Here is a 72,089-nt window from a genome sequence, read left to right on the forward strand (position 1 = left end):
GACAATCACTGGGTCTGGACCTTTCCATTGTCCTGTTAGAATATCTTTCCAAAGAACTTTAGGCTTATGCACATTTTTTGGATACATATGCCTTTCCGCAGCACTAAGTCCTGATGAATCCAAATTTAAAAAGTTTAGAGTAAAAAGCGTTATTTTAAGTTTATCTTTGGGGGATATATACCCCTTTCCAATTCCCTCTTTTTGCTTTAATAAGTACGTTTTAATAGTTTGATGAGCTCTTTCAACTATGCCTTGTCCCTGTGGATTGTATGGAATTCCTGTTATATGAGTAATACCAAATGATGAGCAAAATTGTTTAAAAGAGGTAGAGGTATAGCCAGGACCGTTATCAGTTTTTAACTGTTTAGGAACGCCCACAGTGGCAAAATTTTGTAAGCAATGAGCTATAACATCTTTAGTTTTTTCTCCGGCATGAAGGGAGCCCATCAAAAATCCAGAAGAGGTATCAACTGTAACATGTAAATATTTTAATTTTCCAAATTCTGGCAAGTGTGTGACGTCCATCTGCCAAATATGGTTAGGTATCAGTCCTCTAGGATTGACTCCAAGATTAACTTGTGGTAAAAAGGTCACACAATTTTGACATTGTTTTATTATATGTCTGGCTTGTTCCTTAGTTATTTTAAAATGCTTTTGTAAAGTATTAGCATTAACATGGAATTTTTTATGAAAATTCGTAGCTTCTTCTAGTGTAGAGAAAATATGTATGTCATGTGTAGTTTTATCTGCTAAATCATTGCCCAAACTAAGGGCTCCAGGCAATCCTGTATGTGCTCTAATATGTCCTATAAAGAATGGATCTTTTCTGTCCCAGATTAGACTTTGTATAGTGGAAAACAAAGAGAAAACAGTAGAAGAAGGGGAAATCCTACCAGCATCTTCAAGAGATACTATAGCATTAACTACATACTGACTATCAGAAAATAAATTAAATACAGAATCTTTAAACATTAAAAAGACTTGTAATACTGCATTAAGCTCTACCTTTTGAGCTGATTGTTTGGGAACTAAAAATGTAAAAGTTTGATCAGGGGTAACTACTGCTGCTGTACCATTATTTGACCCATCAGTGAATATATTTGGAGCATTCATGATAGGGGTTTTTCTTGTCATTTTTGGAAAAACTACAGGATGCTTAGACCAAAAAGACAACAAAGGATTAGATGGTAAGTGATTATCAAATGAAACATTAGATTTACACATGATTATTGCCCAAGTATTTAACTCATTAGCTAACTCATCAATTTGATCCATAGTATATGGAGTAATAATTTTATTGGGAGAAATTCCAAACACTCCCTTTGCTGCTTTTATTCCTTTGAGTATTAATTGTCCTACAGCCTCAGGATACCTAGTAAGAATAGTGTTAGGAGAATAAGATAAATGTATCCACAATAATGGACCTTCTTGCCAAAATACTCCTGTAGGAATATTTTTTGTTGGTAGTACAATAAATAATAAAGGCAAACTTATATCAATTCTATCCAAATGTATATTTTCCATATATGTTTCAATAATTTTCAATGCCTTTCTTGCTTCAGGCGTTAACATGTGGGGTGAGTTTGGATCTGATGGACCTTTTAGAATATCAAATAAAGGTCCCAACTCTCCTGTTGGTACACCTAGATAAGGCCTTATCCAATTTATGTCTCCCAATAACTTTTGAAAGTCGTTAAGTGACTTGAGTTGATCTACTCGTATTTGAATTTTTGGTGGACGGACCATGGTTGAGGATAATAGAACTCCTAAATAATTAATTGGAAAATTTAATTGTACTTTATCTATTGCTATCTCTAGATTATAATTTTTTAATAAGTTTGTAAGTGTGGCATAACATTCCAGCAATATGTTTTTATCTTTATGTGCCAATAATACATCATCCATATAGTGAAATATTTGTAGTTCAGGATTTTGATTTCTAAGTGGCTGGATTGCTTTATTAACATATATTTGACACATAGTTGGACTGTTAGCCATCCCTTGAGGGAGTACTTTCCATTCATATCTCTGATCAGGACCTTCATGATTTAATGCAGGGATAGTAAATGCAAAACGTGGACTATCCTTGGGATGAATTGGAATTGAAAAAAAACAATCTTTAATATCTATGGCTAAAACATGCCAGGTTTTTGGCAAAGCAGACAATTGAGGAATCCCTGATTGAGCAGGTCCCATAATAACCATTTCATTATTAATGGCTCTTAAATCTTGCAATACTCTCCATTTACCAGATTTCTTTTTAATGACAAAAATGGGAGTATTATGGGGAGATATGGAAGGTTGTATATGTCCTTCCGCTAATTGTTGTTCGACCAGATCATGGGCTACTTGTATCTTTTCTTTAGTCAGGGGCCACTGAGGAACCCACACTGGTCTTTCTGATTTCCAAGTAATTTTTATTGTCTCAGTGGCCCTTTCTGAAAATCCAACCCATGTCTGTCTGTTCCTTGATCTATTTGAATTGGTGCTGCTATATCTTGTCCTTGTTTTCCTAATCTTTTTTCTTTCCTAAAACCTTGTCTAGCCCTAGTCGGCGCATTAGGATTGATGTTATTTGTTAACGTCAAACCTAATTGATCTAGGACATCTCGTCCCCATAAATTTATAGGAAGATGATCCAATACATATGGCTGTATAGTTCCCTCACAACCTTCAGGATCCTTCCAATCTAATACCATTGCACTTCTATGGGGATTAGTAGCCACTCCTAGGCCTCGAAGCGTTTGAGTGGCTTGTTGTAATGGCCAATGTTTTGGCCATTCCTTACTAGATATGATGGTAAGGTCTGCACCTGTGTCCAGTAGCCCATTAAAGTCGTGTCCTTGAATATTTAGTTTTAACATTGGGCGAGAATCTAAATTTAAAGACAACATAGCCCAATCTACACCTGTGGAGCCTAATCCCCTGGAACCTCTTTTTACACTATGACTAGGAAATTTATTATGTAGGCTGGGTATTATTAACAACTGTGCTATTCTATCTCCAGGTGAAATTACTGATATACCTCTTGGAGAACTAGGCATAATTTTTATTTCACCTACATAATCGGGATCAATTACCCCGGGACTTATCATAAGTCCTTTTAATGTAGATGAACTACGTCCCAATAATAAGCCTACTGTCCCTTGGGGAAGAGGTCCTTTTATTCCTGTGGGAATGATTTGAACTCCCATCTCTGGAGTTAGTACTGCTCTGGCAGAGGCGCAGATGTCCAACCCTGCGCTCCCTCGGGTTTGTCTGATGAGGGATTTAATGGACAATGTGTCCTGGGCACTACTCTGATGGTGTTGCTGGGTTCCTCCACTGCCCCGTATATTTGTGGTTGTGGGCCCCGGAGTATTGGGCCCGGCTGTCCGTTTTTTGGCAATGGAGCCTGATGCCTTTCTCCACAATATCGTGGGTAAATACCTGGTCCTTGTCCATTTTTTGATAAGGGAGTACCCTCTATGGTGGTTTGAGAACGGCATTCATTAGCCCAATGTCTCCCTCTACGGCATCGTGGGCAAATACCCGGTATTCTATTTCTTTGATACCTAGTTTTGTTAAATCCTCCTCCTATGGGGCAACTCCTTTTAAAATGTCCTGTTTGTTCACAATCATAGCATGTTTTTGGCCTGGCATCTAAAGCCTGTTGTACTGCAGCTGCCAAGACTTGCTCTTGTTCATTAATATCTCTACATAATTTAATATATGTGTTTAAATCTTCATGTCTCCATGGTCTAATAACCTCTCTGCAGCAACGATTTGCTTGGTCATAAGCCAGTTGTTTTATCAATGGCATTGCTTGTTCCGTATCCCCAAATATTTTGGCAGCCGTTTGAATTAGCCTATCTACAAAGTCAGCGTAAGGTTCATTAGCTCTCTGTATTACCTTAGATAGCTGACCTTGTAAATCTCCATGTCCTTGTAAAGTCTTCCATGCCCTAACTGCGTCTGCAGCAATTTGTGCATATATAGCAGGATCATATTCAATTTGTTGCCGCTGACCCTCATAAGGTCCTTTCCCTAGCAACATCTCTAGATTTCTTTGAGGGTAACCGGCTGCTGCATTTCGCCTAGCTGTCTCTGTGCAAAATTCCTCATTGGCAACCTTCCATAACAAATATTGTCCTCCATTTAGCACAGATTTACACATGCTAGCCCAATCTGCTGGCGTCATGTCCAAGTTAGTAATGGACTCGACCATGCTCACCGTGAAGGGAGCTTGGGGACCATAGGTTGTTACAGCCTCCTTTAACTGCTTCACTGTTTTAAAATCTAAAGCACGGTGAATTCACTGCCCTCCTACCTGTTCAAGTACAGGGCATGCTAATCTTTGAGGTCCTGTCTCAGGATTCCATTTATCAACTACGGGGTTTGAGGGCCACTCAGCTGTCTCTATCGGTGGGGCTGTTGGTTGAATTAAACCCTCTTGTGATAAAACGGAGTTAGTAACAGCCTCCTGTTGTGGCCTTTTTCCTAACAACCCCTTTTCCTTTAAATTTTCTTCCTCTGTCTGACTAGCTCGAGAGACCTTCTCTTTTGCTTGATCTAAAATGTCTTTCTCCATGTTCTGAACCTCTAACAATTTACTTAACATCTTTTCAGTTTGTTTTAATCTACTATAAAGATAACACAACCCAATAAGATAACACAAAACAAAACTGAAATTGAATGAAGCAAAAACGGAATAAAAAATCGTTGTATCAATTTTCTCTTCCTCAGGGCCGACAAACTTCAAGCCTTTAGTCAACCATTTTTTCCAGTTTGCCTGAGAAATTTCTAGGGATAGGCAGCTTGAAAGAAAAACAAAATAAATCAAAAGAAGAACACATTGTTTTTTGAAATGGTCACCCATTCTCTCGCCTTCCCTCAGGGCGAGCAATTTCACTTACCCCCAAGCTTCAGGCGTTCCGCGTACGAGCCACCAGATGCCGCAGTCTCTGGCTGGGCACAAATCACGAGTCTCCACACAGCTTGTAGATTCAAACAGCAATTCTTTATTCCCGAACTCACACCGGCCGTCTACAAACACGCTCTGGGGGAATCCACGTTCTCTGCCCAAATCCACTCCGCATGGGCTTCTGTCTCCCAAAATATACTGTCTGACCCTAAGCACTCAAGAGGAACTCAGCAGCAGGATACGCCCTATTCTAAAGGGGGAACACCCTAATCACCTATTATGCTAAACCGCCCTATTCTAAAGGGGGAACACCCTAAACACGGATCCTGCCCTGGTCCTTGAGCAAGGTCACCTTTCAGAAGTCCTTCCACTAGACAGCATGGGAGTAAGCTGGCAAGGAATTTGTCATACCTACTTGGCTGATTAAATCTCAAATTGGCCAATTAAATCTGGCCAATTTGAGATTGCCATTCCTTTCCTTCATTTATTTAGTCACAGAGTGACTCATGCATCTGCCACTCTTCTAGACCCTGAGGAGACGGTAGTGGGCAAAACAGACAAAAGTACTTTTCCTCATGGTGCTTTCATTCTGTTAAGGAGAAATAAACAGTAAACAAATAGGTAACACAGAATGTTGAATCGAGAAAAGTTCTACGGAGAAAAGAGAGGCACAGGAAAGGAAGGTAGGGCTGCTGCCCGTGAAGTTGGAAGTGAGTGAAAGCATAGACTGAGAGCTGGAAAGAGACTTATTCAGGTCAGGGAGCAGGTTAGAGCCATGGCAAGACAAGAAGCAAAGTTTCTTGGCTCTCCATCCTGGTGCCTTCCTCTATTCCTCCTGCAGGTGCCAAGATCAGAAGGCAGCTTTATGACACTTACTGCATCCTCAGTCAACCTGATGAAAGGTAACAGGGGAAAAAGCTGAACAACACATATTGTTTTTTTCTTAAAATATTGATACACTTGTTATCCAGTATAAAAACTACATAGCCTGGTTGAGCTCTTGCTCGACTCCTAACTGTCTTTCTCTAAGGACAGGAAATTTAGGAGCTGAAGAGTCCTCTGCAACCAGACCACTTGGAACCAACTGAGTCTAAGATGGCCATCTAAACTACTTCTAGTAGAACCCAACTCCATTTTAATCCTTCTGTATGCTAGATGACATCACCCCCAGTGCCGTGACAGGTAGAAATTGCCACAACAAGGATCAGAAAGAATGTGATAAAAGAAGCAAAAAGAGGAGACACCGAGTTCTCAAAAAATCTCTGTCTATTCTAAAAAAAGAATGAATGTGCCTTCCCTTTATAAGCCTATTTCTCCCCTTCGTTGTTTTTACTGTGTATCCATGACTCCCAGCTCTCCAACAAGGTGAGAAGCTGATTTGCAAGCCCGACTCCTGCTTCTCCATTCTTTGGTCACTAAATAAACTTGTGCTTTTGGTGTTCAGCTTTGGTTTCTTTTTTCTTCTCCTCCTCCTCTTCTTCTTCTTCTTTTTTTTTGACTTTGCAATGCTAAATGAAAAAAGATTTTATTCAAGGGGTCTCCCCCTTTTAAGAGGGAACTAACAAACCATTGATAAGATTTCGAATACAACAGACACTAGTATGGCAGTATGTATAAACGTGGATGTGTAACCAGTGTGATCCTGCAATCTGTACACGTGGTAAAAATGGGAGTTCATAACCCACTTGAATCAAATGTATGAAATATGATGACAAGAGCATTGTAATGTTTTGAGCAACCAATAAAAAAAAAGATTTTGATTGTAGTATAAAAATTGATTTTACAGGTAAATTTGGAGAGTGCTAGGATATGAAAAGAGAATATCAATGACTTAAACTTGTAAAAAGAAATACAATTGCATATATATGTATATATACATATATATGTGTGTATATATATATATATATATATATATATTATAGTTTATAAGACACTCATATGCTTTTATCTAGTCAATGACTTTCAGTAACAGAAGAAATCTGAGAAATCATTTATGACAATAATTGAAAACTCTTCCCCGTTGCTTAATATACATATAAGAAACTCCATTTTGCTCTTTACACAGAATAACACATTTAGTGCTCAGAAGTATTATGAAGTAAATATTATTATTATTGAACAAGATAATCTTAACATCCTCCTCCAACTTGACTAAACTTTAGACTTCTTCCTGATTTTGGTCCTGAACCTCCTTTTTCTTTGAGCGCTGGCTTTAGGAAACTTGCTAATTGATATACTGCCTCTTTGAGGTATAAATCTTCCAGACTTTGGAAGCCATAGATATTTATATAAATATTCAAGTGTATTTTCACATATAAATTTATACATACATTCATATATGTTCATATTCTACCTACAATCCAATCTGTACTCATATACCTAACCCTAAACCTATCTATATATAAACCATAAATATTTATTTTGTTTTTCATATATATGTTTATGTATATTCTTATATATGGATATATATATTTATACCCTAATCCTCAAACAACATTACCCCTAGATTTACTCCAAACCCTATTGTTAACCATAAAACTATTTCATATAAAACATATTTATGTGAATATCCATATATATTTAATCTATAGATTTAAATATTCAAATATAAGTTTACAAATATTTATCCCTTATCATTAAACAAAACTTTAACCATACCCCAGCCATAAATCTATCTACATATAAAACCTTATATACTTAAATAATTTTTCATATATATTTGCACATGTATATTCTTATATATTTATATATATGTTCATACTCTAACCCAAATCCTAACATTACTCATAAACTTAGTTCTAACCCTGACACTTTCCCTATCCATAAAGTATTTATATGTAAATCTATATATAGTTTTATGAATATTCACACATATTTTGACATATTTATTTATATATTCACATATAAATTCATCCACATTTTCATATATATTTTTATATATTCATAACTTCACACCCAACTGTAATCATATATAAAATCATTTATATTTATATAGGTTTTTATATATATTTTACATACATATTCTTATGTATGAAAAAAAAAAAATATATATATATATATATATATATATATATATATATATATATTCAACCCTAATCCTAATCCTAAACATACTCTTAAATTTAGTATAATCCTAACACTACAACCATAAAAGCATTTTGTATAATACCATACATATTTGTATGAATAGTCATATGTATTTGACATATATATTCAAATACATATGGATATGTATTCATATATATTCATACTTTATCTCTAAACTGAACCCTAATGATACACCTAACCATAAACCTATCCAAATATGAAAACATATTTATTTAGGTTTTCATGTATATTTTTAAAATATATATGCCAATACCTATTCTTATAAATAGATATACATGTTCATACCCTAACCCAAGTTATAAACTTACCCCTAAATTTAATTCAAACTCTAATGTTACCCTTAATTACAAAATTATTTTTGTATAAAACCATGTATATTAAATATACGTTTATATTAAATAAATATTCACATATATTCTCACATATATATTTGTATATTCAAATATATTAATAGACATATTATATATATCATACCCTATCACACAACCATCTCTAACCATAGCCTAACAATTAACTTATCTGTGTATAAAAACACATATATATAGGGGTAATGTTGTTTATATAGGTTTTCTGACATATTTTCACACATATATTTTTATCTATATTGTTATATATGAATAGATAGGTAAATATATATAAATATATTTGAATATATAAATCTATGTCAAATATTTATAAATATTCATATAAATATGTATGATTTAACCTACAAGTAGTTGTACAGGTAAAGGCTAGTTACAGGGTTAGGCTAAGTTTATGGTAGTGTTAGGGTTAAGGTGAGGTTATCAACATATATATCCATATGTATATAAACATATACATGGATATGTATGTAAAAATTTATATGAAAAACCTATAAATATATATAATTTTTTACCTTCAGAATAGTTTTAGGGTTAGAGGTATGGTTACCATTAGGTTTAAAGATAGGGTATTAATTTATAAATGAATATATATGAATTTATATGATTTATAAGTAAACTTATATGTGAATATATAATATAAACAGCAAAATATATATACGTATTTATAAAACATATGTGGTTTTATATATAGTTTTATGGTTAAAAGTAGTGTTAGGTTTAGGACTATGTATGGTTTACACATAAATACTTACATGATTGGGGCAATATTAGGATAGGACTATGTTTAGGGGTAGGGTCAGTGTATGAGCATATATATTCATTAAAAAATACATCTAGGCATATATACGTGAAAATATATATGAAAACTAATATACCTATATATAATTTAATATATGGAGATGTTCAAGGTTAGTTATATGATTACTGTTTGATTTAAAGTTAGAAATGAATATATATGTGAATTTATATGAGAATATATAAATATAAAAATCAAAATATATATAAATATTCTTATAAATATATAAGGATTTATGTAAAAATAATTTTGTGGTTAGAGGTAGTGTCAGGATTAGGACTAAGTTTAGGGTTAGAGTTAGGGTATGAACATATACATCCATGTATAAGAATATATGTATATATGTAAGTGAAGGCCTGGGGTTGTAGCTCAGTGGTAGAGTGCTTGCCTTGCACATAGGAGAAACTGTATTAGATCCTCAGTGCCACATAAAAATGAAAAAAAAGTTATTGTGTCCTTCTACAACTAAAAAATATTTTAAAAAGAATATATAACCTATATGAAAATATATGGTTTAATATACAAAAAGGTTATCTGATTTTATATATGGATAGTTTAAGTGCTAGGTGATGGTTACAGTTTGGTTTAGAGATAGAATATGAATATATAAATGGATATTTGTGAATATATAAATATATATTTGAATATGTAAGATATATAGGAATATTCATATAAATATATATAATTTGTATAAAAATAGTTTTATGGTGTTTTATAGGGTTTGTATTAGGGTTAGGACTAAGGTTAGGGTTAGGGTATCAACATATAGATCCATATGTATGAATATATATATGACATTTGTGGAGCATTCTGAGAACTGATTTAACCCAGTCTCCGTCTGTTTCTGAGGCCAGAACAGTGGATTCCTCACCTGTACAGTTAAATATGGGATCAGGAGGTTTTCAGCTGTCAGTTCTCATTTCAGGTGTGAGAACTTGCTGGCATTAAAAGGATGATTGAAACCTTGATAAACTCAAAACTGGCCAAATCATGAATTACAGGGAATAGAAACTCCAGTTTTTATCAATACCTTGATGTAACACCACACTTCTGAGTTTGAAAATTAAGTTGGCTGTTAAAAGTATTCTGCATATATTTTACACATTAACAAGCATTTTTCTTGGATAACACCAAACATTTTTTATAACTGTACATATTAATTTATTATCAGGATAAATTGTATTGGCATGCTAAATAAAATCATCTGATAATTTCAGTTAAAAAACAATATATGTAGGAATATATATGTGAAAATATATATGAAAACCTAGTACATATATAGGGTTTATGTATGGATAAATTTAAGTTTAGTTATATGATTATGGTTTGGTTAAAATATAGGGTATGGATATATAAAAGAATATATATAAATATATGTGTGAATTTACATGTGAATACAAAAATATATACATCAAAATGTATATAAATACTAATAAATATATATGGGTTTGTATAAAATTGTTTTATGATTAGGGGTAGTGTCAGGGTTAGGAATAAGTTTAGGGAAAGAGTTAGAGTTACAGTTAGGATTAGGGTATGAACATACCTGTTCATACATAAGATTTTATATAAGAATATATATGTAAAAATGTATTAAAACCCATATAGATATATATGTTTATATATATGGATAGGTTTAAATTTATTTATATGATATAGTTTGGTTTAAAGTGAAGTAAATTTATATAAATGAATATATGAATATATTCATTGATTTATATGTGAATATATAAATATATACATCAAAATAAATATGTATATTTATATAAGCATATAAGGATTTATATAAAATTAGCTTTATGGCTAGAGATTGTGTCAGGGTTAGAACTAAATTTACAGGTAGGATTAGGGTTAAATTATGAACATATGTAATCCATGCAGAATAATATATATACAAATATATGTGTATGCATGTGTGTATGTGCGTATATATATCTATATATATATATATATAGATATATATAGATAGATAAATATATGTAATTTTAAGTAGAGATAGTTTATATGTTAAATGTATGCTTATGGTGTGGTTAAGAGATAGGATATGAATATATAAATGAATATATATGAGTCTATATTTAAATATATAAATATGTATGTCAAATTTTATAGGAATTTTCAGATAAATATATATGGTTTTATATAAAAATATTTTTAGGGTTGGGTAATGTTAGTATTAGTAATAGTGTTAGGGTTAGGATTAGGATATGAACATATACATACATATGTATGAATATATATAAAAATATATGTAAAAATATATATGAAAACTTATATAAATATATTTGGTTTTATATACAGATAAGTTAAATGTTAGATGTATGGTTACCATTTAGTTCAGAGACAGGGTTTGAGTACATAATAAATATATATAAACATATTTATATGAATATGTACTAAATATATGAATATATAAAATATGAATATTCATATAAATATATATGGTTTTATATAGAAATACTTTTATTATTGGTAGTGTTAGGTTGGGACTAGGTTTAGGGGTAGGGTTAGGGTTAGGGTTAGGATTAGAGTATGAACATATATATCCGTACATAAGAATATATATAGGAATATATGTTTAAATATATATGAAAACCTGTATACATATGTATGATTTTATATAAGGATAGGTTTCAGTTTAGTTATATGATTACAGTTTGTTTTAAAGATAGAGTATGGATATATAAATGAATATATATGAATATATGTAAATTTTTATGTGAATATATAAATACATTTCAATATTCATATAAGCATATATATAAGATATTTTTATATTTGTATAAATATATTGCATATGTATTTTTAAATAAAAATAGTTTTATAATTAGGAGTAGTGTCAGGGTTAGGACTAAATTTAGAGTAGGTTTAGGATCAGGTTAGGATATGAACATTTATATTCATATATAAGAATATTTAGACAAATATACATGTGGAAATGTACATGAAACCTATATAAATATATATGATTTTATATATACATGTTATATATTAGGTGTATGATTACAATTTGATTGAGAAATAGGGTATGAATATATAAATGAATAAATCTGTGAAAATATATATGGAATCCTATATAAATAAATACAGTTTTATATATGGTTAGGTTTAGTGGTAGTTATGTGATTACAGTTTGGTTTAAAGATGGGGTATGAATATATAAATAAATTTATATGAATATATACATGAATTTATATGTGAATACATAAATACATGTGTCAAAATATACTTGAATATTAATGTAAATATACATATAAACAGATACATATATGAATATATACGGTTTTATACACAGATAGGTTAAGTGCTAAATGTATGGTTACAGTTAGGTTTAGAGCTAGGGTATGAATATATAAATTAATATAAATGAATAGATTTTCATATATAGTTTCATATATATATATTCTTATGTATGTATATATATGTTCAGATCCTAACTCTAGTCCTAAAATTAGTCTTTAACAGGATCCCTAACCATAAAAAAAGTAAAAAAAAAAAAAAATATATATATATATATATATATATATATATATATATATATATATAATTATTAATATATATTAACCTTTTATTTATATATTCACAAAAAAATTCATCTATATTCCTCAGAGAGTGAGTCGCCTGTGGTTTTAACATTTACAGGGGGAGAGTAGCTTGCAGATGGAGTCAGGGTGGAGTTATGCAATTTCATGCCAGTTTTCCTTGCACATTGCCCTGGCATATTCTAATCATGCTACTTTCTACATTTCATGTCTCATTAGCATCTTAAATTTCTACCCAAGAATGTGGGTCTTACTATTTATAATGAGGCTGGGGTCATTTCTAGGTCTCCAAAGGCTTCAATGTGCATGTTCTTTAAAGGAGTGTTTCCTCAGGATTTCTTGTGGTAATTTTGTGGTTTTATTGCTTTTCTATCAGCTAGTTGGCAAGCTACTGGCAGGGATGTGGGCACAAGGACACTGGCTGGGTTGCTCAAAAGTAATATGTTCCGCATTCCAATAACTTATGGGTATTTATCTTGAGACTCAGTTTTAAAAAAAATGTAATGTGGAAAAGTAGCTTTAATACGTATGGCCATCCTGGGAAGACAAAGGGGACCAGCATTTCTAGTCCTTTCTTTGGGGTTACTGACAAGAACTTTCAGATAGTATAGACAAGGGTTGGGAGAGAGGGGAACCAGAAATATGCGTAGTAACCAGTCTTGGTCAAATTGTGTCTGGTTGATCATTGTCTCAGGATTGGTCATCTGAAGTGATAAGAAAGTTGCCTGGGGGTAGTTTTGACTCATCCCAAAGTGTTTATCAATCAGACCTGTTGTTCCTGCCATCTGAGGTGACTCAGAGTAAATGAGTCAAATGCAAAATGGAGACAGAGTTACTAGGTTTTTTACATTTGCAGGCCCAAGAGAAAAGTCAATATGTTTAGCAAAAATAGCCTTTAAGTCCTTGTTATATGCCCTATGAGGTTCATAAGAGTGTAGGAGGAGTGTAGGCTTGTTCCAGTTTGAAACTGGAAACATTATGGAGCCTGCCAAGGCTTTACTCCACTTACATAGCTGATTACTCCCCAGGAGTCTAACCCATCCTATCTGACCAATCTAGTCACTCTTCCATCAACTCAGCTCCTTTTTTGCCACACAGCTCTTTTCATGAGCTGTGACATTGGAGAAAGGTGGGAACTGCAATTGGCCTGGGGACCATAAGCCCTCAAGTGCGCTGACTCCTATGTCCCATTACCTGAGGGCTGAGGAGGCTGACAGGGAAGCCTGGTCATCCTTGGTCACCAAAGGGGGAAGGAGGATCCCAGAGAGATGTGGCAGCAGAGAAGCAGGGAAGTCTTTGTTTCTCAGTCTAACAACAGAGCCTTCTGCCAAGGATTCTGATCACCTCAGTTCTCCAGAATCTGCTTGGTAGGGGGAAGGGTAGTAGGGGGCAAGACACATTGCTTCTTTTTCCCTTCCTTGTATTGCCTGTAAGGATTCATCATTTACATCTCATGGGTTGTGTAGCCTGGGGACTACGGAAACTTCTAGGGAACATAGTAAATTATTCTGGCCATATTATAAACAGAGGCTCCCTTGAAGTTGTTCTTTAGCTGAAGAGAAGCCTCACTTGGATGGTTCTATGCAAACAGCATTTACTGTGTCATCAATTTACACAATCATATGAATTGAGTTGCAGAGCAGTTATATGTCTGTTTGAAAAGAAAATGCTAGAGCTGGGTCCAGGAAATTGAAATCAATTGAAATGTTCTGGAGAAGACACCCACCCTAACTGATGAAGGACTAGCCCAGCCTGCAGCCTGTCTTATTTCTCTTCCCTATAAAATCCTGTCATGCCCCTGAGACTCCCTAGGGTAAAGCTTTGAAGTGAGCCCCTCTGTCTCCTTCAGGGTCAGCCAAAACTTTCCAACAATTCCTGTTTCTTGAATTTTGGTCATTTTGAGTGGCAGTCAGCCTGGTAACAATACTTTGCCTCCAGAAGGCCCTCCCGTAGCCAGAAAGACATCTCCCTACATGCCTTCAGCTATCCACTCCTGTATCTAGTGGGTAGATTCTGGATGGAAACTGGAAGTAGGGGGGATCACCTCACTCCACTTCCCCAAACCTTTTGCTCAACAAGATGGGATCACATAGGCTATTATTCTCCTGTCTTCTTTATATGAAATAATCTCAGATCCTTCTATTTTCGTTTGTGACCAAGACAACCTTAGAGTTTTTTTTTTTAACCTTAGAGTTTTCACTTAGTCTTGCCACTTGAAAGAGATTTCTTCCTGGATTCTAGGCTTCTGACCTCTCTTTGAATATTTACTTTGGAAAATGTATTGCTAAGTCCTTTCTCTGTCCTTTTGAGTTGCAAATATCCTAGGCTCTTTTCAGCTTGACAACAGCAAATGTCTTTTTCTAGGACCCTAGAACCTTCTCTTTGAAAGGTAAGCATCAAGGAAGATAGTGCCCCAATCTCCCAGATTCAGTAGGAGCCTTGAGTGGGAGCTTGACGGAGTATCCCTCTGAGCTGTAGAACTATCTTCTCTCATGAAGCTAGAAGAAAGTTTATTTTTCCTTTGAATAAGTAAGGTCAATTAGTAAACACATATGGTCTAAAATTTTTAAGTTCAGCACTTAAAAATTCTCCAGCCCTTTAAGTGCTGTGTCTGGCTGCATAGAATTAAACCAAAATTTAGGGAATCTCTAAAACTAGAAGTGTTGATTGAACTGTGACAGATGCTAGCCAGAAAAGGAACAGAAAAGAATGAGTTCTGTAATCAACAACAGGCTACTTAAGAGGATTTTTTAAAAGCAAAAATTGGGGAAGGAAAGTATGGGTTGTTTACATTGAACCTTCATTGGCTATAAAGAAAAGAGGCCTGATAACATGAAACAGGTTGGGGGTAGGAGGATAGTCCATTAGTTGTTGCTTTGGGATTGGTTGGTTGAGAATGGCTGTAAGCAGGATGCTATTTTGCCTAAGGGATGGTTACCTGGGGTTCTGAGTAAAGATTTTAACATCCTTTGAAATGTGGACAATTTTGTTGTTGTTGTTGTTTGGACCAAGGTTAACTAATTAGCTCCATTTCCCCTTCCCTCTTCCATCCTCCCCCTTATAATTAAATTTAGGACATCTCAGAATTTTCTGTCATCACCAGGTATTCAGACTAGTCTGTGCTCTCCCCACTATTGCTGGCAATGGTCTTAGAATAAAATAATGTGATTTTTTTAACTTTAGCTCTCATGGTTGTGATTTCCTTCAAATTCCCTCAAATTCTTTTCTGCACTTTGCTTTCTTGAAACTTATTGAGAAATGAAGTAAAATGTTACTGAATACATGTGTCTTGCCATTCCATTCTACTAGAATATTCTTGGAAGAAGAATGTGTTCAAGGTACTCTATACCACACACGACCTGGCACAGCCCTGTCTGTGCTCAAGTCTTTCTGTGGCTGAAACATATTTCCTCCAAAGCAATTCACGACAGTCTACCTTTAAAAAACACAATTAAGAAATATTTTTATTCGGATTGTTTTCTGCCAGCAGAAAATTTGCGATATATATATATATTTGCAATGGCCAAGAGAACACAGAATCCAACTCCTCTATTTTCCTAGGAAGATACAAAATTTTAGATAGAGGGAGGAGCTAGATTCAAGGGAGAGGTGCCAGATAGATCTCATCTGATAAGTCCTCATGAAGAAAAATAGGACTCTGGGGTTGTGAAAATTTTTATGAAAGTTAATTAGGAGCACATAGGGATAAGTGAAGTCCACAGGGAATTCCACTGAGCTTTGTTCCAAGGTTTTAAAACCAGAAGGTAGGATTTCTCCTTCTTCTCTTAGCTTGAACCCTTTGAGAACATTTCACTAGCAAACCTTATGCCCCAAACTTAGTCATCCTTAAATCTTCTGCCTTCAGCAATGTCAGAGTTTGGGAGAAAATTATGTCTTTGTCCAGTTTATCACTGTCCATGTCATATAGCTAAAACCTACCAAGTAGAAAAACCAACGTGCAGAGCAATGAAGTTATGTGCCTGGGGTTCTTCTCTGAGCATGAAGTTTGCCACAGCATCAGGATGCAGAGTCCCGATCTCTCAGTGTGGTCTCCTTTCTGGTGCTCCAGTTTGTCTTTTCCCTGCTGAATTCAGGGGTTTGGAGTGCCAGGGAGCAGCGGCTGGATGTTGAGGGCATGGATGTAGAGGGCAAGAAGAGGTGGGAGTTAGGCTCTTCTGAGAAGCCACTGCTGTCGGAGCATGTGCTGCTGTGGAGGTGGAGAAAGCCTGCAGTGAGATTGAAAAGAAACACATGGTGCATCTGTGAGACGACTGTGTATACTGAGGCTGGTAGGTATTTTCATGCCCCACCTGAGGAAATATTTCTCACCATCATAAGTAATATTTAAGGTTATTTAAGGTTATTAGAAGCAGTAGCAGCAGCAAAAATTATGAGACTTAGGGTTTCTGCTCTTCTCACCATGAAATGAGATTTCTGGAAGAATCAACCCCTTATTCTGTAATACTTATAAAAGTATATGTTTGTACCTGAAAGTATATTATTTTATGCTTATAAAAGCATATGTTTATTCTTTTGTTTTATGCTGCATTTAAATGATTATATTTAAGCTTATGTTTATACTTTTATTCTTATATTTTATCGTCTATTTTGGATTGCTGAGCACTGATGGACAAAATCACAAAACTATCTTCAATTTACATTTTACATCATGAGCTGAACCTAACATTATTCACCTATACATCTTTCCTCCTTCCCTCCCTCCCTGCTCCCTCCCTCCCTCCTTTCTTTCTATCATTTGCTGGGGCCTAGCACTTTCAAGGCCTAGCACTTGCTTGGCAAGTACTCTATCACTGTGCTACAATCTCAGCCTTTTTAAAATGTATTTTATCTTGAGATGTGGTCTTGCTAAGTTGCCCAGGCTGGCCTTGAACTTGCAGTCCTCTGGCTCAATCCTCCTGCATAACTGGTATGCACCATCATGCCTGGTTATATGTTTCTATTAATAAATATTTCTCTTGCCATTTCTCCATGTGACATTCTCAAATATTTACTACCCTTCTCCAACTTCCTGCCTCACACTCTTCAGTCATGCTCCCTTGGGGAAAAGAGAGAAACCAATAGGTAGAAAGTGCTTTGACTTCCTCTCTGGATGACCAATATAACAGTGCTCACACCTATCATTTTTCTTTTTCTCTAATCTCAAAGATCTGTAGTACCATTTCATAATTAAACCCTAAGAGTGCTTCAGATCTCAACGCATCCCAGTTCCCAGTGACCTCCACCTTTCGTTCTCCCCTTCAGTCCTAAGCCTTGGTCAAGACATTCTATTGATTCTTTCCCTTCAGCAAATGTATGTGATAAACATTTCCTCTTTTAGAACAGCAGCAGCAAACATTCCCTGGAGTCTCTTGAGCCCTGTATCTACTTTCTTTTCATCATTTCCTATTTGCTTTTCACATCAATATTTTAAAGCCCTGTCACACAAATAAAAATACTCTCATCAAGGTTGCAAGTCACTATCAGGTTGTAAATCCATTGGTATCTTAGCATTCTCCTTCCTTACTGGATGTCTTATGACACATTACTGAAGACTATACCCTCCTTCTTAGACCAAATTTCACTTGACTTCTACTTGCAACTTTATGTTTCTGATCAATTTGGATGCTCCTTTTGTTTTTTCTTGATTGATCCATAAATATTCTAAGGTTTCTTTTTGGCTTCAGTGTCTGACTCTCATACTGAACTATTTTTTCTTAGGTCATCACTTATTATAATTAAGCCTTGAATTAAAGAAATCTCTATCCTTAAATGCATTTATCTAGTTGCCAAGTGGACTTCTCTGTCATATTATTTTAGAAGTACTTCAGGTTTACTGTGTCTAAAATGCATCAAGTTGTTTTAAACTTGACAATAGCAAAAAATAAAAATAAAAAAAAAAGCATATCAGGACAGTGTTAGTCTTGACTTTCTATTTATGGGATTATTTTACAACTCTGTAGGGTCGGAGCTTATATTACAGATTTATGTTGGGTAGAAATAGAAATAATTTTTGTCCAGTGCCATCAATAATTCTAGAGATTATAATTTACAATGTTATTAAATATTAAACAGTTATATATCTAACTTGGATTTTATTAGGTTGTCTTTATATACAAAGTAGCTTATCAAATACACTTTGAATCAGCTCAAATACTTTATTGGTACCTTATTAATGAATGAATTGAATAAAATCTCTGAATATCTTTTTGAAAATTATACTTAAAATATTTGCCTCCCAACTTGTTATTTCTGCTGTATTGTGTTACTGATAAAAGGACATTAATATCCACTTAGTCATCTGAGATGACACCTGGAAGTCAACCTGTGTTGTTTTTTCTTTCCCTCATCCTTTCTTCCTACTTAAACACAAGTTTATTTGGCTCTAGGTTTGGCCATTGCTATGGTGTGCATGTGTCCCTTCCAAAATTCATGTTGAAAGTTAGTCTCCCATTGTGGTGGTATTGAGAGATGGGACCCTTTGGGAAGTGATTAAGTCATGAGGCTTCTACCCCCATCAATGAGTTAGTCTTATACAGGATTGGAGGAAACCAGTTTAAGACCCTTTTGTTCTTCTGTCCCTTCTGCTCTATGAGGAGCCATGCAAGAGATTTTTACAGACACCCAGCCTGCTGGTGCCTTGATCTTGGATATCCCAGCTTCTAGAACCAGGAGAAATTTTTTATAAATTTTTTATAAATTATCCAGTTTGGGGGCTGGGGATGTAGCTTGGGAGTAGAGTTTTTGCCTAGCATTTGTGAGGTCCTGGGTTCAGTTCCCAGCACCAGAATGAATGAATGGATGAATAAACAACTGGGTCTCAAGCATTTGTTATAGCAGCACAGATTAAAACAGCCATTTTCTGTTTCAAATATCTAGGAGTTCCCTCTTCCTTCCTCCTTCCCCAATGCTCCTACCTAGCTTCTGATCATCACATTCTCCTCAAGGTTCTGTGGTAGGTTCTAATTTTTTTTCCTTACTTCATGGCTCCCTACTCAGTTCATCCCCCCTATCTCTGCCAGAATGATATTTCAAAGACAAATCTAATCATTGACTTCCTTTGTAAAATTTCCAGTAACTTCATATCTTCTCAGACTAAATAAAAAATAATTAAAATATAAGATTTTGTTTCAAAAATCTGATTTCTAATTATCTTTCTTATTCTTGATTTTGAATTTTTCCCCAGTAGGTACAAGGGGTATAGCTTCTGAAGAGCCTGAGATATTATCTTCCTTTCTGCCTTAGAACATGTTTTCTTCTCTGCCTGAATCAACAGTTTTTTTGTTTCCTTTTCTACTTCTCCCCAGCTCAGGCTTTACTCATCTGCCCAGACTCACCTAGAAAAGCCATCTTCCTGCAAGTGAACTTCTCTGTGTCCCATGGGATTTAATGAATAGTAACTGTTGATTTTCCTGTCATATTATTCCCTACACTATAAGTTCAAAGTATCCTGTGGCTATTTCTGCTCAACCTGTGTGACACTCTTCTTGACATTTACAAGTCAAGAGCCAGTGGTGATAAAGGTAGTGAGGACATTGCTCTCAGATCTTAGGGCACAGCCAGGGCACACAGTTAATAAAATTCAGATCCAAGTACAGGTAGAGAGGCTTGCTCTGATCCCAGGAATAGCCTGCACAATCAAGGCCCTGTGCTTGGATGGAAAGAGCACTCACATGGGAGTCAGGAGCTTTGAGTTGAGTTCTGACTTGACTACTAACTGGTTGCACGATCTTGCCAAGTCATTTTCCTTTTCTGAATCTTTTCAAATACAAATACTTGTAACTCTCTGTATGATGATAAGATTTACACAGGATAATATCTCTGAAAGTGCTATCTGAAAGATAGTATCTCTGAAAGAACTAGAGGCTCTTTTTACCAGAAAGGCTGTGTAAGGTAGGAAGGATGGAGCCAGGGCGCTTGCTCTGCACATCTCCAGGAGCAATGCATGCATTGCATTGCATGTTGACACCTGAAGATGTGTGGCTTGACAGCCTTGGACATCGTGTTGGTGATCCATTCAAACTACAGCTCAGAAAATGAGCATCATGCAATGTACATAGAGATTACCCTTCTGCCTTCTGCAGCCTACCGAAAAATGAGCCAGGAGATACAGGTAAAGCTGAGGAAGAAATAAGAGAATACACAGAGATGTAAAAAATTAAAAATAAGAAATAAAATAAAAATTTAAAATAATTTTTTTTCCTGATGCAAAAAGGGAAAGATACCTACCCCTCATTTTCTTGGAACAGCTTCTTCTGAATACTCATAAATTCTTTCTCTGTGTCTTTGAAATATATGCAAATCTTTTCAAAGGCTAAACAGTCTTGTGCCTCTTTTTTACAACCCAGGAATATCAAACTCTTTTTGTTTTTACTGTGGTAAAAACATTTAACATGATAACTACCCTCTTAATGAAATTTTAACTATATGATATATTGTTGTTAATTGCAGACAATGTTGAGTAATAGATGACCAGACTGTTATCATCCTGCGTAATTGAAATTTAATGTCAGTTGAATAGCAACTCCTGACCATCACTACTCCCCAGCTGCTGGGGAGCACCATGCTACTGTTTCTATGTATTTGAGTATTTTGTACAGCTCATACAGGTGGTATCAAACAGTATTTGTCTTTCTGTGACTTTTTTCACTCAGCTTGATGTCCATAGGGTTCATCCATGTCATCACATATCATGGGATTCCCCTCCTTTTTAATATTCCCCTCCTTTTTAATGAATAATATTTCATTTTATATATGCCACACTTTTTAAATTTGTTCATCTTTCTATTGATATATAGCTTGTTTTCACAATTGATCATTGTGACCAATCTGAAATGAACATACAAGTATTAATATCTGTTTAAGATCTTGACTTTAATTTTTTTTGGATAAATGCCCAGAAAAGGGATGGTTGGATTCTTTAGCAGTTTTACTTTTAATTTTTGAGGGATCTTCATACTATTTCATGTAGCAATGGCACCCTTTTATTTTCCCTTTAACAATATACAGGAGTTCCAATTGCTCCACATCCTTGTCAACACTCCTCTTTTTAAGAAATAATATTAGCCATCCTATTTTGTTGTGATTTTGATTTGCATTTCCCTGTTGATTAGTGAAGTTGAGCCCTTTTTGATGTGCCTGCTGGCCATTTGTATATCTACCTTAGAGAAACAACTATTCAAAAATAAATAAGAAATTTCTTCAACTTCCATAGCTTAAAAACCTCAAACAAACAAATTACCTGATTTTAAAATGGGCAAATGTCTTGGAAGTCTCTCTTTGAAATGGGAAGACAGCAGCTCTGTCTCTTAGCCTCTGTGGGAGCGTAGGAGCCTAACTTATGCAAGTTCCTCCTACTTCCAAAACCATCTCCTGTCTTAGATAAGAGAGGTTTATTTATTTATTTATTTATTTGGAATAAGCCATTTAGCTAACACAGATGGCCACCCCAATGACCGGGGGGAATCTGGGGTGAGTCATGTGTTACAAATGATAGTGTGAAATCTTCTTAATGGAGGATCTGCTATTGTTTATTTAGACAATATGTATGTAATGAGTTGTATCTACTTGGTTATATAAAAGGGAGAGATTCCTTTCTTCCCCCAATTTCTTCAGTAGATTTTCTGTGGTTACATCATATTCTAATTTAATGCTTACTCAAAAACAAAACTGCTTTATTTCTCTTACACCTTTGTGGAGAGATTTTCTGGGACAGAAGAAGATTTTTAAAAATTTTCATTTTGAGATGGTGTTGCTAAGTTGTTCAGGTTGGCCTTGAACTTGTGATCCTCCTGCCTCACTCCCAAATAGCTGGGATTGCAGGTGTGCACCACCATGCCTACCTAAAAATAGTGCTTTGAGTTATCTGCTATTTGTGGCTATCAAAGACTAGTTTCCTTCTTTATCCTGTGCTCTGCACCAGCCTTCCCAGCTAATCCCTCTTGTCTCTTCCCACTATTACTAGCAGAATTGATAGTAAAATGAAACCTCCCATCTCTAGATATGGCTTCTTCATGAATAGAATGTGTGTGTATATATATATATATGCCTGATTTTATATATATGTATTTGTATTTAGATTACATATACATACACACACACACACACACACACACACACACACACACATATATATGTGTGTGTGTCAGATCTGGTAAAAGAAACAGAACAACAAAAACTAAATATGTTCCTTGGCCCTGTTTCTTATTTATGTGGTAAACAACAGATAGTTTACATTTTAGCCATAGGGCATCAATAGAAAGGGCTGGAATGTGAAATTCTTGGGCAGGGTGGAGAATATGAGGAATGATGAGAATCATGAGGAGTCTCAGGAATTTGGAGGAAGATTAAGATCTCTTCCTTGGCCAGGACTAAATGAGAAGGTGGAGAGGCTGGCTGGGGATCAGGTCCTCTTTTAACAGAAAAGCAGTCCCTGTGCTGATTATAAAAAAAGGCATTTACTTTATGTAGATGAATAAGAAAAAAGGAATTCCTTCTTAGAAGATGAAGTCCTTTGATTTCTTGTATGGCAGGCTCAGTAGGGCTAGATTTTAACCCCCATTCTCCTCCCAACCTGGGTATCTTTGGGCAATCACTGGGTATCTTTTGTCCAATTGAACACAGTGGCCAGTTTAAGGCTGCTACCATTTCCTACCCAAGCTCATACCCCTCCTACAGCTGATTGCAAGTCATACATCAATTACTGGGACTGGCACTATCACAGGAAATCATTAATTTTTAGCAGATAATTGCAGACTCCTGAAGAGGCAGATGCAGGGCTGCTTCTTCCAGCCCTAGACACTACTTTTTGATGGAGTGTCAAAGTCATATTGTACAAAGGCATATGGAATGGATGGGATGTTGTGACCATATCTGAGGAACCGTCCCATTGAGCTCTGACTCTGCAGCTCTGCCTTTGGAGTTGGTGAGTGAATTTCTCTCTTGTACATTTAACACAGAGGTGCTAATTAGGGCAGCTGCTGAGATGTTTTCATAACTATCCCATCCTATTGTGGGATGATAGAGGAACTAGGTTGAGCAAGACAGTTTTCATCTTTGTGGGAAGATGGCAGACACACACACAGAACACTGAAGAGGCCTGGGAACCATTGGGATTCAAAGACTCAGCCAAAGACGGTGTTAAAATAGATTTCTCATTCTCCTAGGTAATATTAGGAGGGAGAGCTACCAAATCGTTTGCTCTTTTACTTGAGATACTAAGTGAATTTCACTTCTAAAGTTACTATATTTCGTTGAGTCTGGTGAACTGCCTTTTGTAAGGCTCATACTTATTTTATATTCCATGTAAGGAGGAAAAAAGATAACTCAATTGTCTGACACTATCAATTGTAAGACAAATTCTGATTCCAAGCATGTTAAAATGTGGAAAACTGTGTGCCTGAGAATAAGTGAAACATAGCACTTTAACAATAATCTCTGCGGAGATGAAATCTCATTACCTTGGCAGAAAATTAAATCTAGTATTTTACTTGAAATGTATAATTCTCTCATAAGTCAATTCTAATATTCTTAGATGCTGAAATTTAGTCGGAGTGGGGACAGGTTTATGAGGGGAACTGCTGCTCTGGGTGTTGCATGGATTGCTCCGGAGGTACTCACACATGTCCTGCTCAGGGCCTGCTTTGGTGACCATCTTGGCATTTTTTGTGTGTGTGATGCTGACATCTGCTGGAGAAACAACACTTACGCAAAGCTCTGCATTTGCAAGTAAATTCAGTTCTTGGTATGGTTTGGTAACCTAGCCATGGGGTAGGTAGTACACATTTTTATTTGAATTTGATGAGTCTGGGAGTTAATTTCCTTTTCAAAATTTGTATGCCATGTCTAAGTTTGAATGAGCTTTAGAATGAGAGCTTACTCTCTGAGAGTCTTTAATATGTGAAGAATTAAATTAAACTGATAGTTTAATTTAATTCTTTAATTAAACTGATAGTTCTTATTGTCATTGCTAGACTGCTTATCAAGATGGTCACAACAGCCCATCCGTTCCATATGCCCTTGTACAATATGACTTTGTTATTCCATTAAAAAGTAGTGTCTGGGGCTGGAAATGTGGCTCAGTGATAGAGTGCCTGTTTCATGTGCAAAGCCCTAGGTTTGATCCTCAGCACTGCAGAAAAGAAAAAGAAAAAATAAGATACTAGAATAACGTTAGGTAATGAAAATGTTGAAAAAAAATCTATAATCCCATCTACTCAGGAGGCTGAAGCAGGAGGATAGCGAGTTTGAGACCAGCCTGGGCAACTTAGTGAGGCTCTGTCTCAAAATAAAATGAAAAGTCCTGGGGATATAACTCAATGGTAGAGCACTTGCCCAGCATGTGCAAGACCCTGGGATGGATTTCCAGTACCAAGGAAGAAAATAAAACAAAAACCAAGTAGCATATGTATTTTCCATCTCTTTGAATCTAGATTGGGTTTATTATTTGCCTTGACTAATACTTTGTAGAAGAAGGAATTTAGTACAACTTTCAAAAGAATCATTGCAGCTTCATTTTGGGGGGGTCAAATTTGCATGTAAGAAACACAGGCTAGAAAATCTGTGTTTCTTATATGTAAATTTCAAGTTGTGCTGCATTTGTGTACAATGAATCAAAATGCATTCTGCTGTCATATATACCTAATTAGAATAAATAAATAAAATAAAAAAAGAAACACAGGCTAGATACTGAAAGACAACACATCCCATGGAGAGAGCAGCTAACTGACATTTAGAATCCCACACATATGGGTGAGCCCATTTGACCTTCCAATCCAGATGCTGGCCAAATGCTGCAACTGTGTAAATGAATCCAAGTGAGAGGAAGAAAAAAAAAAAAAAAAAAAAAAGGAAGACAGGAAGAAAGAAAGAAACCAACAACCAACCTATTAGTCAATCTAGAAAACAATGTTTCCTTTAACACACTACAGTTCTGGGGGCTGTAAGTAACAATAGGTAAGTAGCACATGAGCAAAGCTTCAAAAGAACCAACAGCAAGGCCCAGATCCTGACCTAACAGATTTGTATTTAACTCTACTGGGTCAACCTCATGGAATAGTTATTTTTTTAAAAAAAAAAGCTCACCAGGACTGAGAACTACTGACCAAAGTATTTTATGCCCATGATTACTTTTATGAAATTCAGTACAATCAGCAACATCATTATATTTATTCCAATATGTTACATTTCCTTCACACACTCCTTATAGGGGTTTAAAGTGCAGTGAATGTATAGTCCATATACAGGTACTTCTGCATACATAGAAACTGTCATTATTCTCCTATTACATAGGACAAAACTCAAGTGATTTTCCCAAGATCACTGAATTAGTACAGAGTAGGTAACTTGTCTGCACATCATAAACTCTTTTATAAAGTACATTTATTTTTTAGAGAAGTTTTACGTTCCTGGCAAAGTGGAGCAGAGGGACTGAGATGTCCTGTGTATACTCTGCCTCCACAAAGGTGCAGTTCTCCCCGTTGTCAACAACTCCCACAGGAGCTGTACATTTGTTTTGACTGATGAACCTGCATGGTCACGTTGAAGTCAGAATTAGACAGGCAGTCAGTATAGATAGGTAAACCGAATCAGGTCTGATCCAGGAGGCCAATTTGAGTGAGTCCTGGATGTTGGAGACTGCCCTCTGAGGGACTGAAATGTTAATTCCTTCAGAGCCCTTCCTCCACCTTTATCAAAAACCTGCCCCTGCTCCAACCTGTTGCCAAGGTAACCTGTCCCAGGAATTGCCCCTCCCTACAGGGAACTATAAGGTTGTTCCTTAATGTGTGCTGGGCTGCTCCTTCCTCCCCTTCCCCTTCAGCCCATCTGTTTCCCACCTTTTGGCCGTCCCACCTAGCATTCTTGGGCCTATGGAGGAAGGAGAGAGAGAAGGGGAAGAGAGGAGAAGAACAAAGGAAGCCTAGAACATATAAAAGGACAGAACACCTCGCTTCTTGAGATACCAGGATACCAGCTATGGCCCCCTTCTCTCTCCTGATAGAAATCTATGTTACCCCTTTTTAAATAAACCCTGCTTTATATGCTTGCCTCGGCGTGCTTCTCTAATGTTATACTTTAACATGTGAGGGAGCAGAACTCGTCACCAATAACCAGAGGTGTCAACATCATCTCCCGGAGTCCAGAGTTTATATTCGGGTCTACTCTGGGGGCTGACCTCTGTGGGTGTGGACAAATGTATGATGATATGTATCCACCACTGTGGTACAACTCAGAGTAATTTCACAGCCATAGATACCCTCTGTGCTCCGCCTGTTCATCGCTCCCTCCCCTCTGTCCCCTTTTTACTGTCTCATAATAATTTATTTTCCAGAATGTCATAAAAATGGAATCATACAGCATGTGGCCTTTTCAGATTGACTTCTTTCATTTAGTAATATATACTTAAGTCTCCTCCTTAATAACTTATTTTTCCTTAATACTAAATAAGATTCAGCTGTCTGATGTACCAGTTTCTTAATCCATCCATCTACTGAAGGACATCTTGGTTGCTTTCAAGTTTGGGTAATTATGAATGAAGATGCTATCAACCTCCATGTGCAGGTTTTTGTGTGGACATTTAAGTCTTCAGTTCTTGGGGGGAACAGGTAAGAGTCTGTTTAGATTTTTAAGAAACTGCCAAGCTGTCTTCCATTTTTTGTTTCCAACAGCAACAAATGAAGAGTTCTTACTGTTCCATGTCCTCACCTCATTTAGTGGGGTAAGTGCTCCAGATTTTGGTCATTATAACAGATGTATGGGGCATCTCACTGTGTTGATTTGCATTTCCCTGGTGACATATGATGTGGAGCATTTTGTCATATCCTTATTTTCTATTTATCTTTGATGAGGTGTCTGTTAAGGTTGTTGGTCTTCTTCTCCTTCTTTGCCTCCTTCTCCTTTTCTTTCTTCTCCTCCCCACCCCCCTTCCCCTTCTTCTTTTGTGGTGATTGAACCTAGGGGATTGAACCTAGGGCTTTGTGCATGTTGAGTGTGTGTCACCATTCCCAGCTTCCTTTGTTTGTAATTTAGCATTTTATATCATTCCATTTTCTTTTCTTTTCTTTTTGGTGTGAGTTATATCTCATTTTTTCACTTTATAGCAGTTTCCCTAGATTGTATGATATACATTTGTAATGAATCCAACTTCATTCAAGAAACACTCTATTACTTAAAGGGTAGTGTAAGTACCTCATTATAATAAAATAATCCTAATTCTTCTCTTCTGCCCCTTGTACAATTTCTGTCATTCATTTCACTTACATGTAATATATATAATACACAATATTAGATTATTACTTTGAATAAACCATTATCTGTTAGATGAATCAAGAATACAAAAAATGAAAGCTTTTTATTTTACCTCCATTTATTCTTTCTCTGATGATCTTCCCCTATGTAGATTTGAATTTCTGACCTTTATCTTTTTCCTTCTCTCTAAAGAATTTCTTTAGCATTTCTTACAGGGAAGGTCTATTAGCACCAAATTTATGTTTGTCCGAGATGTTTTTATTTCCTTTTCCCTTTTGGAGAACAATTTTGCAGGGAACAGGATTCTATGTTGTTGTTTTTATTTTTCTCTCAACATTTTAAATATTTCACACCACACTCTTCTTGCTTGCATGGTTTCTGAGAAGTTGGATGTGGTTCTTATCTTTGCATCTCTATAAGTAAGGTGTATTGTCTACTGTCCTCCCCTAGCTTCTTGAAGAATTTATTTTTTTTTCAGTTTTGACATTTTGTACTTCAAAAATAATATGGATAGTTGTTTTTATTTTTGTTTTACATTTATCCTGCTTAATGTTCTCTGAGCCTCCTGGGTCTGTGATTTGATGTCTGATATTTATTTGGGAGAAATATTCATTATTGTTTCAAATTTTTTTTCTGTTCTTTTATCTCTTCTTCTAGAATTTTCATTATGCCACATGTAATATCTTTTGTAGTTGTTCTGCATTTCTTAGATATTCTGTTCTGTTTTATTTTCCCCAGTCTTTTTTCTCTTTGCTTTTAGTTTTAATAGTTGCTTTTGCTATACCTTCAAGCTCAGGATTCTTTTTTCAACCATGTCCAGTCCATTAAGAAGCCCCTCAAAGGCATTCTTTATTTTTGTTACAGTGCTAACATTTATTTTTAAAATTCTTTTTCAGGATTTTCGTCTTCTATTTACATTGCTCCCCTATTCTTCCTTGCTGTCTACTTTATCTTTAGAGTCCTTAGCATTAAAATCATAGTTGTTTGAAATTTCCAGTCTGATAATCATGTCTGACTTTGGTTCTGATATTTGTATTATCTATTCAATCTGTGCCCTTTTTTTGCCTTTGAGTATGTCTTATAATTTCTTCTTGACAACCAGACATGGGCTCGGTGCTAAAATTAGGTCTTTAGTAATGTAGTGGTGAGCTATGAGGGGGAGGGGAAGTCTCCTGCCGTCTTAGTTGTACCTCTGGACTAGGAATTCCACATATGCTTCTCTGCCTCTTCTCCCCACTTTGGAGGGACAGGATGTCTACAGGGAACAGGAGTTAGGTGCTTTCCTTCCCCCAGGGTCAGCTAGTTTTTGATAAAACCCCAGCAGTTTATACTTTGGTTAATTAGTTTTTCTTGAGGGCAAACCTTCTTCTTTCTTCTGCCAGATGTCATAGGGAATTTTTCTTTGTTATTTACTGTAAGAACCTGGTTGAGTTCCTGGAGGCAAAACTCACCAAGTGTGGGGTGCCTGGAGTTTTCATTTCTCAACCCTCTCCATGCCGAACCTCCAGCAATTGCCACTGGTTCCTGGAGGGGTTTCTGCTTGGGAGTTTTCTAGTCTGGCAAATCATGGATCTCTGCATTAGCCTGTCAATCTCTCCAGCAGCAGAGGCAATGATTTGCCCTGTGACACCACTTTTCTCATGAATCTAAGAAGAATGATTAGGGTTTTCTGTCCGTTGGGCTTTTTACTTGTTTGAATGTAGGGGTAACTTCTAACTTCTTACATTCCAGACTGGAACCTGAAAGCCTCTTAAACTTTTTTTTTAAAGTTAGTTGTAGATGGACACAATACCTTTATTTATTTTTATGTGGTGCTGAGGATCGAACCCAGTGCCTCACATATGCAACGCATGCACTCTACCACTGAGCCACAACCCCAGCCCCCCACCCTTAAACTTTTTATACTACATATAACACATTGTTGCCTTCTAATATTTGCCTCTTTTGGGACTAAGTGTATACATACCGCCTACATACCCAGAGCTGCAGGTGATAGGTAAAAGAGAAAGGAGAGTGATTCATTCAGATCCTAAACCCACAGGGAATTACCATCAAAAGAGAATCAAAGATCTTTGTGTGTCTGGGCATATATCATTGAGATTTTAGAGTATTAACAATAACAGCAACAAAAACTATTGGGACAGAAAGTGCAGTAGATAGTACCAAGATGTCCAAAATAGAGGGATCTCTGACCAAAATTCATTTACTTAATCCAAGAAAAATTTCAATTCCTACTATCCTAAGGGAAAAAACCCTCCATGATCCCTCATGCCATTCTCTTTGTGGCTGTAGTACAGAGGAGGTTAAAACTATCAGAGATTAATTTCTTCTTAGTTCACATAATAAATTTCTACTCAGACTATAGCAGAGTCCCTTTAAAAGCCCCAATCTCCCCCAAAATCATTTTTTTTTCTGCAACTAGTTTGCTCATGCTGAGAGTGGAAACTGAAGAACTGATCCCAAAGTCTAGGCAGGTGCCAGGAGGATTGAAAAACTGGAATTGTAACATATCTTTGGCTAGTGCAGCCTGGCTGAATCTACATATTTCCTGGCTTTTATTCCTGTAAACTCTCATGTTCCTATACGATGAGCAGGGGAAGGTTCTCTACCTTCCCATCTCTGGCCAAACTGTGATTAAATTCATTTTTTCCTTTTAACATCATTTGCTAATTTATTCTGTGGGCGAGGGGCCATTCAGTCTCTGGGGATCCCAGCAAGGTCTCTTGCCTAGGGTGTGGTAATAAACCTGTTCAAAGGTAAAACGAATACCTCTGAAAGAGTTAGTGTGGGAAAAAAACTCATCTCTGGAGGAAAGAAATTTTAACTGCAATAACTAGGTGTGTTAAGTTCATTATCCTGCTCTAGGAAGGGGGAGGAGAGTTGTGTTTATCAGACTCTAGCTGTAGAAATGCCCTCATACCCTAAATGAACATAGCTGTGAGATACATTGTGGAATCTGCCCTGAGTCCTATGAGATGGGCTGGTTTAGAACATGGCCACAAGCAGGTATCATACAGATCATCAAGGATGTCTCTACCTGTTAGACAACTTCTACAGCAATAGTTCTCAAACTTCAGTGAGTAAATGAATTACCTAACCTAAGGATTTTGATAGTAGATTGAATCAGACATTATCACCGTGTGTGTGTGTGTGTGTGTGTGTGTGTGTGTGTGTGTAGTGATAATGTTTATAACTGTATAACATAACTATGACTGGTGGGATTCTACATCATGTATAACCAGAAGAATGAGAAATTATGCTCCATTATATATGATGTATCAAAGTGCATTCTACTGTCATGTATGACTAATTAAAACAAATTTTTAAAAAAGCTGACAGTAGACAAAAAGTCAGGATGGAGACAGAATAGAGTCCACTGAATAAAATATGAGAACATTGCAAAAAAAAAAAAAAAGAATGTCATATAGTTGGAACAATACAGTATATAGCCTTTTCAGATTGGCTTTTTCACTCCATGTTTATAGTTTCCTCAATGTTTTTTTCACAGCTTTATAGTTCACTTCCTTTTAGTGCTCAATAATTATTTCATTGTCTGAATGTAACCACAGTTATTTATCCATTCATTTACTGAAAGACTTCTTGGTTGCTTCCCAGTTTTGTTTTAAATAAGAAAAAGAGTCCAAATATTTTAGACATGTGTGCAGGAATCATGTGACGTCCAGGATTTCCTTCAAAATAATATCAGAAAAGGGAGTAATGGGGAAACATAAATTGATATCAGCTGGGAGTGGGTGAGGAGTATATAGGGATTCATTATTATATTACTTTCTCTACTTATACATATGTTTGAACTTTTCTATAATAATAACATTTTAAATGCAAAAAAAAATTGTGACTCAGTAAGTCTGGGATGGAGACTGAGATTCTGTGTTTCTGATGATGCTGATGCTGTTGGTTGTGGACTGCATTTTAAATGTTAAGATTATGAAGAATTTCCTCTGGAATAGTCGCTCTCCATTACTGACCGCCAGACAAGCAGCAGCATCACCTGCAAACTTGTTAGAAAGGCGAATTCTTGGGCCCTGTTGGATCCTACTCAATCAGAAATTCAGCGAGTTGGGGACCAGCCATTTGTATTTTACTTTTAACAAGCCCTCCAGGTGACTCTGATGTCTGATAAAGTCTGAGTGCTACTGATCTAGAAAAGTATTTTCCAGCCTCCTCTGGGGAGCTTAAAAACAAGTCAGCCGTGGTTTCCATGCCATACCAGTGAAATGAGAACTGTAGCACGTGGGGCCCTTCCATCATGGATATTAAAAAAAAAAAAAATCTCCCCAGGTGATTACAATGTGTAGCTAAATTTGAGAACCATTGCTGGAGAGACAAGCTCACTTACTTCTTGATTTTTTGCCAGGGAAAGTCTGATAGAGGTCAGAGTGTCTGGGTCTGCTGGGACAGTGGCTCTCCTCCTCCTCTTCCTCACTGTTGCTTTGAATCTATAACCAAGATCCCAGCAGAATATGGTCAGAGCCAGTGGGGCACAGGGGCAAGAAAAGGTGCAGGGTGGTACCTACCTGTGGGGGAAAGAGGTTGAGTGTTTGGGAGACTTGGATAGGAGATAGGAGCTATACATTTGATGAGAGGTGACAAACATGGAAATGATATTGCAAATAAACACAGCCTCTCTCTGTGGCAAGGATTTGAGAGATTTTTTTCTAAAGAATACAAATAATCAATGGCAGTAATACCTGTAGACCCAGGTAAGAGGAGTGCTCAGTTTTAGAGGGTCCACAGGGTGAAGTGTTGGTAGACTTAGATGATGTACCCATCTGCTAGTCATGTGGCCCTGAGCTGGCCCCGGGGACCTGCACTGGTTTTGCCTGGTGTCTATTCTCTCAGAGGAGACTTATTTGCTAGTGTGTGCAATCCCTGGTCTGAGTGGTTAAGGGATTGTGGCATTTGGATATACATGCACGTGGGTGTGCAAAGCTTCTTATACATAGGACAGACATATCCAGATATAGGCAGGGAAGAGGACAGATCAGAGGCTAGGGGGACGCTCATACTATCCTCTCCTAGCACAGAAGTCCTTAGTATAAAACTTCTAGATTTAGAAACTGGACTTTTAGGTCTTAATGGTTACACATTTCTTATGGGGGAGAGAACATATTTTAGTTAATAGTTTCTAGCTTTGCGCATGCCTAACTTCCTTTTGCACTTTCATGAGAATCCCAGCAAATGATAAGGGCAGGTGTGTTTCATGAGAACCTTCAACGGGGATCAGATCAGATAAGAATAACAAAAGCAGCTTTGAAATCTGAATGCTCTTAAGAAACAAGGCCTGTTTCTCTTTCTCCCTGTATATTAATCCATTCTCAAAAGTTTCTGAATTTAATTCAGGAAGTGACACATCTAGGGAGGATAGAAACCCTGGATCTTCTATCCTTCTTACCCAGAAGGACTCCCTCACCTTCTGGTTAAGAATCCACAGATTTTCTCTGCCTTTCTCTCTTTCACCTCCCACCCACTTACCTTCTCTGAGGCCAAAGTGTGTTGAGGCTGCTGGGTTAGAGATCGGTGCAGTTCTGGTCTGTTTTGGTTCTGCCTCCATTTTTGCTGGATGATTGACAAGTCCAATGACTTAACCTTCTTGTCCAAGGAACTCTTTTGAAATAGGCTCTTTCTTGCTTTGCTCTTTCTTTTCCAGACTATCTCATTCGTGGGTGAATGAGCTTCCTTATTGGTAGCCTGTAGACCCCACAGCTCTCTCCTTACCTGTGCAGAGTTTGTGCTCCATTGTGGATTCCCTCTGGTTAGAGAATGTATGCAACAGGGTGTCTCGGGGTTAGAATCCAGATCTTGTGATGGTGCCAGAACTGTGGACATCCGTTGCTGTGTTTCCTCTTTAGGGTAGAAGACACATGGAGAGGAAGCAGGAAGCTGTGAATCCCTTGTAGGGCCGGCAGTCTCTTCCTGTGGACCTTCCTCAAACCCGGGGCCTTTCTGGAGAACCAGCTTCTCTTCTCTCACTCTGTCCATTACTTCCCACACCACTTGGTCCAAACTGTTTCTTTTGGGGGTGTTGTGGGGTGGAGACAACCGATCCCGGGAACCTGTGTACAGGCACATTTTGGAGATAGCTTTCCGGAGGCGTTCTCTGGGTGAGTGGGGCTCAGACTCTGGGGCCAGAATCCTGATGGATGGCACATCCGTTGGGTTGCAATTCCAGAACATATGGGATGGAGTGAATTTTTGGACAGGTGTCTTAGACACGTAGGAGTAGAGACAGAAGAAGGCATCAGCAGTGACGGCCAGGGTTTGCACCTGCTTGAACCTGCCTGGGTACAGGGTTAAAGATGGTGATTCAGGAGCACATCAGCAAATTCTCTCTTAAATATCTCCCTTTAAAAGGCTTCCTAAAGCTCAAACTTCAAAGAAAGCTACCAACTTACCCACTAGTGTTTTTTTTTTTCCCTTTAGATTTTGGATACTCAGGGTACCCTTTCTGGACTTTCTTGACTCTCCATACTCAGAGGATATCCCAAATAGGAAATAGAAAATGGGTTAAGATTTAAAGACATTGATTTGATTCAGCTGAATGAGAGAAGGTCTAAAGGAAGCAAAAGTGGTCTGAGATCTCTTGAAGACTATTTCTTCAAGAGAAAGAAGCAAACATCAAAGTTATCCATATTCCCAAACAACATAAGAGGAAATGGAAGAGACAAAGGGTCAAGTGAATCTAACTAAGAGATTGTAGGATTTGGAACCATCAGACCCCTTTGTGAACAACTGAGGCTGGCAGAAAAGTGGAACATGCATCCATGGTAACACTCACTGGCTAACATGAGGCAGGGGTCCTCCATTTCGATCCTCCGCACCTGAGCCTTCAGGAAGAGCTGGAAATCAATGCCCTTGGCCTGAGAGGGGTTGGTGAAAAATCTTGCAGGGATCCGAGAAGTGTCTTTGTGGTCCTCTTGGCCAAAGCCCAGACTAAAGAGGACATCTTCTGCATCTTCTTGCACCTGGTCCAGAATCTCTGAGATGCTGAAATGAGGGAGTTTGGATAAACAGGAAACAACTTTGAGACCTAGGAAAATCCAGGATATCTAATCAGGAGACATTTCTTTCTGGCCATTTTTCCACCTTTCTCTGTGACTTTGAGAAAAGCTTTCACTTCTTAGAAACTAAATTCTCTGTCTGAAACATGGGAATTGCAATCTGGTTCTAAAACTGAGTAAAATCTCAGCACAGAACTGTGAGCAACTTATTACAGATGAAAAATTTAAATAAATAAGAAAACATTTTGAAAAATGAAAAGCAGTGTAGATGCAAAGAAATTATGTGGTTGTATTATGAACTACTTATGCATTATTAATTAGATATGCTGTGACATATCTGGCTTTTGCTTTGCAACTTGCCACTCAACTTGCCTTAGTAGTTGTATGTGGAACAGTTAAACGATGAGTGCTTCAGAAACATAGGCCTGCTTTTATTCTCACTCTGAAGGCTAAAACAAATCAGTAGGTACATTCAAATCCTGATTATGGAAAATATACCTCTTACTAGCACTATTTTCAGGAGAGAAGCCCTGGGTCACAGAAGATCAAGTGCTCACTCACTCTTTCTTTCTCTCTGGCACCAATCTGTACCTACATTCAAATCTGAGTACTACTGGTGACACCAGTGGTTAATAAATGCATTTCAGACAATGGGGATGGGATAGTTATGGATTATTTGAGGTTTTTAGATAAACATCATCACTCTCTTCAGAAATGATGCTGGGTTTTTTATCCAAATAGGGATGGTCTTGCTTAATTCATAGCTGAAGAGTTAGAATCCTGAATCTATTCTTGGGCTCACCATGGTCTTAAGTGTCCCTATCTGTGAATTGCTGTGAACCAGCCATGGCTGCATGTGGGCCTTTAAAAAAATAATGCGGATACCTGAATCCTCTTTCCTGACATTCTCATTGAGTTGAACTGGGTATAGCTCAAGCTATACAGCTCAGAGAGGATGAATCTCTAAACACAGTCATGTGACAAAGTTTAAGTCTCAGAAACAGGTCTCGAATTAAAAATTTGACTCCAATTTTCAATATTCTCATCACTTTTCTCGTGTTTAAGATTTGTGCATATGTTGTGTACACCCTATAGAATTGTTGAGCCCCTCAGAGTCAGTCTGTCTGCTTCAGCTTTTTAAATTCTATAGTGATTGAATGACCAGCATTAACTGATACTTTATTGCTTCATTCAATCCAAAAATTGGTTGATGGATCAATACACGTTTATTGAGTACTTACTGTGAGTCTTGTCACTGTGACGGTAACATTACTACACCTCCTGGAGTAGAATGTTCGGTGGGAGAAGATACCTGTATTTTATATATAGGATCCAGTTCCCTGCATCCCCCACTGTTCTTGAAGCAAAAATGGTCATATTTTTCAAGTGTACATAAAAGCTCCAGTGAGACATCCCAGAAAAAAGGGAAATAGCTCTTAGGTCCATTCTCCTCTGCTTCTCATCTTCCTCACCCTCCCAGTCCTACTGAACTTAGTATTTACCTTGAACTAGTCTTGTTGGTCCCACCAGTCATGCTGCTGGATGCCAAACTACAGCCAAGATCAAGTAGCTGTCCAGGCCTGGGTGTGTGGAGAAAACTCCTGCAGAGATCAAAGCTGATGTCATACAAACCTCATTGCCAGCCTGCACCCTGGCACCAAGCATCCCCACTGGGTATATCCACCCTCTGCTGGATGCCTTTGAACTATTTGTGGAAGAAACTCAGTCTATGTCCTCATTGCTGCTTAGAAAATTTCAGTCTCTATTATAAATCGGTTTTAATTGCTTTGATTCTGGTCTTACTCTAGTTTTCCATCTCCTAAAGGAGACATCATTCACCCTGGCTGACCCTTACGCTTACCTGGGGAAAAGCTTTCCATTGGCGGCCAGCAGTGTGGCTGGACAGGAACAGAAAGACAAAGAACATGTTAAAAGGGAAAATGAAAATCACTGGAGTTGCTCCTCTGAACTTAAAACAGCCCTTCTATTCCCTTACACCACTGCTACAGGCTAGCTGGACCCCAAGAATTCTGCTCTTAGTGGGTCTTAAGATTACTTAGCATAGTTTAGAAGGGGGACAGATAAGGCAGAAGACACCTGACCTCTAAACTTTTAACCCATGACTGATGTCTAGGTAAGAACCCCCCAACCCCCATCCTGAGGTGGACAGTCATTCTGCTCTCAAGGCTCCTGTTCCTGACCCACCACAAGACTCTCTATAGGTCCAGGAGAAATGGTAGGTGGTTGGGCCTTCCTGCTGTACTCAAGTCCCTTCTTCCTGCAGAACAATCTCTCTTAAACCCAGGACTCAGCCTTCTCTGGGCTTTCTATAGAGAAAACGGTCTTGAAGATGTCTGGGCAACAAATATTACATTGATTTTTATGTTATCTTCCCAGGAGCCAAAGCCAAGCTGCAGTGATGGACGTTTGGGAGTCATGATAGGCTGGCGAGGAAGCGTTTCTGAGCATTCCCGCTATCTGTTTTTGCATGAGAGCATAATGAGACCATTCTTTCTCTACAGAAAGAACCCCAGAGAGAGCCTGCTTCTTTCTCAAGTTTCCCCCTTCTATACTTTCCTTAATTCATCCAATGTGTAGCTTCTTCCCTTGTCTCAACCTCAGAGAGCTGTGAAACTTACCCTCTGCTCCAAGGGTCAAGTCATCCTCAAAGCTGGCCCCATGGCCGTAGTACTCTGTCAAATAATCAGGTGAGGGTCACGTAAAATTAGTCTGGAACACACGCACGCACACACACACACACACACACACACACACACACACACACAAAGACACAATTGCATATTTGAACATCTACACAAATCCTTAGATTTGCACAACCACATATGACATTAGGCATCCACATGTTTCCAGAGCTACCCTGGGGAATTTCACTCATGTTTTGATTCAGAATCACACATACACTCACATATACTAACCCGTGTTTTATATCACACAGTCCCTTGCCAAAAGGAAAACACATGAGGGTGTGCATGCTCACACACAGACACACACATATATATAAATGCACACGTTTTATAAAGTGCTTTTCCCATAGCAGTGGTCCTTGGCTGAGCACCACTAACAGAAGATAATTTTTTGAGTATTGGTGAGCTTGTGGGCTCCGAGCTGGCACTTTCTTTTGAGCCTTCTGGACTCCCTTGTAACAACAAAAAGGTGTTTTGCAGACACTTTAGAGATATGCAAGCATTGTTAGGTGTGTATACCACTTCCCCCCCCCCCCCAATAGCTGTAGTGCTCTTCAGGTAGAAGAGCAGAACAGAGTCCATACTTACCATTGTAGATGGATTGTCCTGCTTCTTCACAAAGCCCCTCTTCAGAGTCTCTAAAATCCAAAAATCATCTTATACGTTGAAATCACTACAGTTTTTATTGGACTTTTCCTGAATGATCTCCCACATATTCATATTATTTTCCAATGGGAGTCAGCAGTACTTAATTTGCTTTTTCTTTTGGAGAAAGCTAAGTCAGTGGTTACTTGATGGACAAATTTATAGAGGTGTCAATGAGGAGCTGGGATTGGAATGTACTATATTTTGATGGTACTGCCATTGTCCTGGCGCCATTGTTTAAGGCCAGGTTTGCAATGATTCTTCGGTCTTTAGGTAAAATATAAAATAGGGAATAAAGAAGAAAAACTACATGCATTTATAGAAGAGGGGTTTTGGTGCCATATTTTCCAAATCACAAACATCATTTTTTTTTCCTTAAAGATTTTAGGAAATCACCTTATCTAACCACACCTCCTTTTTCTTGGAACCACCATCTTGCTGAGTATCATGTCTTTCAGGAAACAGCAGAACTGCACCCTGGCTATTTTTAAGATTTTGAGATATGGTCTTATCAAACATTTACCATCTCTACCAGAAGAACAAACGGAAATCAGCATAAGTGGTGGTAAGAAACAACTCAGTTTTATAAACAAGGAAGGAATTTGCTGTCTTTCAAAATAGGTGATTGAAGTAATCTGTGAAAAAGCTTTGAACTGGGACTAGCACCTCTGGTTCCAGACTTGGCCTCTTGTTGCTAGTGTGTTCTCAAATACTGTGTAAGAGCCTCGGATCTCTAGATTTTATCATGAGCTAAGTCCACTTCAGGCACTGATATGTAGTGAGATTTTTAGAGTTTGCTTTCCTGAAAATTTTTAAAATAGCAGTTATGCATGATGCTTTGAATGTAATCTCAAGTGATGGCTAGAGAGGAAAAAGGTTGGAATGATGAGTTAGTAGGGAAACAGACTGGAGCTGGCCCTAAACAAGCCTCCCCTTTTATCCATCTCCAGCAATTCAGATACCTCTCAGGCTTTTGGAGTATTACTTGACAGGATGTTTAACAACAGCAATGGGATTAATTAATCAAATCCGTAGATCAAGTGGCACTTACATTTTACAAGATAAATCATTACCTATCTAGACAACTTTTGCTTGTACCTTCAATACTGAAAGGTATTGAAGCTTAAGCTAATTAAGAACAAGTAACTCTAATAAACAACTAGAAGTACAATATATACTTTTGTCCTTTCACATAATTACACAAAAATGTGTTATAATGTAATACTACAAATGTGTGTATATATTAAAATATTTTAAAAATTCATAAACATTAATATTTACTATGAGTGCTAAAATGCTATGATAACTAATATAGTCATCTAATACTAGAATATTAGATTTATATTGCATTTTATGCTTGTGTTATTGCTATACACTATAGGTTGAGAATCTTTTATCCAAAATGCTTGAGATCAGAATTTGGGTTTTAAAAATTTTAGAGTATTTGCATATACATAATGAGATATCTTGGGGGATGGGGCCTAATTCTAAGCATGAAACTCATTTATGTTTTATATACACTCTGCACACATAGCCTGAAGGGAATTTTATGTGATATTTTTAGTGTACTGCATTTTGACTGTGACCTATCCCATAAGGTCAGATGCGGAATTTTCCACTAATGGTTTCATGTCAGCCCTCAAAACATTTCAGATTTTGAAGCATTTTGGATTTTAGGATTAGAGATGAAATTCCTAAGGCATACTATTACCAGAACTACAATTAAAACAGACTACTATCCCACTTCTAGGTTGTACCCAATGGAAATGATGGTGCATATTCATTCTCTCTCTCTCTCTCTCTCACACACACACACACACACACACACAAACACACACACACACACACACACACACACACTCTAGTCATTAATAATCCAAAAAGGAAACCCCAGAATCTCTACTTAGTGTAAAATGGAAAAACTTATAATGATAATTATGTAATTTAATACTACTGAAGGATAAAAAAGAATGATCTACTGCTACATGTAAATGCATGGATAAACATCACAAATATAATGCTAAACAAATAAACAGATAAAATAGTATATATTGCACGATTCTGTTACATAAAGTTTAAAAATTCTAAAACTTGTCTATAATATTATAAATCAAGATATTGATTACCCTGGTAGGCGGGGTAGTAAATAGAGGGAGACAGAAAGGGGTTTTTGGAGTGCTGGTAATGGTCTTCTTCAGGTTTCTGGGTTGCGTTCCTTTTGTGAAAATTCACTGAGCTCTATACTTAATGCTCACTGATTTTCCATAAAGTATATTATACTTCAATATAATTTGTATTGAAATCAAACATGTGCTGGGTGCAGTGGTGCACAACTGTAATCCCAGTGACTTTGGAGATGGAGGCAGGAGGATTGCAAGACCCGGTCTTAAAAACAAAACAAAACAAAACAAAACAACACAAAACAAAACAAAACAAAACAAAAAAAACCAACAGGACTGGGGATGTAGCTCAGTAGTAAAGTACTCCTGAGTTCAATCCTCAGTAGGCCCAAAAGCAAAGCAAAGCAAAACATAAACAAACAAAAACTGATGATATGTATACTTCAATAAAATTTGCTATTCAGTAGACACAGTCTTTATTGGGTGCTCATCCTACAGTTCTCTAGTCGTGCCCTTCTCTAGTTGCAGTCATTTTGTATTCTCTTTTTGGGGACCAGCTTGGGGCAGTGAGCTTTCCTGTGTGTGTGGTGGGGGGAATCTACCACAGAGTATGAACATGAGCTGGATCTATTGATGCCTTCTTACTAAGCATGATGATTTGAAACTTCATGGCCTACACCCAGGTCCCACACATTCATAAGTCACTGTGTAGACAAGAAAATCAATGACTGGGGACTAGATCCATAGCTGCTCCCCTCTTCTCATTCTTGTGTTGAAAGGTCCCTTAGCATCATTTCAACTGTGAATTAGAGGAGCCAAGGTACTGTTCTTCCTGTAGATCCAATTCATAAACAAATAGTTGTGTGTGGAATCGGATTGTGAGAAGAAGCATGTGGCTATTTTGAGCTCCTTCCAGCAGTTTACATAGATGTCTGCCTGCAGAGATTTAAGTCGAAGCCCTCATGATGATTTCTGGGCTCTGAACTCTTACTCCTGATGATTCATGAGCAAGGTTTTTGTGTCCCAGAAAATTCTTTGACAGTGTAAGGGGAGAAAGAACACAGGAGAGCCATGATTTGTAAAGATGTGCATGTTCTAATCCTGTAGCAGAAAGGAGTGCCACTAGATTTCAGTGGCACTGAGAGACTGACACTAAATTGTCCAAGAAGGTGGTGGATTTTCTTAGAGAACTTGGAGAAAAGAAAGCCTTCTTGCTACCAGAGGATATTTGGTATTGAAAATGGAAAGAAAATGGAAACTTTTGGTCTTGGAATCGAATTTGTAAAGTGCCTCTAGGGCAACCTAGTGGACAGATAAACAGTGAATGTACGTACCTGGTGCATCTGTGGCCCTGGCTGCCTAAGAATTGAAGACCACGGCACCTCAGAATGTCATGCTTAGAGTGTGCTTTTCCTGTCTTCTTCCTATCTGCTTACCAAAGGCCAAATGTTCTCTCACCATCATCAATCATTCTCATCATTATTATCCTTCAATTTCTTTAATTTCCCCATTACAACTAAAAAGTGCAATCATGCTGAGAAATATGCCATTAGATGATATCATCAGTGTGCAAACATCATAGAGTGTACTTACACAACCCAGATCAGCTATGATGTCACTTGGTGATAGAATCTTAGGGGACCACTGTTGTACATGCAGTTTGTCACTGACTAAAGTGTCAACAAGAGGTGCATGACTCTTGAATTAGAATTAGAAAATAAGAAAATTGGAAATGTTTTCTAAATCTAACAGATCCCTTTCCAGAGACAAATGTGAGCATGTCAATAGATTTATGGCCTTTTTGAGTTTAAATATTGAAAATTTTTTCAAAATATAGAAAAGAACTATGACAGGTCCCCCTGTGCTCACCACCTGGCTTTCACATTTGAGCCATATGCCATATATTAGCTTCAGGAAGAAATATAATGTTAAATAATCAATAACAGAATCTTAAATAAATAATAAAATATTAAAAGTTTAACTAAAGTCTCATTGATTTTCATTGTATCTACTCTTTCACTTTCTAGTGGTAATCACTTTCCAATAGTTGGTGTATATTATTTCTGATCATACTTTTTCCTAATAGAGGTAGATAGAAAGATAGATCAGTAGGCCAATAGATAGATTTTATGAAATTACAAGTAGGTATAAAACTCCTTTTAAATCAGACCATTTGTACACCATTCTAGAGTACAAAGCATGTATCTATATATCATCTCATTTAAATATCACACTTTATTATTTGACACTTCATTATTCAAGTGTTATACTTTATAGGGAAGGAATCTACCACGGAATTTCACTTATTTGCTACACAGGTAGTAGCACAAGAATTGGGCTCGACTCTTGGAGGCTTTTCACTCACCAGACCATCTTATTTTAAGTTTTAGATGAGAGTTTATCTTTGTAGAATATAGATTTTCTTGAGTTTACAATTTTGTAGAACATATTTCTTGAGCTTACAATTTTGTATTTCTGTGAATTTATTCATTTTAACTAGAATGTAGTATATTTGAAATTAAGGAGCATATTTGAAAATATGTGGCACCTTGTCAGACAATTGGACATTTACCAAATGCACATGTAAATTGATAAGACTCAAGAGTAGTTAATGAGATAAAGACATTAGCTGAGCCAAGGGTTTCTCCTGTTCACACCTGTACAGCACTTTAAAACCCAGTAACCTGCAAAACATTCCTATTATCATTATCCTTTATCTTCCATTATGTTGAGGATGACTAGTTGGCTTTGAAGTCAATGAACTATGAGTAAAATTAGAATAACAAGGACAACATATTTCATAAACTATAAAAACAAGCACAAAATAAATCCTCCTTACATTGCCTTCTAGGGCAGAGTTCTCAATGACTAGGGACTAGACCCATAGCTGTTTCCCTCTTCTCATTCTTGTGTTGAAAGGTCCCTTAGCATCATTTCATCTGTGAATTAGAGGAGCCAAGGTACTGTTCTTCCTGTATGTCCAATTCATAAACAAATAATTGTGTGTGGAATCAGATTATGAGAAAAAGCATGTGACTATTTTTAGTCAACCTTGGATTATTTGGTGCTCTTTGTTTCTTACTGAATAAAGAGTGGGTTATTGATGTCATTAATGGATGAATTTAGATTAAGTCTATATAAAGCTTGAGACATTCCTGCCTTCCTGGAGAGAGAATAAGGATGTGCAGGAGCTAATACATTCTGAGAATTCTTTCTCACAAAAGCCATCAGGCTTAAGTAGGTCACTAGCTTCGGCTTTGTGTCTGGGTAGACTGAACCCAAGACGATAGAGGCTGAAGGAGTGTGGGTTTCCTATTCCAGTGTTTCTGAGCAAAGAGATGGCACACTTTGCTTTGAAGGGCCTGAACTCTTCACTGCTTTGAATGACATTGGTGACCCTGAGCCCTCCTCCTGATCTGCAGCAGAGACAGAACAATGGTGCACTGCTCCTCGGCAAGAATGATCCTCTTTCTAACTCCTGTTTTGTCACACAGTGTGGGACTCCAGTCTGAAGGGGGAAGTCGTGGAGTGGGAGTCTGGAACTCAGCCCCGCCATGTCCCATAGATACCCATTTCTGCCTGTTCTTTAGTTCACATCCACCTGAATTCCCAAGCCTTCAGCCTCACTACAGGGTTGCATTTGCTTCCCATCCTGGATTAGCAGCTGACGCCAAATCCTTTCAACACCCCGTCAATCACTGTCAACCTCATCACCTCAGGTCTGGTTCAAAGCCATTGGCCTCTCCGAGTTCCTGAGGAGCATGCCCATTAACATAGCGGACCCCCAACCACATTCTGTGCCACAGTTTGTCCAGCACTCACTCACCCGCAGTCCTGCAGCCAGTCTTCAATCTTATGGATTGGATTCCCTAGAAAAGTCACACATCACATCACTGTGAGGCCTGAAGGGAACCAGACCTCTTCCCGGCAACTCAACCCGTCCCACAGGTTTATCCTCATTTAAGCCATATCACGATTCATTTTTTTCCCCATAAAGGGATACCCTTATATGAAGGTAGTGATTTATGTCTTCTCTCTCTGGTTCTATTATCCCTTCACCCCTGGGACCTGGGAAATGCCCAAGAGGTCAGGGAACAGGGATGGCTTCTTTTTCAAAAGATGTGCTTTTTATTTCCTACCAAATAAGCAAGAGTCGGTTTATTTGTGTCAGAAGTTTTGTTTCCTCTGTGTGGTCTCATCTGAACCTCCAAGAAGCTCTGAGAAGCAGGTAGGAAAGGAACTACTATTTCAACTGGACCAGTACGTCTTAGGTAAGTGACTTCTCAAAGGTCACACAGCTTGTTAGTGACAGAGTTGCAGCCAGAGTCCAGGCATAGCTTGAGCATAGTCTGTTACATAGACAAAGTCAAAACCTCCCCAAGCCTTCATTCACAGACTACCCCTAACCTCTGCTTCCCACAGAAGCTTCTCAGGATGATGCAGAATGTGCCCCTTTCTAACCGTATGACTGCCTCTTTCTTGCATAATTTCTATCTTGTATTTCTTTATGCCCTTTCCCTTAAAGTCATTGAGATCTGTTGAAAGGAGCCTCTCTGAGATCCTAGTCTAAACAAAGGGGCCATGCTCTCTGTCTGTGGGCCTGTGTCACCTTCTTCCTACCACCAGACTGTGTGGGAGTCTGTGTGATGTCCAACTGCCTCTTACCTTCCTGGAAAACATCGTCCAGGCTGGAAGGCTCAGGATCTGGGACATCCTGCAGGGCGGCTGCTGCTTCCTCTTCCAGGACCTGGGTCTGCCAGTTTCGGCTTTGACGGAGCCAGGCCCGCCGTTTCTCCCAGGACGTGGGGCTCAGGACAGAGGCCTCCATGGCCCAGGCTCACACTTCAGGGCCTCTCAGCGCGGTACTGCTTTCCTGAGGGTAGAAATAGCCATGTTCCTCATGGGTTCAGAAACCACTCCTTCCCATCTCCACAGGGAGGAGCCTGATCTCTGCCCATGCAGGGGGAGGGAGGAGGTGCCTCGCTCATCTTCTACCCCCTGCAGAAAAGAAATTCTCTGTCACCTCTAAACACCAGAGCAAGCCTTTGAAATCAGTAAGTCCTAAAGCTCCAAACATCACAGGGTTTCAGGGACATTGAGAAGGCTCTTCTGACTTCAAGTATTTGTATTTTTATGGTAACTGAAATGGATATTAAAGAACAGTCTTCTTTAAGCCTCAAGGATTTTGTCTCCCAGAATCTTCTATTGACACCAAAATATCTTTACATTTACAATTCACAAAATTCTCTTAATTCTCTCCTCATCCAGATATATAAAAAAAAATTTAGGTTTTCAGAAGTCAAACAGCTTTTCCAAGGTTCCACAGCCCGGATGTAATTACCTACAGTAATTCTGGATTTTTTTTGTTGGTTTCTCTTGATCTGTTTTGTTTTCTTTTGATATATTAGGTGTTCACATAGGATTTTTCTCAGGAAAATCAAAGCTGTGATACAAACAAGGAGATTCTGCTTTAAAGCAATTAGCAGATCGCACCTTTGAGATAATTACTTTCTGATCTGTCAACTTGTGTTTCTGCATAACTGTGGGTTACTTACCCAGTTTATCAGTGCAATAACTGATTCAAATGCATTGATTTCATTTAACATTATCTAATCAACACTTCTGTATTCTTCTGAAAAATACATAACTATGGCTCTAGACACAGATTCAAAGAGGAAGAAAGACAGGCAGAATAATTCAATTGTCCAGATAGAGCTCAGAGAGGCTGCCCTGTCCTCTGTCTCTTCCAGGCCAGCCCCACCAACGTCCCTCCTCAGCGAGGAAGTAGATGTGGGACCAGGGCTCTCTGTCTTACCCCCATTTCCTTGAGCTGCCACGAACTATTTTATCTTCAGAGCTACACTTTTAATTGTTGGAGTCAGGAAAAATAAAAAGAAAAAAAGAAATAAGAGTGACAGTTTCCAGAGACTTCCATTCTTTCAAGACTTAAAAACAAAATCATTAGTGAGATAGTCAATGATTTAGGAACTAAAATAGCTATTTTTGAAGAGAACATCCTGAACATAAAATGTATTCCTGGGGCAATAAAATTGTTTTAGATGCCACTGCTTGCTGCAGACAAAATATATCCAGAGAAAAATAATACAGAATGACGGCTGTCTGATCCAGATTCTTTTGTGTCAGGTCCAGTCCAAGGCATTTTTCCCCCCAGGGGAGACAGCAGTTAGCACTGTGAGGCTTTGTGTTTACTCTGGGCAACTGGTGCTTTGTGCCTTTTAGGGAAAATTAAATCATTGAATTAAGCTTGTGTTAGAGGGAAGCCACATGGTGGGTAGCAGACAGGACTTGCTGTCCTTGGGCGATAAAGAAAGGATGAAGCTGCCAACAGAAAGAACTTAACAAGAGAGTCTGAAAAACCTTGATCACGGTGCATTTTCCTAGTCTTGACCTCCAAAATATTTAATAGGTTGGCTCCAGCCAGCCCAGAGAAGAAAATATCAAAGACTGACTTGCCTATTGTCCTTAATCCCTGCAAGAAGTGGACGTCACGCGATCATAGGGACACTTCAGTGCATGAGAAGAACATTTTTGGTGCTTAGAAGAATTTAAAAGGAAGGCTGGAGGTCAGGAAGGAAAAAGGAAAGAAGGAGAGGAAGAGAGGGAGGGCAGGGTAGCTGACTTCCACACTCTGCCAATCACTAATGGTAAAACCTTGGAAAATTCAATCCTTTTCTCTGGTCTCGGTTTATCAGTGAGGACTTTATGGCTTTAAGATTTGCTGTCTCTACTATATAAACTTCTGGATGTCTCATGTTAGAGCAAAATCCCCATAATGCCTAGTGTGGTGCTGGCATCTCACTAATTGAGATGATAGATAGAAGGTTTCAACATCTCCTGTGATATGAATCTATTTTATATTCCTCTAAGATGTCTGAAACTGCCTCACAGTCATACAGGTGAATTTCTTCTCCGATTCCTTTCAGTCCTCAATTTTCTTGTCCCCTTCCTTCTTCCTCTCCCTCAGTCTTGGCCACACTCTCCCTGCAAATCCCAGCTCTTAACTGACTTCCCCCAGGAAGCCAAGCTGGGCTTTCCCCAGCCTACCCTGTCACCAAGGCCCTTTTCTTCTTAGCCTTTTCTTCTTAGTTATCATCACTAACATACTTTACATATTTATTTATTGATTGTCTACTCTTCAGATTAGAATATGAGCTCCAAGAGGACAGAGATATTTGTTCAGCTTGCTCACTGCTGTGTTCTAATGCCTACACAGAATCTAATACATAGTAGTTGCTTAATAAATACTAAATGTTTAGTAGATGACCATTCTCCATGAGAACTCAATGCTTTCTATAGACATCCCAGACACATGCAGCTTCAAAACTGTGATAATAAGATTTCACTATGTGCTTACTAAGAATATAAAAAGATATTTTGGGCTGAAAATTGAAGAGAAGAGGGAAGACTCTTTTATAACTTGTTTTTGCCCTAGGAGTTCCTGTAATTGAGGACAGAAGTTGTATTTGCATGCCTATTCCTATTTGCTATCTGTCTTTATGGCCTATATATAGTAGTTTTATTTATGTAAAGACCTAAGATAAAATGCTTATGGAAACAGAATCCTTAATGCTCAAGGGGAGTTCCAGACAAAGACTTAGGAATAAATGGCAACAAACAGACTAAGAGAGGTTGCATGCTCTATGGCCCACTGAGAAGAAGGACCAGCAAATTCTAGGCAATTCTGGTGAGAAGGGAATAATTTGTTCACTTGAAAAGTCAACAGTAGTCTTGGGTATGAGAGAAAAGATGCAGGGTCTTCACAACGGTGATGCACTGGACATGGTGTGGGCAACTAAATTAATTTCCCCCAATCTTTGGCACCCTTGGGTTACAGACAACTACAAATACTATAAGAGCAGCAGTGTTAGGAGGCAGGGGAAAGCAGAACTGTCTTGTTTATGGTAACGGGAGGAAGCTATACTGCTGGGAGATAAGAAACAGGCATTCTTTGCGGAAATCTGGAGGAAGTGACCCATGGTCATCAGAAAAGCACATCAGTATTGTTGTAGAGAATTGAAAGACAGATACACTTAGATGTCAAAATAGGAGTTTTGAAGTCCTTGGGGCCCCTTGTCATATGGAGAAGGGCACAGACACACTTCCTCCGAATAAGCCAATCAAAAGCACATTCTTAGAACACAATGTAAAGTGAAAAGAGCACTGGCTGCCAGCATTGATGAATTTATTTTCACACATCGCATTTGAGTTTGAAATACCCGCAGGTATCTTTTCTCCCACTTCCCCACTAACCCAAGAAGCCCCACCCTGGGTTTCATTACTTCTTGCTTGAATTACTCTAAGCCTTATCCTTTCCCTCTGCTATCATGTTCTGCACTTTCCCTCTACACTTCCCTCGATTTCTCTAATGCATTTATATACTTTTCCCATTAAAACATAGGAAATGATTCAGTGGCCTCTGGAGTTACTTCCCACTTTACAAATCTCCTATTAAATGCACACTGAGTTGTGGGGATCCCGGACTTGCAGATTTCACTGACCCAGGGAAGTGATGGGCCTGACAAGGGAGGCCCAGCTGGACTCCAGAGGAATGAGTTTCAGTCAGGGGTTGCTCACCAATGCCCAGCACTTCTTGGATTTTCTGCTTCTTTGTTTCAGCTTACACAGTGCCATTTATCTTCTATTTCCCTGTTATAGGCCAACTTAAAGGATCTTTCTTTGATCAACCTCTAGCAACTGGCATGCATGCCATACTGTGTCATACTCGACATGACAGCAAGGGGCTACCTTTCTTGTCATTATGTCCCATTCTTTCTCATCTTTCCCCAATCCCTACCTCATGACTTAGGAGTGCTTTTCAGTGGGCGTGGCTCAGTCATTGCTATAGGGGCAGAGAAGCAAGAATCAGGTTGGTGTTAGAAAATGATCCTCAGCTGGTGTGTATCATAGGACAGGTGCTCCTGATTTTCCTCCTGGTCTCAGATCCTATGTATACCTGCTGCCTCCCTCATAGTGAAGAAGAGAGAGGCTTGGGCATGGTCTTCCCAGTCCTTGGTTGGTACAACATAAAGATCCCTCAAGTTTAATGAAATTTATAAAGTTTAAGCTAACAAATTATTCTATCTTCAAAAACTAGTTTCCATTTATTTTGATTATTCTAGGAGTAGTCAAAAATTCCTTTGAAGGTGAAATCTATCACCTTCTTGGTTCTGGATTATACTATATTTTTGTATTTAACCTCCTCTATGAGAGTAGAAGTCTGAAGCCCGCAGGTATCTTTTCTCCCACTTCCCCACTAACCCAAGAAGCCTCACCCTGGGTTTCATTACTTCTTGCTTGAATTACTCTAAGCCTTATCCTTTCCCTCTGCTATCATATTCTGCACTTGTCCTCTACACTTCCCTCAATTTCTCTAGAGATTTGTTCCCTGAAACCTTTTCCACAATCTGTTTATAGAGTTCTGCAGTCTGACTACAACCAACTAGGGGAAGAGAGAATTCTCCCTGTTCTGAGCATGCTGTGGTTAAAGTGGAAATTGTAGCACTCAGAATGGAGGCAAGACAAGAGAAATCGCCTCTAGTGGTTTGAGATTTGGGAACTGTGTAAGAGCTGTGAACTTCCAACAAAGGATCATCATCAGAAGCAGAAACTGCAGCAGTAGCAGCAGACCTTTAGCAGTATGTCACTATTGCTGAACTGAGGACACCACTTGACTTTCAGTTTCTGTTCATTGACATGCAACAGTCAAATCGATGGTGACTCACAATAGCTGATATGTCTAATATTTATCTGTCCTGTAAACTACTTCACTTGATCTTGACAAACACTTTAGAACTAATCATCATTACCTGCAGCTCAGAAGGAGACCTATCTTGTCCAAGGTCACATATTTAGGAGGAGCTTGTAGAGCTGAGATTTAGACTCAAGTTGACCTGATTCCATGCTGTACACAGTCTTTCCACTAATTATAGAATAGGAAAATATCCTAATGTCACCATCCAAGTGTCCGTCATGGATGTAATCAGGGATAAAGGAAAGGAGAAACTGTTTTAGTAAATTCTGTATTTTACATGACTGTGTAAACTCTCCATCTTATAGTCTCGTATGGAAGAGGCAACATAAACCCAATGTAATTTGTACTTTGTGATAATCTCTGTGAAGTAAGTATTACTTGCTTTGTTTGTGTTATTAGTATAATTTTCCCTCTTGACTCCTACTAGAGATTATGAAGCAGTTTTTATCCTTTCTGAGGCTTATAAAGCAGTTTTTTTTTTTTTTTGCAAGGACCTAGTTAGGTTCTACTTGCAAGGAGAAATTCTAGAATTCTCTATTGTTTTCAGTTTTTTTTTTTTTTCTGAGCAATATCCCCAGTACTTTTTCTTTTTTATTTGAGAAAGGGTTTTGCTGAGTCGCTTAGGGACTCATTAAGTTTTTGAACTTGTGATCCTCCTGTCTCAGCCTCCCGTGTTGCTGGGATTGCAGGTATGTACTATTGTACCCAGCTGCTTTCTGGTTGTTATGGCAGTCAGAACATTTAACAATGGTCATGTGGTGGCACTGAACAATCAGAGTTGATAACTGTCACAGTCCTGTAGGTGGGCCAAATAAGTGACTGGCTGATGTGGCACTGAATTTTGGGAACTAGGCTGGGAAATCTTTTGGGAAGAAATGGGATAACTGAGTTGATGAGCACTCAGAAGTCTTGGAGCAATGGGTATTTATCATAATTTGCTATGGACACATTTAATATTTCAATATGCATGGACCTACCTATTTGCATCTGCCAAATATCAGCTCTGCTGATGGGTGCTTCAAAATGGGGCTTTTGTGGGGGCGTAGTAAGAATAGTCAATGCTGCTTTTTCTTTAAAGTTCAGAGTTTTATTTAGAAACTCATAAGAAGAAAAACTGTAGAAAGAACTTGAATCTTGGAATTGAAGTAAAGTAGGGATTAAAGTTCTGTCTACTGGGGGACTAACACATAAACTTTGGGGGTGCACACTTAAATCTTATCCAAACTATAACATTCATGAGGTTTATTCTGGTACACAATTAAGTTCTCTAGAAATGGTTTGATTCTTTGGGCTTTGGATTTTAAGGTTTTCTGGGTAGGACTAGAGCTGCATTTATTCTAGAGCTAATTCTGCTCCTCCTTTAAGACATGGTGGTTAATCCTGTCCAGGCTACTCCATCTTTGGCTAGAGTGGAAGTCAGCTGTTTGAAAACATTTGGTTTTAAACTGTCATGAGGTGAGCAGTTTTCCTTCTCCATGTGTTGCCTGCCATCGTATACTCCCCCACCACAGGCCCAAAGGCAACTGAAGGATTTCAAAAGCCTGGTGAAAGTAACATGATGCTTGAATGATGAATGGGAGAACAGGAAAAGCAGCCATTTCTGGAAATTTCTGATGCCCTGCATGACGCCTGACTATCATAGATCCAGACAGAATGCCTGGCCTCCACCAGAGACCCTGTGCTGCTGCCCTTTCTCCTAAACAGATCTGAAACTTCTGCAAGCTGGCATCTAAATCAGCTTCTGTTGAAATGAGTACAGGTTGGCTCTGAGGCAGCTCTGTCCAGGGCTACAGTAAAAAGATAGTGATCACCTTTTACCCCACAAATGAAATATCTATTCTAAAATGTGCTGATTTAACCATGTAACAATGGTTATGGATTGAACTGTCTCCCCCTCCCAAATGATATTTTTAAGTCCTAAATCCTGGCACCTGAAATAGGGTCATAGCCATTGGGTGAGGTTATACTGGAGTAGAGTTTGTCCTTATAAAGAAAGGGGAGACTCAGCACAGAAGGAAAATGACTTGAAATGATGGTAACTGAGATCACTGTATGCTGCCACAAGCCACGGTTCCTAGAGCTACCAGAAACTGGAAGAAGATGAGGAAGCCAGAAGGGAAACCCTGATGGGAATGTGCAATGGGGAGACATGTTTGCATAGAAGTAAGACAAACCTTGTAAGCAGCCAAAAAAAAAAAAAAAAGTTCTGCCTACTGACACAAATTTTCCTTGATAAAATTATTAGTTCCCTCTATACCTAAGATTTTCATACATTAATCCAATAATGTGCCAATTTCTTTCTTTTTTTTTTCTTTTTGGTTATTGGAGGGTAAAATCAGGCAATGTATAATAATGATAGCTATGATTATTTTTAATCTGTCTTCATCTAACACAGTCACTAAAGTTGGGACATTTTTAGCGATAAGGAAAGAAGGAAGCGGGAGAGATGAGCAGTTAAGTGTATCTAATCCAGAAGGTTAAAGAGGGGTGTTGCTGGCAGGCAGAGAGGAACAATGAACAGGAAAAAAACCCTTGTTCTTATCTAATGTCAAAGGGATGGGAGGGATCATCTAACTTTGCTTGCTTGTTTTCTGGTACAGGAAACTGGAGAGAGACAGAGACAGAGACAGAAGACTTATCTGGAGTCACAAAGGTAAATGGTTATAAGTAGGATTCAGACTCACAATTCTGTGGCCCAGATGTGTGCACTTTCCCTTTACAACCTTCCTTGTGCCATTCTTGGTCCTAAAGGCCCAGGCCTAGCCGGGCCTCCAGTGCTTTGGGCCTCTGCCCAGGGACCTGGATGGTGTAGGCCTCCCTCCTCCCCTGACTGCATTCTATCTATCAATGCCCCAAGCAGAGCCCACGAACTGGCCCTGAGAGCGAGAACACGCGTAGGAAGAGAGAAAAAGGAAGTGGAGTTTCCATAATGGCCAGAGACCTTCCGCATCCACAGCGGAGACGCACTTCCCTACTGTAAAGGGCTGTGGGGAATTCCAGAAAGGCTGACAGTTCCATCTGTGGTCAGGATGATCTCCGCCTCCAGCCAGGTTGGCTGTCCCCAGTTTCCATGCCCCCAATCTGCAACAGGCTCTCACACCCTTTCATAGATGAGAAACATCTTCTTGGCTTCTAACCCTCTTCCGTGTCACTTTAATTTGAAAGATCATCAGAACAAAACTTACCTGAGTAGAGCACTTGAGTGTTCCGAGACTTCTGGGGTCTAAAGGAGCGCTTTAGTCTAATTCAGGGAAAAAGGAGGATGTTATTTGGTAAAGAGCAACCAGAACAATGCCAACTAAGCAATGCAACTAATTTCCCCTCCTTCCCACAAATTATTTTAGCTGAATAAATACTGAAGGAAGACCATCAAAGAGCTCTTTTTCTCTCCTTCCTATTCTTCCTTATTTCCACTTTCAGAATGTGGGTGAGTTTTATGGAAGGGTTACAAACTACTACAGGAAATATTAAAGCTCTGTATTTGGGAAAAGTAATCCTGTACTTTCATTGAGAGAGACACCATTCTTTTTTTCTTTTTTTTTTTTTCCATCTGGATGGGCTAAAAAAGACTCCCAGAAGAAGACACAGTGGTTGGTTCATCTGGCCTGGTTTTCAGAGGGTTTGGTGGAGAGAAGGTAGGAAGAAGAATAAGCAGATTTCTTGATGGTTGAATTAGCTCTGTGAATTTATATCATCAATCTGGCCCCATCTTCTTGGTGATGAAGCTCTTTCTCTCATGTATTCAGTTTTATTCTTCCCCGTGTTTCCCCCCCCCCCCCCTTCGTAGGATACATGCTCTTCTTTTCAGCCCTTGGCTCGTTTGCTTGAACTTTATTCTCAACCCAAATCTGTGTTCCAGCCGTTCTGCATTAGGCCCATGCAGGGTGGGGCCGAGCGCTGTGGAACAGGGTTAGCCGCTTTGGCCTTGTCTCAGGTGGAAAACAGAACAGCTGTCAGTTTTCAAGTGGAAATGCGTATTTGATCTTTTCCCCCTTTACTGTAGCCTAGAGTGAAGCTTGTGGTTGTGACACAGGCGGAGACCAAACCTCTTCTGCGTAGTTTATTACAATCTGAATCATTAACCTTGAACTGAAAATGACTGTTGGGTCTCTGTGGCCACAGATTATGCCTAATCTCAGGATTCGATCTTAACTGCCAGAGGATCAAAGGAGTCATGAGAATGTGTTATTATTATGGTTATAAATAGTCTCTAACTGCCTGAAGTGCCTGTGAATAAGAAATCTCCTGTTAGACCCCACTCTTTCCCTTTGGTTATATCTTCAGTTTGTGATCGCTCTTAAGGTTCTCAGTAGAGACAGACAATAGGCCTGGTTTCCTCCTTCCCACTGATGCTTCATGTTATGGGAGAAACCAGATCTGTGGCTCTAACCACCCGGGCTGAACAACTGGTGACCCTGAAGCTTGGACACGTGTCATAAGCCACCAACCTGCGGCGGCCGATCCTAGGCCCTGGGCTGAATTGTTTAGGAATTGTTGCCCCTCTACCTTGGATATTTGTGGTAGACAATCACGAGTGCTTTTCAGGACATCTCTTCTAAACCCTCATCATCCTATCAAACTGCTTCTATGGGACTCTCTTATCTTGACCATGCTCTGCCCTGAGACCCACCTCTTCTTTTTCACCCACTGGTGAGCTGGGTGGCACTGTAGGGTGCGGGAAAACCCCAGTGTAGAGGATCTTTCCACTTCTCCACCCTACTCAAATGTCATGTAGGTGGTGACGCCCTCAGCCTGGCTTCCACTGAGACAGGTGGTATTGAAGGTCACCCCCACCCCCCACCCTAGCATTATGGAGGTCATTGAGAGACCAACATATCCATCTCTGAGATGTGGAGTCTGTCAACAAATCCAGACAGGACATTAACTATCTGGAGCGCCCAGTTCATTTGGCCTGGCGTCGTCCGCCCGTCTAAGTCCTGCTGGTGTATCTTGCTGAAGTTTACCCTGCAGCAGTTTCTTCTGCAGCTTCTGAAGAGGTCTTGCCCGTAGAAGGTCGAGTTCAGTCAGGCCGGGTGTGCCCAATAGTTGGAGTTATGGACACCAGAACAGGACCTTCAGTGAGACCGGGGGATGTCTCCTGGGAACTTTTCAAATTTGGAATTAGACTGAAATGACCACAAAAGTAAATTCAGCAAGATGCAGAGAGGAACTCAGGTGAGAAAGATGAAAAATTCTCAAATACTAACTCAGGCCATCAAAGAAACCCATGTCTTGTGACCCTAGATGATTAACCTCTCTGGTAACAGGGAAGAGGGGGATAAAAGTGACAGGATCTCCTTGATCCTAGAGCATGATGATAAAGTTTGCAGGTTTAAAGCCGGGAGGTGGGAGATTTTCTCCCTGATTTTCCCTTTTCTTGGCAGCTTGATTTTTCTCTGACCTGTTTCAATCTCCTATTATCATCCTAGTATTAGTGCACCTTAAAATTGAGGTTAATGCTGTACTTACCCCCTCTGCTAGTAGAGAGCTGAATTTGAGGCAAAGCAGTTCTCACAGCTGGGCTGAGCCCTCCCCAGGTGTGGGGACCTAGATGAGGCCCGCAAAAGAGTCTCATGTTGTAGATTGTGCTCTCTCTATTCTCATTCAACTGCTGCTGCCCGCTCAAAAGGGGAAGCGGAAATGAGAGAGCACAACTACATAGCATCGCACAGTCCCCGCCTCCTACCCCAGCCACATCCTTTGCTTTGGCTCAGGAGACTGAGAGCAAAACATCTGTAGTCCTTGGGCTCATAGGGAGCCCTTCCTCTCAGAGAGCTGCCTGGCTCTCCCCAAGGCAATGCAAAGTTTTTTCCTGTTGAAAAAAAGGCACAGTCTATGGAGAGATGTGAGCTTGAACCCATGGCTGTCCCTATCTGGAGAGGTGTCTAAAAGGAGAACTTTCTCAAAAATTTTTGTCTGGGACAGGATGCTTACTGCTGAAGCTGGGCCAAAGCCTATCTGTTTTTGCCACTCTTTAAAAAATTCCCCAGAAGCTTATTTTCGAATTCTGTGTACTATTAAAAGATACTTTTTTTGTGCAAATTTGTTTTCATGTTTACACCACTTTGAAGTTTTGCTTTTTTTTTTTTTTTTTTTAGTAAATGACTACTTTCCTAAGGAATGTTGGAAGCTGAATTTTGAAAATTGCACCCTAGAGATGTCTTTGGTTCTTATCTTAACTCTCAGTTCCAGGAAGCCTAATTCAACTCCAAAAAGTTTCTCCCATCCTTGTTTTCACCCTTGGGTGGCTCAGTGTTGTCATCCAGGGCTTCCCCACCTCTCCAGTGATTCCGGATGTGCCTTCCTCTTTTTCCTCTTTGTTGGTTTGGTAGCTCTTATCTCTTTCCTCCCTTTATTCCATTACTTTCTTTGCATTATTTGTATACAAATATTTATCACAGTATGTATTAGACAAGGCACTCCTTTAATATGCTAAATGGGGCTGCTTTTCTCTTGTTCATTCTTACCTTTCCTTTTCATAGTTGGATCTCTTTTTACCTTGTCCCCAAATCCCATTTCCAATCACCAATAGGACAATGTTGTTGAATATCCGCAGAATAGCTATAATATGGTGGAAAGAAGTCTAAATAAAATTTCTGCACAGCAGATTAAGTTCTATAGCTATTATTTCCCGAGTATAATGTAGGAAAATGATAATTATATTCTGTTTCTTTTTTTTCTCTCAAACTCCCACCTATCCTCTGACCACATTCCTTTATACATAGGGATGGAAATGTTAAAAAATTTTCTAGTATACAGTAGATGCTAAATAAATACAAGTAAAAAACACAAACCTGACATTTTCTGGTTTTCTTTTTACTATTTTTTTTTCTGTAATAATTAACTGTTAAAAACTAGACTAATGGAACTCTTAAAATTCTTTTTAACTTTAAGTTTCTGGAATTCAATATTATTTTTGTTGTATTTTGTACCTGGGGTTGAACCACTGAGCCACATCCCAGCCCTTTTTTGGGGGGGAGGGTACCAGGGATTGAACTCAGGGGCACTCTACCACTGAGCCACATTTCAAGTCCTATATTTGTATTTTATTTAGAGACAGGGTCTCACTGAGTGCTTAGCACCTTGCTTTTGCTGAGGTTGTCTTTGAACTCAACCATCCTGTCTCAGTCACCTGAGCAGTTGGGATTGTAGGCATGTGCCATGGGGCTGACCCTAGGTCTTTTTTATTTTACATTTTATTTAGAGACCTTGTTGAGTTGCTTAGGGTCTTGCTAATATGCTGCGGCTGGCTTTGAACTTGCCTTCTTCCTGCTTTGGCCTCTTGAGCTGCTGGGATTACAGGCATGAGCCACTGTGCCTGGCTCAATGTTATTTTCTTTTAATGGTTGTTTTGATAGGTTTTGGACATGGAGAGTAGGGTGGGAGGGTGGAACTATGTGAAGGAATTTTCATTTTCATAGTGATGGAAAGCTGATACTGGTATTTAATGCCTGGAGACAAAAGATGCCGAATGTCTTTTAAAGCATGGGATCATATAGCACAAGGAATAGTTGTCCTGACCAAAATGTCAACATTTTGTCAACACTGATAATTTTATGGTTAGGAGAACAGGCTTTGGAGTCAGACTGGCTCTGAGTGGTTCTTTAAACCTGGACACATAATATCTCCAAGTCCTAGTGTTCCCGGCTGCAAAGGGAGAGGATCATCCTAAATGAGTAGTTGCAAGGCTATAGGAATAAAGGAATATACACTTCTTAGATCAGTCCTGTTTCAAAGAAAATGTTCAACAAGTCACAGCTATTTTTTAAGACTCCTGGAATATAAATAAATTATATATATATATATCTCCATCCCTATCCATCTTTAATTTTGAGACAGAGTCTTACCAAATTGCCTAGGCTGGCCTCAAAGTTGCTATCCTCCCACCTCAGCCCCAGCTCTGACTAGCCTCAGCTCTGATAAGCACAATCAATCCCAGCTGAAATATGTTTTTCAATTTTTCCAGCATGCTGTGTATGTTATATTATATTTTACAAGCAATGTTGAGATATTTTGTTAATAAAAAATAAATTTGAAGGGCTGGGGATGTAGCTCAGTGATAGAGTGCTTGCCTCACACCTGAGAGGTACTAGGTTCAATCCTCAGCACCACTTAAAAGTAAATAAATAAAGATATTGTGTCCACCTACAACTAAAAAAAATTTTTAAATAAATAAATTAATTAAATGTTATTTATGATTTTTTTAAAAGAAACATCTTCTTCTATAAGTAGTTGCTATAACACAAGGATGGAGAATATGATTCTGAGGTAGAGACGAAGGCCTAGGGTATTCCTCTGTTTTGTTTTTCTTCTTCCATTGTGTAAGCTCTCTCTTTCTCATTTCCTTTTCTTTCATCCTTTGAAAACATTATGCACCTCTGTATCTTTCACACCGCAAACTTCTATGATCACAGTGTCCACGTGCTTTGTGAAAACATAACCACTCGTCCTTTTTTAAAAAAAATATAGTTTTTTTTTTAGTTGTAGGTGGACACAATACCTTTATTTCATTTATGTGGTGCTGAGGATTGAACCCAGGGCCTCACACAAGGGAGGCGAGCGCTCTACCGCTGAGCTCCAGCCCAGCCCACCACTTGTGCTTTTTGTACCGGGTGTACTTCAGGATTTCACAAGATTTTTATGTGATTTTTGTTTATTTCTTCCCCTTTGTTAGAAAATGAGATAACAAATTACTTCTCTATTATCTATGTGATTCAGCAGTTCACAGAGGTCCCTTGCTTTGGGCCTGAGGTGAGGTAGAACATCATGGTGGAAGGGGGTAGCAGAGGGAAGCTCAGCTTATGGCATCCACGAAGCAGAGAAAGAGTGAGTGAGTATGTGCAGGTCCTGGAGGAGCCAGGGACAAGATAAAATTCCCAAGGGCATGCCCCCAGTGACCTACTTCCTCCAGCCACGCCCCAACTGCCTACAGTTACCACCTAGTACTATTCAAATTATAAATCCATCAAATAAATAAATTAATCCCATGACAAGGTTACAGCTCTTATAAGCATTTTCATTTCTGAACATTCCTGCATTGCCTAACACATGAGCTTTTCTGGGGACACCTCAAATGCAAACCATAGCAGAAATCATTGTGAAAATAATAGAAATTATATTAACAGACTCTTGCCCATTGCAAATCCAAGTAAAAATCGCTTTTGAATCATATTATCCTTCAGACATGTAACCTGAGAACTCTGATCAGTCTGAACAGTTTCTGAACACTGATGTGCCCATCAAACAGATGGACGGGGTTGGGTGCTGTTTTGAAGCGGCAGAACTGAGAGCTCAGCTGGCAGGTTGCCCAGACCTGGGGCAGAGCCAGGACAGCTGCCCACAAAGGCTGTCCCAGGATAGAGAGGCTGCGGCACGGAGCCTCCGCTCTGCTGAGCAGCTGGGCCCCTCTGAGCAGGCCCAGATGCAGGTCATCTGCTCCCATTCAGCTTGCAGATTCTGGGGTTTGAAAATGCCCATTTTAAATAAAGGACTCTGTTCCTCCAAACCGCTGATGTGGGGTTTTTAGTGAATCTGTTTCCTCCCTGTACCAAAGGCTTAAAAGTGGGGAGTGGTGAGAGTCCTAGGGGAGAAAGCAATAGTTCAACTCATGAAAGGTTTCCTGAACTTCTCCAGGCAGAGAAGGGTCCCCTGAGGGCAACTTGTCCTTTGTCTAGGTTCTGGGTATGAAGGACCCTAAGAATGGGGATTCTCTCGCGTTCCTACACACTCTTCTCTCTAATCAACCTCTCAATGCTGGAAGTTCCCCCTTCTCTCCGGCTGTATTTTCCCCATTGCTAAGTCCAGCAGAACTCGGGAGCAAGCTGCTGCAGGCCCCACGAAGGTGTTCTTTCAGAGATCTGGATTATGATTCACTTGTTTTAGTCTGCTTTGTCACTGTCCCGACTAGGAGACCCAATAGGAACAATTTTAAAGGAGGAAAAGTTTATTTGGGGGCTCACGGTTTCAGAAGTCTCAGTCCATAGAAAGTCGCTCCATTCCTGGGGGCTTGAGGTGAGACAGAACATCACTGTGGAAGAGTGTGGTGGAGAAAAGCCGCCCAGAACATCACCTCAGGAAGCAGAGAAAGAGCTCCTCTCACAAGGACAAAATACATACCCAAGGGCACCTCTGGGACCTACCTCCTCCAGCCACACCCTACCTGCCTGCAGTACAACCCAGGTCATCTTATCAGGGATGCACACCTTATAGGATTAAGACTCTCCTAACCCAATCATTTCACCTCTAAACCTTCTTTCACTGTCTCACACATGAACTTTTGGGGGGCACCACATATCTAAACCATAACACCACTCAAACTGTGTTCTACGAGGTATGCTCTAAGTACCTGGTGTCTCTGTGTGTGTGTGTGTGGGGGGGGTACGGTGGTAGACGTAAAGAGAGACAATAGAAAATACTATTGCTTAGACAGATTTCCCTTTAGTGTAAGTAAATATTTTGGGGAAAGGTAGGATTAACAAAAGACAAACTTCTTTTTTTACAGCACCACTTCCGGGGGATTTTCATAAGCTGATATGAATTGTTACCATCCTAGAATGAAGGAGTTTTATATTCTGTAAATGATTTTTTTTTTTTTGAGGTTCATTCTGAAAAAGTAACTTTTCGGGAAATTGTCCTCCTCTATAACCACTTCAGTCCTGTCTTTTCTAGATTAAATAATGACATCCCTGTCTTTCACCATACACAGATGGTTGTGAACACACATCAAGCTCCATCTTTCTTCTGATCAAGATGGTTTAAATCAGAGGCAGAGGACTTGTGGAGGTCTCGAGTGCTCAGATGGTGGGTATCCCGTGTTTCATGAGCCCACGAGGAAGGCAGAACCTGGGGTGCCAGTGCAAAGCTGGGGATTTAGTAGGATGGGAGTCGGGGGCCCTGAGGGGCTAGGAAGAGATCTATCTAGGACCACCCCATGCACCTGAGGAATAAAAAATGTGGACTGGTTCTCAGCTCCATCTTTTTACCTAGAAGAAAAGGGGGCTTCCAGGAGGGTTCCTTTCTAAACCCAGGACCTGGTGTAAACACTCATAGCAGTGATAGAGTTTGTGACAGGAAAAGAAAGAGAAGACTGAAAAGTAGTCCGAATTTTGGGATGAAAGAGCATTTAAAGTTGGTTGAACCTTTGTCTTAGTCTACTTGGGCTGCTGTAACAAAAATACAATAAATGGGGTGGTTTACAAACAGCAGAAAATTATTTCTCTCAGTTCGGAAAGCTGGGAGTCCAAGATCAAGGTGTTAGTGGATTCAGTGTCTGGTGAGGGCTAAAGGGAGAGCTCACTTTCTGGGGTGTCTTTCCCCGGGGTGCTAACTCCATCACAAGGGCTCTGTGCTCATGACCTAACTGTCTCCCAAGGTCCCCACCTCCTACTCCCGTCACCTTGGGGGTTAGGATTTCAACATGTAAATGGGGCTGGAGGCATAAACATTCAGACAGCAGCTGCCTTGGAGAAACCACAGAGCTAGAGTGGGAGGCTTAGTGACCTTAGGGATTTGAGCAACTTTTAAGACTAGGATCTTTAGGCCCAGCATTCTGAAATTTTGAAAATAATAGGTATTAAAAGGCAAAACAGCATGCAGAACCTAGGGGCTGTTGTAGATATGGTATCAGAGAAAAAGGAGAGCCAGTATGGGGTTGAATTGAGGGGCAGAGCCTGAGTACTGGGGAGATGGAGACCGGGAGGAGATTACAGGTTGCAGGAAGCCTCAGCTTTTTTCTAAGTCAAGGTTCTTCTCATTTTTTTTTTTTTTTTACTTAAAAAGAAAAAAAAAAAAAGAAAAAAGAAAAGACAAACAAAAACTGAAACCCTGGGATTCTTCCGCCAGAGCTGGACTAGCTTTCCCCCACCTCAGGGGACTGGAGACTCTGGTGGGCAAAGGGACATAGATAGGGGCAGGAGAGAGCGTGGGGAGAACCCAGTGAGGGAGGGAGAACAAGATACTCGGCTTCTGCAGACATGCAGCGCTTCCTGAGTGATGTCGGTTAATCACAGGAAGTGGGACAGCTGCGACCCGATCAGAGGGATAACTGCAGGAGTGGGCTCCAAGGAGAGTTCTTGTCAAGCTTCGAGAAAGAGGAGGAGGAAGAGGCGGAGGAGGAGAGGAGCGAAAACCACTTCTGAGAGGAGCACACAGAACCCATCTGAAAGAAAGTGATTCTCAAATAGGAAAAAGTGAAAGTGAAATGCAACCACCCACCCAAAGAGCAAAAGGCAAGCTCCTCTGTCACCCCAGAGATGTCTCATCTTCCTCAGGCACCTGCCCCTGCCCCAACCAACTGCCTCCTGGCAGAGCTTGCCCTGCCCCCCTTAGAAGAGAGGGTGGGTGTGAAAGGGACTTAGACTTCTTAAAGCATCCTACAACTATGTACTCTGGTTCTTCTGTATTCATATTGAATTTTTTTTCCTGATGTACGTATGGTAAAGGGGTGAGGCATAAAACAGCTGCCCTTCAGGTCTTGCTCTTCTGGATTTCAGATTCCTCAATTATAAAATGATGATATGAAAATAAATGGTCTAAAGGGTTTTTTCCCTATATTTTGTTTTCAGTAATACCATCTATCATTTATAGAATGAATACTGTGTGAAAAAATAATTAGCATGTTATCTCGAATTCATAAAATAATCTGTGAAGTGGATATACAGATGAATTGTGGTTGACAGATGAATTAAATGAGCCTTTGGGCCTCAGTTTCTGACTTTTCTCACCCTGCAAACTGTGTTCAAAAACTCCAGATTGATGTGCACCTAGATACCACCAGGTGGCAGCCTGTACCCACTTTTGAACTCAGTTTGCAGGCAGAAAATCTGACTGCTCCATAAATCAGAAAGTTGATCTAATCCAAACTGAGAATTCACCAGTTATGGAACACATGAACAACTCCTCTTTACCTAATTGAGATCACAGGGGGTTGAATGGATTTAGAGGCTAAATGGACAATTGACAATTTCTTTTCCTTGAATGACTCATTTTTAATTTAAAGATGTCCAATGTAGGATTTCAAAAAAGTAAGGAGCAAAAAGAAGACTGTCTTCTAAGAGATTGAAGATGGGAAAGTATGAGATTTTTTTTTTTTTTGAAAAATCGAGTAAGACAGTGGGACTATAATGTGAGTTGTATGAATAATGGCAGGAAAGAAGAGGAACCTAAGATTATTAATGCAAGTTAAGTTTAGATCTAAGAAATACTTGAATGCCATATTTCAGGATTTGAACTTCAGTTGAATTTTTAAGTATTTATTTTGAAATAATTCTAACCTTAATGAAAAGTTGAAAGAGAAGTAAATAAAATTTCTGCGCACTTGTTGCTCCAATTTATAATTATTAATATTTTGCTTTATCATATTCTTTTTTCCTGAACCTTTTGAGAATATATTGTAGATATTATGTCTCTTTACCATTTACCTAAAAACAAGGACAGTGATTTTCATAACTACACTATAATTATCAAAATCAAGTTAAACTTAACATCTATACAACACTATTATCCAATTTCACTTACATTTTATTATTTTCTGAGTCATGTGGAGTTTCACATAGTTTTCATTTCTATTTTGTCTCCTTCAATCTGGAATGGTTTCAAAGTGTTTCTTTCATGACAGTGACATTTTTGAAGAGTATATTCTATTTTGAAGAGTATATTCTATTCTGTAGTGGCCCTTACTATGCTTTGTCTGCAGATTGGGTGACCAAATCTGGATGGGTGACTGTGTCGGGATTGCTATATGTGAGGCTGCATCATGGTCCGTGCATCACACCAGGAAGCACATGGCACTACTGAAATATAACATGGTGTTTTCTCTTTTTACTATAAAGTTGTAGTTTCCCTTTTAAAATTATTAGGTAAACATTTTAGAACTATATAAATGCCTTATTCCTTATCAAACTTTGAGCCTGCACCTCCTAGTTGGGGTATTTTATTTTCTTAACAATGGGGCATCATCAAAAATATGTTGAACTGGCTGGGCGTGGTGGTACACTCCTGTAATCCCAGTGACTTGGGAGGCTGAGGCAGGAGGATCACAGGTTTGAGGTCAGCCTCAGTAAGTTAGCAAGATCCTAAGCAATTTAGACCATGTCTCAAAATAAAAAATAAAAAGGGATGGGGATGTGGCTCAGTGGTAAATTGTCTCTAGGTTCAATCTCCAGTACTAATAAACAAAAGCAAAAACAGAAAAACACTCCAGAGGCTCTGTGTGTGTGATTTTACCATCTCTCAAACTCCTATGTCACTCTTCCTTCTGCCCCAGAGGCTGGTACTGAAGTACTAACTTGATGGAGGATTTCTTTTAATCATGAGTTTAACACATAACAATCTTGGTAGATTATAGGGAAAAAAGCTGGTCTTTTCCCAGGCTGATGCAGTCCAGTCTCCATCAGACCTTTTGGTTGTATTTCTCCCTTGGTCAGGTACCTTGTGCCAGGTCCAACCAGCCCAACCATAGGCCTGAACACAGCCCCTCTCAGTTGAATTTAGGGAACTTTAGAATCTGAGAGAGAACATTTACTGGGCTCAACTGCCTCTTTTTTAGTCACATTTTTTTGCTGTTGTAACCAAAAGATTTGACAAGAGCAATGTAGAAGATAAAAGTTTATTTAGGGCTCCCTATTTCAGAGGTCTTGGTCCATAGATGGCCAATTCCATTGCTCTGGGCCTGATGTGAGACAGACCACCAGGGTAGAAGAATGTGGCAGAGAAAAGCAGCTCAGGTCATGGCAAAAAGGAGGACAAAATACATATCCCAAAGGCACCCCCCTAGGGACCTTCCTCCTCCAGCCATACCCTACCTGCCTATAGTTACTGCCCAGTTAATCCCTATCAGTAGATTAATGCACTGATTAGGTTAAGGGTCTCATAGCCCAATCACTTTGCCTCTGAACTTTCTTGCATTGTCTCACATGTGAGCTTTTGGGAAACACCTAATATCTAAACCATAATGATCTCCCTACCTCTCTTCTAGCTGTTTCACTGAAAGCCCTTTCATTTAAATCTCAGCAACAATCCTTTAGGGCAGACATTAGGATTTCAGTTGTATAGATGAAGAAACTGAGGTCCAATGGTGAGAGTGGAAGGTCAGGATTCTGAAGCCTGTATCTTTTCTGCTGTGGTACAACTCCATCGATGGCATTGACGACACTAAGGACAACCCTGCCGTCATCTCATAACTAACATAGCCAGCTTTTTAATATACAATTTCCTCGTATTCTCATAGCAACCTGAGGGACATACAGAGCAGATGCCATTTGAAGGTAAGTGCCCACACACACAGCAAGTGGGAAAACCAAGCCTTTTGTCTTTCAGTCAAAGGTTCTGAGTTTAGTGTGTGTCCTCTTTTGAGGACAGGGGAGAAGACTGCGGGGAGAGAGGGAGCAGGGATGCTGGACGTCAGGGTTGAGACCCGTGAAATCAAGATGCCTCTTCTGGCTGTTTGGATGTGGGCTGTGGAGCTGTCCAACGGTGTCCACAGGCTTCAGGATACGGGACACATCTGCGCCCTTTTTGGTTCTTCTTGCCAGAGCCCAGGAGATTGGCAGTGACCCTAGAGAAGACCCAATCCTGGGTGCAGAGCAGATGCCCAGCAGCTGAGCAAGCAGGACAGGCAGCGGGGGGAGGGGAGGCCAGCTCCTCAGACTCCCACCATTTTCAGAGACTCTGAGAGTATAACCTCCTCCCTGTCTCTCTACTGTGGGGAGCAAAGCTGGTTGGCCTTCCCTCTGAGTCCTATGGCTCTCAAGGCCTCAGAGGAAATCTTCTCATGGGAAAAAGATGAAGGAGTAACAGAATCTCAAAATAAAAAAGAAAAGGAGAAACTGGACTTCTCTATTTTTTCTTTTTTAAATTTAATTTTATTTTGAGACAGGGTCTTGCTAAGTCAGAAGCTGGCCTCAAACTCTTGATCCTCCTGTCTCAGCCTCCCAATACCTGGGATTGCAGGCATAGGCCTCTGTGACCAACTTTCTCTGTTTTGTTTTTTTTCTCTCATAAACCAAGAGGCAGCTAGAGCAGGGCAGATAATGATTTTGCAGGACATTTCAGAGGAGGGAAAGGTTGAAAGTCTCAGGGAATGTTATCTCTGAATGCAAAGGGTAAAGAAAATGACCCCCAACATATCTCTACATGTTTTCTCACTCCTCAAAATAATAGGTAGACATTTGAGTGGGATTGGTTTAGACTCAACGTAAAGAGAGTTTGTTTGTTTGTTTGTTTACTGGGGGTTGAGCCCAGTGGTGTTCTACCACTGAGCCACATCCCCAGCCCATTTTATTTTAGTTAACTTTTTTGAGGCAGAGTCTTGCTGAGTTGCCTAGGCTGGCCTCAAATTTGTAATCCTCAGCCTCTCTAGGAGCTGGGATTACAGGTGTGCACCCCCATGCCTGGTGCCTTCAAGGTTTTCAGTCATTTCATGGGATAGATGAACTTGCAGATCTGTTTGGATGTCATGGGAAGCCTGTGACGATGCCTAAAGGAGCAGAGTGCCTTCCATCGAGTAGTGGTGAGAGAATGGGTGGTAGATTTGGGTCCATGTGCTGGACCCAAATTAAGCAGCTTTTTGAGTCTGGGCAAGCTGCATAGCCATGAAACCTTAGTCTTCCCATATAACATGGGACAATGACAGTGTCCATCTCAAAGTGATGTATGAGTGAAACAAGGAGATGTGTAAAGTTATTTAGCATATCCACCTGGTCTATGGCATATGTGCCAAGAATTCACACTTGTCATTTACACATAGTGCCAAGAGCCTTGGGATGAGAGTGGGGAGATATGGCTTCCCTTTGTTTCTTTCTAGATACCCAGCTTTCCCTGGCAAAAGCCTTGAAGGCGCCAGGTATGGTGGTGCACACCTGTAATCCCAGCTCCTAGGGAGGCTGAGGATTACAAATGATATCCTCTCCTTCTCCTCTATAAGAGGAGAATTCTGTGAGATTCAAGTCTATTTCCAGTTCTGATACTAACTTATACTTTGAGTGAAGGTAAATTTTACCACTCTGAGTCTTAGTTTCCCTACACATAAGCGGAAGAGGTAATATCTATTACTGATGAAGAGGCATTATGGAATAATAGGCTGCTTAATAGCATGGTGTTTAGAATCAGACTGGCCTGGATTTGAATTATACCTTGAACTTTACTAACTATAGGCCTGCATAAGCATTTAATAAAATGCCTCTGAATCTCAGTTTCCATAGTTGTTAAACAAATGGGGACTTAACAATACTTGATACTTTGTTTAGATTTGTAAAGACTATTTAAGATAGTAAGAGTAAGCTGCTTAACCAGAGCTGGAAAAAGTAAGTGTCAGAAGTCAATTAGCAGCTGGTGGCTTTTCTGTGTGAATGGAACCATCTCAGGAGTGTTCTTTTAATCACGATTCTACCTTAAACAAAAAGGAGATAATGGGTGTGCAAAGTTCAAACCCTTAATTTGTTTTCCCCATTCAGACTGATCTGGCAAAAGAGTATCTGAGAATACTTTCCCAAATTCAGCCCAAACCTGCTCCAACAGCCCTTAGTTTTTCCCTCCAGGGTAATCCACCAGCCCATCCATCAACTCTCAAACTCACCTTTGTCATGCAGAGTGGACTAGCCCCTGGCTGCAAATTCCCTTTCCCCAACACACACACACACAACACACACAACTGCACACAATTTCTCAAAAGCCAAATTAAAGTCACTGTCCACCCACCACCAGAAGTCCCTCTACTTTTCGATGCTCCCAAGGGAATCATCTCCCTCCATTGACACCACCCTCCTCCCCCACTCCATCCTCTGACACAAGCACACACTGGTCACCGTCCCACTTCTCCTCCCCTTCTCTATTGCTTCATAATTATATTCTCCGCCTCCCAGTGTCATGCTAATACAAGCTCCTGGCACAGCTGCCCAGATTAAATTAGAGCTCAAACCAGCAGGCTGACTAATTATATTTTCTGGGTTAGAATTGTCTTCCCCCACCTTTGGGGTACTGAGCCAATAAAGAATAAATGAGCACTGCCAATATTTGCTGAGGATATTTGACTCTTCTTGCCTGGATGGTTTTGTCCTCCCTGACCAATCTGGGCCCCTTGAATTAGATTAGACCAGAATGAGAGAAGAGAGTTTTACTCAAAGGACATTCTCAATCCTATTCATTTTCCTTTCGGTCAGTTCAGCTGGGCCTGACCACCACTGTCAGACCACAGAAGAGGGAAAGGCAGGGGACTCTTTCTCAAGAATGAGATTCTACTGCCATTTTGGTGGGTTCTTTCTTTCTTCCCAACCCCACAGTCTTTCCTCCAAATATTCATGGCTACTTGTCCTGCAGTGATTATTGCTGAATTCTTTAACTTTTGTCTCACATGGAAAACAAAGCTACTTTCTTTATGGGACATTGTTTCAGAGTCAGTATCTCAGCTGTTTTCTCCTTCTCCTTCTCCTCTCCCTCTTCCTTCTCCTCTCCCTCCTGTTCCTCCTCCTCCCCACTCTTCCTGCCTCCTTCTCCCTCTTCTGACTTTTGCATTACTAGGGATTGAACCCAGGGCCTCACATATGCTCCTAGGTAGGCACTGGGCCTCTGAGTTATATCCTCAGCCTTTTTATTTTGAGATTGGTCTTGCTAAATTGCCCAGATTGGCCTTGATTTTGAGATCCCCACTTCAGCCTTTTGAGTAGCTGAAGTACAGGCCTGTACTACTGTGTCTGGTCTATCTCCCTGTTTATCTTTCCTTATTCATGGCTGGAACATAGTAAGTTTCAGTTTGCCTAGAGAGACTGAGCATTTTTCACTTCTTAATTCCACAAAAATTTCTGGTGCACTAACAATTAGAGAATGTGAAGGCATAATTTTGCTTTCCAGAAGATCAGGGCCTTGTGATGGATTTAAATATGTGTACATGGGCAGAAATCAGGAAATCCGTGCAGGGTACAGCATAGGCTCAAGACGCTTGGGATAGGACTTAGCCATTATTGAAGAGGTGATCCTTGATAAAATCTTGAGAAACTGTGAGGACATGAATTCTGGGAAGAGAGACTAAAGCTATAGAGGCAAGAAAGGCGTAGCAACTTTATGACCTGCAAGCACAAGGGATAAGACAGGGAAGTGGGCGAGAGAAGTCTCAGGAAGCAGAAGAATATTTCATTTCTTGAGCTCTCTAAGCCCTAGATCCATGTTTTCCTAGCCCAGGGAGATCAGATCAGCTTGTAAAAAACCCAATCTACCCCAGGTAGTGACTTTTCATTTGATGCCAACTTTCCTTCCCTGTAATAACTCTTCCCATAAATAACTGTCTGGTGTGACTGTTTCCTTTGGAGGTGCATTTTATTTTATTTTTTTAAAGAGAGAGAATTTTTTTAATATTTATTTTTTAGTTTTCAGTGGACACAACATCTTTATTTTATTTTTATGTGGTGCTGAGGATCGAACCCAGCACCCCGTGCGTGCCAGGCCCTGGAGGTGCATTTTAAGAGGAAGCTAAGAATTTCAAAACTTTAAGGGAAAACTTCCAGGGGTAGAGTTTCTAAAAAAGAAACCAAACCTCTGTCTGATCTTTGGTTGTCCTATAAGTAATTGGCAGTTTTCCACTGATCTGTTCATTCAGCCCTGTATCAAGCCCTGCTCTAGAGATGACTCAGTCTAGAGGAACAGGTGAATCCTTACTCCTGAGGAACTCTGTCTAGACTAGGAGAGACTAATATACATAGATAATTAAAGGTTGGGTGCTATTTGACCACAGAGCAGGGGCAGGTAGGGCTGGCCTAACAAAGCGCTGACAACTGTGTGGTTAGTGTATTGCAGGCTAGGAGTACAAAACGAGACTCTCAGCTGGACACACTTCCTCTGAAGTTTGTGGAGAAATGTCTCTTCCTAGCTTCTTGTAGTTGTCTTCAATCTTTGGCATTCCTTGGCTGGTGGATGCACGTCTCCAATCCTCTGTCCTTACAAATCATTCTCCCAGTGTGTCTCCGTCTTCATATGGTGGTTTTCTTATGAGAACATCATTCATGTTGAATTAGAATGATCCCCCTATAATCAATACCTCTTTATCTTAACTGTAACTGCAACAACCCTATTTCCTAACAAGGTCATATTCTGAGATACTGAGATACTAAGGGTTAGGACCTCAGTTATCTTTTTTTTGGGGGGGGGGAGAGTAGGGGGGTTAATGATTCAACTCACAGCAGGTAACTCTTTCTAGGTGCATCAGGATGGTTTTTAGAGGTAGGAGTGATTAAGTTTTTTGTTTGTTTGTTTGTTTGGTTTTTTTTTTTTTTTTTTTTTTTGGTATTAGATCTTGAACCCAGGGGCACTTAACCACTAAGCCACATTCTTATCCTTTTTAATTTTTTTTTTTAATTTTGAGACAGATATTGCTAAGTTGTTGAGGCTGGCTTTGAACTTGTTATCCTTCTGCCTCAGCCTCCCCAGCCATTGGGATTACAGGCATGTGCCACCATGCACAGCAGGAGTGATTAAATTTTAATCCAGAAAACCAAATAGAATTATCTAAAAGGGTGATGAAGGGGAGATGTTTTTATAGAGGAAATAGCATAGGAAAAGGCATGAAGGTAAAGAAAGACCTGCTAGCATAAGGGATAAGAGAAGACTCCTCAACAGGAATGTTTCACTAGAAAGGAGAAATCATATGTCTCCCATAATAGGACGAGTCTATGACTGGGTGAAACCAAGGTAGAACCACCTGGCTTTATGTGTTAGGTTTTACCCCCTCCCTCCATGTTTAAAGAACAGCTGTGAAATTTAGTTTTCTAATTCCCAAGGAGCTTGTCAACCCAATTTCCACTGGATCCTGTGTGCTTGGAACAGACTCTGGCCAGCATGGGTACTTAGGTATTACATAAACAATGTGGGTCTTGTTGAGATAACCGTGCGGTGCGGCTTCCTGCATGTAAGCAGCATACTGTGTTTTGAGTGCAGAGACTTCCCTGAGAAATAAGACGAGTTTTCAGTATGAGAAGTGCTTGCATTCCACAGGAGAGATGAACCCATGGTGTTGTGATCATGGAGCCTGCAACAAATGCTATCAGAGAAAAAAGTGAACGCTTCTTTTATTTTTTTTGGAAGGACAGAAGACTGATTCAGTCCAGGAAGAAAAATCATTGAGGAAGTGGCATGAATGAAACACAGGAATAGTATTTTAGTAAACAGGGAAAATTATTTAAATATGCAGAATAATTTAATCATAATATAATTTGCATATGTATAAGAGTTATAAGAGATGAGAGAGGGAGCGTGTGAATATCTAGAGTAAGAGCACTGCTAACTGAGAAAGCAAATGCCAGAGCCCAGAGACAGAATCAGGGCTCCCAAAGAATGGCCAGGAAATCAGCGGTCCTGGAGTGGAGTGCATAAGCCAAAGTGGTCTAAGATCACAGCAGAGAGATGGGAGGGGAGGGGCTTACGAGTCACTGGAAGCATTCTGGCTTTTACTTAAATGTGAAGCCATTAAGAAGTTTCTGAGCAAAAATAAGTCATAAATATCACTCTCATTGCTGTGTTGTGAGCCCATTGAAAGGATCAAGGGCATAAGCCAAGAAGACCAATTAGGAGGTGATGACAATATTGCAGGTGAAAAAAATTATAGTAGCTTAGGCAAAGAGGGTAGCAAAACTGGTGGAAGTCTTAAATCTTGAAGGTAAGGCCAACACAACAGCTGATAGATTACAAGTATCAGAGAAAGAGCACAGGAATGATGTCAAGTTCTTGGTCGGAGTAGTTGCTGGTGGTAACTGAGATGTAGATACTTGGAGGAGGAGTAGATTTGGGGGAAGGCCAGGAGCTTGGCTTTGGGGGTGCTAAGCTTGAGACACCCCTTAGTCATGCTTGGTCATCCAAGTTGGCAGCTGGATCTATGGGTCTGGATTCTAGG

General features: G+C 39.2%; 1 protein-coding gene across 2 annotated transcripts; it reads right to left on the reverse strand.

Annotated features, from left to right (window-relative positions):
• Positions 1 to 16,244: 16,244 nt before the first annotated feature.
• Tespa1 (thymocyte expressed, positive selection associated 1) lies at positions 16,245 to 53,454 on the reverse strand. 2 transcript variants are annotated; one of them, XM_076852934.1, is made up of 11 exons: positions 53,404 to 53,454; positions 45,112 to 45,319; positions 44,273 to 44,315; positions 38,270 to 38,319; positions 37,616 to 37,669; positions 36,838 to 36,874; positions 36,479 to 36,577; positions 34,754 to 34,962; positions 33,451 to 34,256; positions 32,315 to 32,414; positions 16,245 to 16,940 (listed from the first exon to the last, which is right to left on the reverse strand). In XM_076852934.1, exons 2-11 carry the CDS (start codon positions 45,272 to 45,274, stop codon positions 16,732 to 16,734), a joined length of 1,770 nt encoding a protein of 589 aa, XP_076709049.1. In that variant the 5' UTR covers positions 45,275 to 45,319; positions 53,404 to 53,454; the 3' UTR covers positions 16,245 to 16,731. The 2 variants fall into 2 exon arrangements, with proteins under 2 accessions (XP_076709049.1, XP_076709050.1); XM_076852935.1 differs by lacking the exon at positions 32,315 to 32,414.
• Positions 53,455 to 72,089: the final 18,635 nt, after the last annotated feature.

Source organism: Callospermophilus lateralis, chromosome 4, assembly GCF_048772815.1.
Source record: "Callospermophilus lateralis isolate mCalLat2 chromosome 4, mCalLat2.hap1, whole genome shotgun sequence".
Lineage (NCBI taxonomy): Eukaryota > Metazoa > Chordata > Mammalia > Rodentia > Sciuridae > Callospermophilus > Callospermophilus lateralis.

Excerpts from the sequence above, each read along its gene's own strand:
- Tespa1 (XM_076852934.1), bottom strand. The coding sequence starts at position 45,274 with ATGGAGGCCTCTGTCCTGAGCCCCACGTCCTGGGAGAAACGGCGGGCC. Across the intron at positions 44,316-45,111 it reads GGACGATGTTTTCCAGGAAG|GGAATCCAATCCATAAGATT; the intron begins GTAAGAGGCAGT and ends TGACTTTTCTAG. Across the intron at positions 32,415-33,450 it reads ACACTTTGGCCTCAGAGAAG|ATTCAAAGCAACAGTGAGGA; the intron begins GTAAGTGGGTGG and ends TCTTGGTTATAG.